A 66,228-nucleotide genomic window follows, 5' to 3' on the forward strand; every position below is an offset into this window, starting at 1 on the left:
TAACTCGGGCAGTTGCCATCTTGTACCTATCCCGCAAGTGTGATGTTTGGATGTACCGATCCTGTGCAGGTGTTACACGTGGTCTGCCACTGCGAGGACGATCAGCTGTCGTTCCTGTCTCCCTGTGGAGATGTCTTAGGCGTCTCACAGTGGACATTGCAATTTATTGCCCTTGCCACATCTGCAGTCCTCATGCCTCCTTGCAGCATGCCTAAGGCACATTCACGCAGATGAGCAGTGACCCTGGGCATCTTTCTATTGGTGTTTTTCAGTCAGTAGAAAGGTCTCTTTAGTGTCCTAGGTTTTCATAACTGTGACCTTAACTGCCTACTGTCTGTAAGCTGTTTGTGTCTTAACTTCTTGTCAATAGGGGGGCGCTATTTTCACTTTGGAAAAAATCGTGCCCAATTTAAACGGCCTCGTACTCTTTTCTAGATCATACATTACATTTAAGTCATTTAGCAGACGCTCTTATCCAGAGCGACTTACAAATTGGTGCATTCACCTTATGATATCCAGTGGAACAACCACTTTACAATAGTGCATCTAACTCTTTTAAGGGGGGGGGGGTTAGAAGGATTACTTTATCCTATCCTAGGTATTCCTTAAAGAGGTGGGGTTTCAGGTGTCTCCGGAAGGTGGTGATTGACTCCGCTGACCTGGCGTCGTGAGGGAGTTTGTTCCACCATTGGGGTGCCAGAGCAGCGAACAGTTTTGACTGGGCTGAGCGGGAACTGTACTTCCTCAGAGGTAGGGAGGCGAGCAGGTCAGAGGTGGATGAACGCAGTGCCCTTGTTTGGGTGTAGGGCCTGATCAGAGCCTGAAGGTACGGAGGTGCCGTTCCCCTCACAGCTCCGTAGGCAAGCACCATGGTCTTGTAGCGGATGCGAGCTTCAACTGGAAGCCAGTGGAGAGAGCGGAGGAGCGGGGTGACGTGAGAGAACTTGGGAAAGTTGAACACCAGACGGGCTGCGGCGTTCTGGATGAGTTGTAGGGGTTTAATGGCACAGGCAGGGAGCCCAGCCAACAGCGAGTTGCAGTAATCCAGACGGGAGATGACAAGTGCCTGGATTAGGACCTGCGCCGCTTCCTGCGTGAGGCAGGGTCGTACTCTGCGAATGTTGTAGAGCATGAACCTACAGGAACGGGTCACCGCCTTGATGTTAGTTGAGAACGACAGGGTGTTGTCCAGGATCACGCCAAGGTTCTTAGCACTCTGGGAGGAGGACACAATGGAGTTGTCAACCGTGATGGCGAGATCATGGAACGGGCAGTCCTTCCCCGGGAGGAAGAGCAGCTCCGTCTTGCCGAGGTTCAGCTTGAGGTGGTGATCCGTCATCCACACTGATATGTCTGCCAGACATGCAGAGATGCAATTCACCACCTGGTTATCAGAGGGGGGAAAGGAGAAGATTAATTGTGTGTCGTCTGCATAGCACTGATAGGAGAGACCATGTGAGGATATGACAGAGCCAAGTGACTTGGTGTATAGCGAGAATAGGAGAGGGCCTAGAACAGAGCCCTGGGGGACACCAGTGGTGAGAGCACGTGGTGCGGAGACAGATTCTCGCCACGCCACCTGGTAGGAGCGACCTGTCAGGTAGGACGCAATCCAAGCGTGGGCCGCGCCGGAGATGCCCAGCTCGGAGAGGGTGGAGAGGAGGATCTGATGGTTCACAGTATCAAAGGCAGCCGATAGGTCTAGAAGGATGAGAGCAGAGGAGAGAGAGTTAGCTTTAGCAGTGCGGAGCGCCTCCGTGACACAGAGAAGAGCAGTCTCAGTTGAATGACTAGTCTTGAAACCTGACTGATTTGGATCAAGAAGGTCATTCTGAGAGAGATAGCAGGAGAGCTGGCCAAGGACGGCACGTTCAAGAGTTTTGGAGAGAAAAGAAAGAAGGGATACTGGTCTGTAGTTGTTGACATCGGAGGGATCGAGTGTAGGTTTTTTCAGAAGGGGTGCAACTCTCGCTCTCTTGAAGACGGAAGGGACGTAGCCAGCGGTCAAGGATGAGTTGATGAGCGAGGTGAGGTAAGGGAGAAGGTCTCCGGAAATGGTCTGGAGAAGAGAGGAGGGGATAGGGTCAAGCGGGCAGGTTGTTGGGCGGCCGGCCGTCACAAGACGCGAGATTTCATCTGGAGAGAGAGGGGAGAAAGAGGTCAAAGCACAGGGTAGGGCAGTGTGAGCAGAACCAGCGGTGTCGTTTGACTTAGCAAACGAGGATCGGATGTCGTCGACCTTCTTTTCAAAATGGTTGACGAAGTCATCAGCAGAGAGGGAGGAGGGGGGAGGAGGGGGAGGAGGATTCAGGAGGGAGGAGAAGGTGGCAAAGAGCTTCCTAGGGTTAGAGGCAGATGCTTGGAATTTAGAGTGGTAGAAATTGGCTTTAGCAGCAGAGACAGAAGAGGAGAATGTAGAGAGGAGGGAGTGAAAGGATGCCAGGTCCGCAGGGAGGCGAGTTTTCCTCCATTTCCGCTCGGCTGCCCGGAGCCCTGTTCTGTGAGCTCGCAATGAGTCGTCGAGCCACGGAGCAGGAGGGGAGGACCGAGCCGGCCTGGAGGATAGGGGACATAGAGAGTCAAAGGATGCAGAAAGGGAGGAGAGGAGGGTTGAGGAGGCAGAATCAGGAGATAGGTTGGAGAAGGTTTGAGCAGAGGGAAGAGATGATAGGATGGAAGAGGAGAGAGTAGCGGGGGAGAGAGAGCGAAGGTTGGGACGGCGCGATACCATCCGAGTAGGGGCAGTGTGGGAAGTGTTGGATGAGAGCGAGAGGGAAAAGGATACAAGGTAGTGGTCGGAGACTTGGAGGGGAGTTGCAATGAGATTAGTGGAAGAACAGCATCTAGTAAAGATGAGGTCAAGCGTATTGCCTGCCTTGTGAGTAGGGGGGGAAGGTGAGAGGGTGAGGTCAAAAGAGGAGAGGAGTGGAAAGAAGGAGGCAGAGAGGAATGAGTCAAAGGTAGACGTGGGGAGGTTAAAGTCACCCAGAACTGTGAGAGGTGAGCCATCCTCAGGAAAGGAACTTATCAGGGCGTCAAGCTCATTGATGAACTCTCCAAGGGAACCTGGAGGGCGATAAATGATAAGGATGTTAAGCTTGAAAGGGCTGGTAACTGTGACAGCATGGAATTCAAAGGAGGCGATAGACAGATGGGTCAGGGGAGAAAGAGAGAATGTCCACTTGGGAGAGATGAGGATCCCAGTGCCACCACCCCGCTGACCAGAAGCTCTCGGGGTGTGCGAGAACACGTGGGCAGACGAGGAGAGAGCAGTAGGAGTAGCAGTGTTATCAGTGGTAATCCATGTTTCCGTCAGTGCCAAGAAGTCGAGGGACTGGAGGGAAGCATAGGCTGAGATGAACTCTGCCTTGTTGGCCGCAGATCGGCAGTTCCAGAGGCTGCCTGAGACCTGGAACTCCACGTGGGTCGTGCGCGCTGGGACCACCAGGTTAGAGTAGCAGCGGCCACGCGGTGTGAAGCGTTTGTATGGTCTGTGCAGAGAGGAGAGAACAGGGATAGACAGACACATAGTTGACAGGCTACAGAAGAGGCTACGCTAATGCAAAGGAGATTGGAATGACAAGTGGACTACACGTCTCGAATGTTCAGAAAGTTAAGCTTACGTTGCAAAAAATCTTATTGACTAAAATGATATAGTACTGCTGGCTGGTGAAATAGGCTAGCTAGCAGTGGCTGCGTTGTTGACTTTGTTTGAAAGTGTAGCTGGCTAGGTAACCTCAACTGGCTAGGTAACCTCGACAGTTACTCTAGACTACACAATTATCTTGGATACAAAGACGGCTATGTAGCCAGCTAAGATCAAACAAATCAAACTGTTGTACTGTAATGAAATGAAATGTAATACTACCTGTAATACTACCTGTGGAGCAAAGCGGAATGCAACTACTCGCTCCAAACCAAACCGGAAGTGCGTATCGTAGAGGGAGAGGCAATAGAAGTGTTGTTTCTTGTATTATTGTCTTTTGTGTCTTTAGAGGACTGCTTCACCTTAATGTCCCCTTTCCCTTTTCTTCTGTCCTTATTTTGTCCCACTTTGTCCCTTCTTTGTCCCTTGTTCTCTTCTGCCAACTAGACACTCCTTGTTAGCTAGCTAGCTTCTTTCAGGAATGTCCCTAGCAACTGCCTAGCAACAGGTAAACAACTTAGCTAGCTAAGAAAACGGTATAATTTTATGAAAAATTGTTACTTTTTCAAAAGCCTTTCTTCTTTGTTTGCTGCTTGTTTGGTCTCCTATTCAGTTTGCAGTTTTCTTTTGATTTTTTTTCGATGTACTTTACTCTAAAAAAACATTTAAATTTCAATATTTGTAGGAGCTCATCTTTTCAGCTGCTGCTGCTGCTTAATTTGGAACTCCGGAGAGTTGCATATAATATGCATATTATTATTACTATTGGATAGAAAACACTCAAGTTTCTAAAACTGTTTGAATTATATCTGTGAGTGAAACAGAACTCATTTGGCAGCAAACTTCCAGACAGGAAGTGAAAAATCTGAAAACAAGGCTCTGTTCCAGGGCCTGCCTATTCAATTGCCTTATATTTATCGATATGCATGCACTGCATACGCCTTCCACTAGATGTCAACAGGCAGTGGAAGGTGGAATGGGATGTCTAGCTTGATCTGAGGTCGAACAAGAGCTCTTGGAATGACGTGTCCAGAATTTCCTTTGTCTACCAAGGCGCGGGAAGCACCTCCATATTGTCTTATGATAAGCGTTCGGTATACACGGCTAATATCTCCGGCTCTGATTTTATTTGATACATGTGATAATAACATCGTAAAGCAGGTTTTTTCAACCGAGTTCTATCAGTTTATTCAACGTTTATTTGGACTTTTGGGGATTTCCGTTCTTTGCGTCGAGAATATGGGAACGTTATCAACCTTGGCTAGCCTTGTGGAGCGCATTCGACAGAAGAAAATGACCTTCTAAAACCAAACAACAATTTATTCTGGACCTAGGACTCCTTGTACAAGATTCTGATGGAAACTCAGCAAAAGTAAGAACAATTTATGATATTTCGTATTTCTGTGGAAAATTTTATTTCTATTCTCTGCCGTTTTGGCGGGCGCTGTCTCGCAATAACGCAAGCTGTTTGTTATGGTAAAGTTATTTTTAAAAAATCTAACACGGCGGTTGCATTAAGAACCAGTGTATCTTTCATTTGCTGTCCAACATGTATTTTTTAGTAAAGTTTATGATGAGTTCTTTGGTCAGATTAGGTGAGTGTCCAAAATATCTCCTGACATTCTGGGGAAATGTTGCTACATTTTCACAATGTATAACCACGGTTTGCAGCTCTAAATATGCACATTTTCGAACAAAACATAAGTGTATTGTATAGCCTGATGTTATAAGACTGTCATCTGATGAAGTTGTCCAAGGTTAGTGATTAATTTTATATCTTTTGCTGGTTTTTGCGATAGCTAACTTTTGCTGCAAATAAATGCATTTGTGTGTTTGGCTATTGTGGTAAGCTAATATAATGCTATGTTGTGTTTTCGCTGTAAAACACTTAAAAAATCTGACATATTGGCTCGATTCACAAGATGTTTATCTTTCATTTGCTGTACACCATGTATTTTTCATAAATGTTTTATGAGTATTTAGGTATTTCACGTTGCTCTGTAATTATTCTGGCTGCTTTGGTGATATTTTTGATGGTAGCTGCAATGTAAAACTATGATTTATAACCTCGAATATGCACATTTTCGAACAAAACATAAATGTATTGTATAACATGTTATAAGACTGTCATCTGATGAAGTTGTTTCTTGGTAAGTGACTAATTATATCTATATTTGGTCGGTTTTGTGATAGCTACCTATGCGGTAGAAACATGGTGAAAATATGCGGTTGAGTCTTTGGCTATTGTGGTTAGCTAATAGAAATACATATTGTGTTTTCGCTGTAAAACATTAAAAAAATCGGAAATGATGGCTGGATTCACAAGATGTTTATCTTTCATTTGCTGTATTGGACTTGTGATTTCATGATATTTATATGCTATTATTTACTTGTGGCGCTATGCTAGGCTATGCTAGTCAGCTTTTACTGATGAGGATGCTCCCGGATCCGAGATGGGTGTTAACGACAGGTGCATGTTAATTAATTATTAAGCATGGGGAACAGTATTTAAACCCTTTACAACAAAGATCTGTTAAATTATTTGGATTTTTACGAATTATCTTTGAAAGACGGTCCTGAAAAAGGGACGTTTCTTTTTTTCTGAGGTTATGTATATATTCTTCATTCCTTTCCTTACTTAGATTTGTGTGTATTGGGTATATGTTGTAAAATTGTTAGATATTACTGCACTGTCGGAGCTAGAAGCACAAGCAGTAACATCTGCATAACACGTATGTGACCACTAAAATTTGATTTGCTATTCTATCATAGCCTCTGTTTTGGTACATGTTTTATTAATTTATTACAAAAATACATTGATGCCCATCCACCACCCCACCTCTTCAAGGACAAAAATGTACTTTGTTTTTCACAGCTTTTTCTTTTGTTGCATGTACATTCTACACACATTTGACATTCTTAAAAATGTTTTACAGTAGTTACATAGCAAGAGTAAAGTATTTTGATATACAGTACATTACATCTAGATAGTACTTGTACATTATAAATCGTGTTTTCAGTCATAACTATTATAGAACATGAGCTTTTAAACCCACACCTCAGCTACTCTGTCCATCCCACTTACCTGTAACTCCGTAAACCGCGCTCTTAAGATTTCCTTGTGCCGTGTATTTTTCAGCTGTGATGATTCACATAAATTCTGAACCTGTCTAGTCACATCGTATCTACAGATACATATTTTTACTGAAAGTATTATGTTGTTGATTGACTATGGTTTTTCAAACAGTGCTATTTGTTGGGTTTATTTTAGATAAATGTGATTTTTCTGCTGTTCCTGAACCTCTGACTAGAAACAAGCTATATAGGGGCAATATCAAAATATGTGATCTAATGATTGTCTCCTCGTAGCAGAATCTGCAGAGCTGAGATGGTTGTATGCCCCATATACATAACATTCTGTTTGTGGCAAGAATGTTGTATATTAAAACTACGTTTTGAATCAAGCATGTTTTGTATCAGTTCATAAACCATGTGCCACGCAATCGGCACATCCAAAGTCTCTTCCCAACTATTTTGTGACCTGTATTTATTCATGACTATTTGTTTTTGACAGTTTTGGTCTTTTATAAAGGGCAAACAAACAATTTTACCTACCTTCCCCTTGCCGCCTCCATTTTTGCTGCAATCAGTTGGTTGTAATTTTGGATAGAGCAAACATTTCCATATGTTTTAACTGCACATGTTTACATTTACATTTAAGTCATTTAGCAGACGCTCTTATCCAGAGCGACTTACAAGAGAGCGACTAAAAGTCCTAATATAATACAGTTTCTCCCCGACCAGATTATTCTCCCTCTTCCTCCTTCACCTTTTTCTTCTTCTTCTTCTTCTTCTTTGACGATTCCTCTGTGGGAGAGACGGGCGCCTCCTCTTCCTCTACGTCCATCGCCTCGGCTTTCTTGGACTTCTTTTTCTTCTTCTTGGGAGTTTCTCCTGCTGCCGTTGACGCCTCTGGTTCTTCCACCGGTTCTTTTTTGGGTTTCTTGGGTTTGACTGTCACCGGTGTGGCCACCTCTTCCTCCACCTCCTCAAACTTCCTCTTCTTGGAAACGGAGGGGAGGGTGGAGTCTCCGGAGGGGTCGTACACCTTCACGTCACTCTTGTGTTGGTATTTGTCAGACTTCGCCATGGCTTTGCCTGTTCCACTGATTCTTCTGATTCCCTTCTCCTCTAGGTGGCGTAGCCTGGCCTCCAGCTTGGCGCGGTTCTCAACTCCCATCTCAGCGTTCGTGTCCTCTCCCAGGGCATCGTAGCGGATCGCCAGAGATGCTTTGGCTGCCAGCATCCTGGAGATCTTGCCCTTGTTCTTGGCCGAGGTCTGTCCCACCAGAGAGGCGTGGTAGATGAGCCCATATTTGGGCGTGTCTCTGCGCGTCTTCAGGGCTCTGAACAGGGCCTTCTCTGCTCCCAGGATCTGGACTGTGGAGGCCGGGTGCTTGGCCAGGTTCAACAGGGACCCGGCATGCGAGATGAGCCGTGCCCCCACCAGTTCCCCCACCATGACAGTCAGGTTGGGAGCGATAGCCATCATCCTGTTCTTCAGATAGTCGTACAGCTGGGTGCGGTACTCCGTAATATCTATCACCTGGTCACACAGGTGCATGATGTTGCCGATGTCCTCCTCGGACACCTCCGTTCCCATGGAGATCTCTGCGGCCAGTTTGACCTCTGCCTCCACCTCCTCGGGGAGATGTTCAGACAGGTCAGTGGTTGCCACGTTGGTACGAGCCCCTATCTTGCGGACACTCTTGCAGTAGGCCAGGTTGTCAGTGATGATCTTTCCCACCTCGGGGAAGTGCCAGCCGTACCACTCTCTACAGCGCATGATGTAGTTGTTGAGCTCCTTGTCCAGGTCATCCAGCAGAGAGATAGCTTGAACTATCATGGTATCCACTTTGTCAGGGCTGAACTTCAGCTTGTAACGGGACAAACTGTGAGCCAGTCCCAGAGACATGGCGCTGATCTCCCGGGGGGGCAGCCCAGTGATCAGGGCCTCCATCTGTGTCCTGATGCCTCTCATCAGCTCTGCCACTGCAGGGCTGTGGACACAGCTCAGGTTCAACTTCTCCTTGATGACGCCCCCCAGCTTAGCGTCGCTGATGGCCAGCTGTTCATGAGCTTCTTTAGCCACCACTTTCTTCAGGATCTTCTTCAGACTCTTGTGACAACTACACCTTTCCTATTCATAATATCATTAACAAAGCTAATAACTTTTTTTTTTTTTTCATAAAGAATGTATTTTTAAAAATCAATTACTATTTGAATTTAACCATATTATTTGTTGTATTTTCTGGAGGTTGAAACAAATTGCTGCCAGGTTTGTATGGCTTGTTTTCAAAGGGTGATGTTTTGAAAAAGGTTCCATTTTCATTGAACTGAAAGTGAGGTTGTAATCTGGATAAAGGCAAAAAATGTAATCTTTGAACAAAGGATGAGATTCTTACTGATCTACTGGAGAACCAGTTCGGGTTTAAGTATAATTTTGTATGACTGATGCTTTTACTATGTATGTAAAGTATGTTTTTTTTAATTTTGTCTGGCTTGCCTATTCAAATAAAGTGAAACATGTTTTGCTCAAATATTGTAACAGATCATTCAGCGTAGGCAGGGCCATAGGTAAACTGGGATATGACTAAATAATTAGGGTGATTTTTCCACAAATAGACAGGCTAGCAAGATCTTATCTATTTTTGCTAACTTCCTGAAAAAATGTGTAAGTTCCTTTATTTCTTTAGGGATATGAATATGTATGCCTATTCACCATCAGACCATTTTAATGGCAAACTACACGGTAATGTAAAAGTAGTATTTGTTTTGTGATCCAATGCATAATGTACACTTATCATACTGTAGTTCGGTTGTAATATTATCTAGATCCTCTATGAGGCTGTGCAGGGATCCAGATTGTGGATTTAAAAGAAAACGTGAATTGTCAGCATACAATGACACCTTTTGATATTATTGTTGGATCTGATTTTAATAGTTTCGATGGCCATAAATAGAAATGCCGATTTGTATTTATTATGGATCCTCATTAGCTCTTCCTGGGGTCTAGCAAAATTTAAGACGGTTTATACAATTTTTTTAAACATTACAGTACATTCACAGATTTCACAACACACTGTGCCCTCAGGTCCCTACTTCACCACTACCACATATCTACAGTACTAAATCATGTGTGTGTATGTTATTGTGTGTGTGTGTGTATGCATGTGTCTGCCTATGTTTGTGTTGCTTCACAGTCCCCGCTATTCCATAATATGTTTTTTTATGTTTTTTAAATCCATTTTTTCTGCTTGCATCAGTTACTTGATGTGGAATAGAGTTCCATGTAGTCATGGCTCTATGCAGTACTGTGCGCCTCCCATAGTCTGTTCTGGACTTGGGGACTGTGAAGAGACCTCTTGTGGCATATCTTGTGGTGTATGCATGGGTGTCCGAGCTGTGTGCCAGTAGTTTAGACAGACTGCGCAGTGCATTCAACATGTCAATACCTATCATAAATACAAGTAGTGACGAAGTCAATCTCTCCTCCACTTTGAGCCAGGAGAGATTGACATGCATATTATTAATATTAGCTCTCTGTGTACATCCAAGGGCCAGCCGTGCTGCCCTGTTCTGAGCCAATTGCAATTTTGTCTTTTTTGTGGCACCTGACACACGACTGAACAGTAGTCAAGGTGCGACAAAACAAGGGCCTGTAGGACCTGCCTTGTTAGTGTTAAGGCAGAGCAGCGCTTTATTATGGACATACTTCTCCCCATCTTAGCTACTATTGTATCAATATGTTGACCATGACAGTTTACAATCCAGGGTTACTCCAAGCAGTTTATTCTCAACTTGCTCAAATTCCATGAATGTTTTGTTCCAAATGCAATGCTTTTAGTTTTAGAAATATTTAGGGCTAACTTATTCCTTGCCACCCACTCTGAAACTAATTGCAACTTAAGTGTTGCAGTCATTTCAGTCGCTGTAGTAGCTGACGTGTATATAGTGTTGAGTCATCCGCATACATAGACACTCTGGCTTTACTCAAAGTCAGTGGCATGTCGTTAGTAAAAATTTTAAAAAGCAAGGAGCCTAAACAGCTACCCTGGGGAATTCCTGAGTCTACCTTGATTATGTTTGAGAGGCTCCCATTAACTTCTCACGAGTCACCAACCCTGATCCGGTAGCACCCCCCACCCCACTGAGTAGCATAGCTAGCATAGCGTCACAAGTAACTTGTAGCATCTAAATATCATTAAATCACAAGTCTAAGACACCAGATGAAAGATACAGGTCTTGTGAATAAAGCCACCATTTCAGATTTTTTAAATGTTTTACAGGGAAGACACAATATGTAAATCTATTAGCTAACCACGTTAGCAAAGGACACGATATTTTTACTCCCAACAGCTTTTTCCTGCGTCAGTAGCTATCACTAATTTGACTAAATAAAAATATATATAGCCACTAACCAAGAAACAACTTCATAAGATGACAGTCTGATAATATATTTATGGTATAGCATAGTTTTTTTTTGGAAAAATGTGCATTTTTCAGGTATAAATCACAGTTCTACATTGCAGCTGCAATCTGAAATAGTGCTGACCCAGCCAGAACAATTACAGAGACCAACGTCATATAACGAATTACTCATCTTAAAACATTTCAGAAAAATACACAGCGTACAGATATTGAAAGCCCAACATCTGGTGAATCCAAACAATATTTCAGATTTATGAAATGTTTTATAACGAAAACAAAATGTAGCGCTAAATTAGCATAGCTATACCAGGCAGATTCGGCTAGGCGCCCACGGCCAGTTCACATGCACAACAGATATGATATAACATCGTAAATTGGGTCTTACTATGGCTGATCTTTCATCAGAATGTTGATCAAAGTGTCCTTTGTCAAGATGAGTCGTTGGTTCCGTTCAGAATTGTTCCTTGCCCACTCCATTTAGCACAGGTACCGGTCGAGTGGCACGGATCTCAAACGTAAATAAATTCAGACAACGGAACACCACAAAACTCCCGAAAAAATTCAAATAATCTGATTAAACTATATTGAAAAAAACATACATTACGATGATATGGTCACATGTATCAAACAAAATTCGACACGGAGATAGTTTTCATCCATAACGCCAGCAAAACAGTACACAATCGCAGCTCCAACTCGTGCGAATCAGAAAACCGGAAGTTGTCGGTCACGCCAAAGAATTAGCTCTCATTTCACGTCAGTCCCAGATAAACAAGATATTTTTCCTCTGACGTCCTCTTGACACCCAGAGGAAGGCCAATGAGGTGTGTTTCGGGTCATAGGGGGCACGACCATATATAGGCAGAGCGTTGAAGCTGGCATACACATCTTGCTTTTTTCTTCTTGGTCATGGAAAGTGCTGTCAAATGACTTCTGTATCACTCAGAGACAAAATTGAAACGGTTTTAGAAACTAGAGATTGTTTTCTTTCCAATGGTATTATTTATATGCATATAGTAAGAGCAATAATTGAATAAGAGGCAGTTTAATCTGTAGAGCAAATTATGCTAATGGGAAAATAGCACCCCCTGTATTCTCAAGAAGTTAAAGAACACCCTTTGTGTTCTGTTAGACAAGTAACTTGCTTTACTCCACTTGACAGTAATACTTTCTGAGAAGGTTACTATACATACCATTAACCCATTGTATAAATGATTCTCCAAAATTGAATTAGTCCAGGCATTTATATATAAATCCTAGTCATACTTTATCAAAAGTCTTTTCAAAATCTGTGATGAATACAATACCTGGTTTCCTGGATTTTTCAGTGTTCTATTGTTTCAAGTACTTGTCTTATATTATCTCCAATGTATCTTCCATGTAAAAAAAACTGTCTGATCAGGGTGATTAATATCCGACAACACCTTTTTAATTCTTTGTGCTATCCATTTTGCTTGGATTTTTGCATCACAACACTGAAGTATAAGGGGCCTCCAGTTTTTTTTTTTTGACTGGATCTTTATACTTACCACCCGGATCTTGTTTCGGTAATAATGAAATCAAATCTTCTTGCTGAGTACCTGATAGTTTACAATTTTTATAGGAGTGGTTAAAACATGCTAATAGTGGATCTTTGAGTAACTGGTATGCCATCCAACCCTGGAGTTTTCCCTGGCCTACAGGCTTTAATTGCATCAATAAATTCCTCAATTTGGCCCTCACACAATTCTTTCTGTTTTCTTTTCTCACACAGCTGTGAATTTTACACCATTATTAGGTCAAAAATATCCAATATCCTCGCCCACGTGGAAATTCTGTAAGAGTAATGTGGATACCAATTATTTAATGGTCCGACTGCATTCTGCCCCCATCAAACTTTATTATTATTTTTTTTTTTACTTTTGGTACCAACATGAAGGATACAAGAAAGTAATCAAGATGACTAGCTTGATTAAGCCTCCTCCATGTACAGTATATCTCACTAAGTCTGGATTTTTAAGCCTCCATATATCCACTAGTTCTGTGTCCATGATATTCGTAATTTCCCTAAGTGCATGAGGGTAATAGTTTGTAGTGAGATTTCCTTTGTTATCCATTGGTGTACTTAAAACTGTACTATAATCTCCCAACATAATGAAAGAGCCATTTGTTGCATGTGAGCTAGATAGATTAGTATATGTAGTTTGGAAGAAGTGTGGATCATCATTATTTGGACCATGTAGATTAATTAGCCAGATCTGTTTATCGTACAGTAGCATATTTAAAATGATCCACCTCCCTATCTAGGCTACCTTGGTGGCAGGTAGCCTAGTGGTTAGTGCGTTGGGCCAGTAACCAAAAGGTGGTTGGATCAAATCCCTGAGCTGACAAGGTAAACATCTGTAGTTCTGCCCCCGAACAAGGCAGTTAACCCACTGTTCCCCGGCAGGCTGTCATTGTAAATAAGAATTAGTTCTTAACTGACTTGCCTAGTTAAATAAAAAATCTGTTTGGAGAGTTTGCACATTCAGATCAAAATTGTATTAATTAATATCATCACCTCTTTTGAGTTTCTTTGCCCATAACAGAAATATACTTCTCCCTCCCAGTCATTTTTCAATACAACCTAATCTGTAATTGTAGAGTGAGTTTCCTGTAAATAATAGATATTATAATCCTTTTCTTTTAGCCAGGTAAAGACTGATAGTCTTTTATTATAATCTACTAAACCATTACAATTATAACTAGCTATACTTATTTTACCACTTACAATGATGAGAGATGAGTATCAATTAATCTTACCATAATATATGCCTGTAAATGTACTACCAAAAAGTACCATAATGATCAAGCTGCTAGACACCCTGAATTTATCCATTCTTACCAATACTACCAGAATCAATATCTGACATCTTTCTAGCTGTACCATAATACACAGTATATAGAAAAGTATGTGGACACCCCTTTAAATGAATGGATTTGGCTGATTGTTTTACGTTTGTACACACAGGGCATGATTATGTCTGCTCTGTACCAATAAAAATGCTATCTTGGGTTCATATTCATGACACATATACTATGTGTAAAACTGACAAAATGTAATGAATCATAATTTGTATGGGGTTGGTGGCCATTGGCTCAGGCAAACGTTTTGGCTATATTAACCCACACAGCTACAAGGATGCACTTTCATGCTAAGTTTAGGACCTCATATCGTAGCTTATATTTTATTTATTTAACTAGGCAAGTCTTAAGAACACATTCTTACTTACAATGACGGCAAGAGACAACACAGCACTACACAAGTTCTTATTTACAATGACGGCAAGAGACAACACAGCACTGCATAAAGAGAGACCTAAGACAACAACATAGCATGGCAGCATCACATGACAATACAGCATGGTAGCAACAGAACATGGTAGGAGCTCCAAACGGGGTACAAACATTATTGGGCACAGACAACAGCACAAAGGGCAAGAAGGTAGAGACAACAATACAAAGAAGCCACAACTGCTTTGCAGAATTGCATCTTGCCTATGCCGCTTGGTCATTGCTCATCCATATATTTATATGTACATATTCTTATTCCATCACTTTACTTAGATTTGTGTGTATTAGGTAGTTGTTGTGGAATTGTTCGATTACTTGTTAGATATTGCTGCACTGTCGGAACTAGAAGCACAAGCATTTCACTACACTCCAATAACATCTGCTAACCATGTCTATGTGACCAATAAAAATGTATTTTATTTTTAACTGTCAGTAAGAGTGTCCATGATTGAGTCTTTGAATGAAGAGATGGAGATAAAACGTTCAGTTTGAGTGTTTTTTGCAGCTCGTTACAGTCGCTAGCTGCAGCAAACTGAAAAGAGGAGCGACCCAGGGATGTGTGTGCTTTGGGGACCTTTAACAGAATGTGACTGGCAGAACGGGTGTTGTATGTGGAGGATGAGGGCTGCAGTAGGTATCTCAGATATTGGGGAATGAGGCCTAAGAGGGTTTTATAAATATGCATCAACCAGTGGATCTTACAATGGGTATATAGAGATGACCAGTTTACAGAGTATTATAGAGTGCAGTGATGTGTCTTATAAGGAGCATTGGTGGCAAATCTGATGGCCGAATGGTAAAGACAATCTATCTGCTCGAGAGCACTCTACCTGCCAATCTATAAATTACATCTCTGTAATCTAGCATGGGTAGGATGTTCATTTGAATCAGGGTTAGTTTGGCAGCTGTGGCGAAAGAGGAGTATTACGATAGAGGAAACCAAGTCTAGATTTAACCTTAGCCTGCAGCTTTGATATGTGCTGAGAGAAGGACAGTGTACCGTCTAGCCATACTCCCAAGTACTTGTATGAGGTGACTACCTCAAGCTCTAAACCCTCAGAGGTAGTAATCACACCGGTGGGAAGATGGGCATTCTCCTTACAAAACCACATGACCTTTGTTTTGGAGGTGTTCAGAAAAAGGTTAAGGGCAGAGAAAGCTTGTTGTAGAGCGTTTAACACAAAATCAGGGGAGGGGCTAGCTGAGTATAAGACTGTATCATATGCATATAAATGGATGAGAGAGCTTCTTACTGCTTGAGCAATGTTGTTGATGTAAATTGAGAAGAGTGTGGGGCCTAGGATCGAGCCTTGGGGTACTCCCTTGGTGACATGCAGTGACTGAGACAGCAGATATTCTGACTTTATACACTGCACTCTGAGAGAGGTAGTTAGCAAACCAGGCCAAAGACCCCTCAGAGACACCAATACTGCTTTGCAAGAATGGAATGGTCTACCGTGTCAAAAGCTTTGGCCAAGTCAATAAAAATAGCCGCACAACATTGTTTAGAATCAAGGGCAATGGTGACATAATTTAGGACCTTTAAGGTTGTAGTGAGACATCCATAACCTGAGCGGAAACCAGATTGCATACCCAAAATAATACTATAGACATCAAGAAAGCCAGTCAGTTGATTATTTTCTTGTTTTTCCAACACTTTTGATTAACAGGGCAACATAGATATTGGCCTATAACAGTTAGGATCAGCTTGATCTCCCCCTTTGAATAAAGAACACCGTGGCTTCCTTCCAAGCAGTGTGAACCTCCCCAGAGAGGAGAGACAGGCTCGGCGATGATAGGGGCAGAAACCTTAAAGAAGAAATGCTCTAAACCATCTGACCCAGATGTTTTTTTGGGGTCATGTTTAAGGAGCTCCTTTCGCACCTCAGACTCAGTGACCGCTTGCAGTTAGAAACTTTGTAGCGGGCAGGGGAAAAATAATGAGGAGCATTGGGGATAGGAGGAAATGTTGGATGTGCAAGGAGGCATGGCAGGGTCAAATAGGAATCCTGACTTAATTAATGAAGTGGTGATTGAAGAGCTCAGCCATGTGCTTGTTGTCAGTAATAACCACATCATCAACATTAAGGGACATGGGCAGCTGTGAGGAGGGTTTATTCACCAGGTCTTTAACCATTTTCCAGAACTTATTGGGGTTAGACCCACAGTGAGATAACTGTTCCTCAAAATAACTAACTTTGGCCTTCTGGATATCCTGAGTGCAATTATTTCTCATTTGCCTGAACTGGCATCATTTTGGTCAGCGTCCTGCGGCTGGAGCCGTGCGTCGGGGAGGGGGTACTGTCACGTGTGCTCCCTCTCCGGCCTCTAGGTCACCAGGCTGCTCGTTATGGCTCACACCTGTCACCATTGTTACGCGCACCTGCGTGTCATCCGACTTACCTGGACTCCATCACTTCCCTGATTACCTTCCCTATATTTGTCACTCCCTTTGGTTCCTTCCCCAGAGAGCCAGTCAGCCTGAGTTATGCGTGTGCTAAGCGATTTGCCAAATGGAATTCTTGAGGTGGAGTAAATCACAGTCGAACCAGGGGCTGAACCTGTTTTTAAATCTAATTTCCTTTATGGGGGTGTTATAGCAGGTGGGGCTAATTACATTCATAATGCTAGGGGATTGTGTCAGTGTTTAGAGGGACTTGTGATTATGGTTGCAAAGGGTCGGAAACTTTCTGGTAAATTTCCAGAATTTTTCCATTTTCCAGTTAAGCCCGGGAATTTGGGGAATTTTGCTTAAATTAATCAAAAAAGTTAGCTTATAACAGTGAACCTTTTTTGTGGGATACACATAGGGCAATTCTAGGTCTTGTCATATTTTGGTTAAACTATCCCCAATTCAATGGAATTGCAACCCTCTGCATGCACAGTGCATTCTTCAATCACATGTGCAGTGCACTCTTCCATCACATGTACAGCTGATTCTTGCACACTAATGAGATGCTATTAACCTCACACTACTACACTGTCTGAGCCAAGGACTACATGCTTTCTGGTAAGTTTTGATTACAATACTGGGTGGGGTGAATATATTTTACATGACATACATTCTTTTTTTGTTAACTAGTAAACAGTAGCCTACAGCAAAGTGTGTTAAAAAAATTTCTTACTTAACAATTTCTGGAAGTTAATTTTTGCTACTACCATGTGGGTTTTAGCTTGCTTGAGCCTGCTAACTGAAGTGTTAATTCACCTGTTTCCATACACGTTTCATTTTAAAACATTTCTTACAAAGGAGTTGTTTAATCTAACTGCTTAACTATTTATCTGTACATGGAATTGTATTTTTTTTTTTTACTCATTTCCTCAAAATGTTTAATCAGACACCTTATCGATAACAGCTGATGGTCCTCCTGGAATCCAAAGTTTTTTGACTCAATGGAGGAACGTATTCAGAGAAATTATGATTGTCTTGCTCGAGCTGTGCATGCAACTGGTTCACCTCTGATGCTCACAGGCAACATGTATTGGAAGAGATTTCTGAATGTTCTTCGCCAAGCATACACCCCTCCAACCAGACATGCTTTATCCACTAATTTGCTGGATGCCGAGTTCAACAGAGTTCAAGTGAAGGTCAAGCAAATCATAGAGAAAGCAGACTGTATTGCAATCATCGCTGATGGGTGGTCGAATGTTCGTGGGCAAGGAATAAGTAACTACATCAAATTAAATGTATTTATATAGCCCTTCTTACATCAGCTGATATCTTAAAGTACTGTACAGAAACCCAGCCCTAAAACCCCAAACAGCAAGCAATGCAGGTGTAGAAACACGGTGGCTAGGAAAAACTTCCTAGACAGGGCAAAACCTAGGAAGAAACCTAGAGAGTAACCAGGCTATGAGTGGTGTCCAGTACTCTTCTGGCTGTGCCGGGTGGAGATAACAGAACATGGCCAAGATGTTCAAATGTTCATAAATGACCAGCATGGTCAAATAATAATATTCACAGTAGTTGTCGAGGGTGCAACACGTCGTCAGCACCTCAGGAGTAAATGTCAGTTGGCTTTTCATAGCCGATCATTGAGAGTGTCTCTAGAGAGTTGAAAACAGCAGGTCTGGGACAGGTAGCACTTCCGGTGAACAGGTCAGGATTCCATAGCCGCAGGCAGAACAGTTGAAACTGGAGCAGCAGCACGGCCAAGTGGACTGGGGACAGCAAGGAGTCATCATATCAGGTAGTCCTGAGGCATGGTCCTAGGGCTCCGGTCCTCCGAGAGAGAGAAAGAGAGAATTATAGAGAGCATACTTAAATTCACACAGGACACCGGATAAGACAGGAGAAATACTCCAGATATAACAGGCTGACCCTAGCCCCCCAACACAAACTACTGTGCAGCATAAATACTGGAGGCTGAGACAGGAGGGGTCAGGAAACACTGTGGCCCCATCCGATAATACCCCCGGACAGGGCCAAACAGGCAGGATATAACCCCACCCACTTTGCCAAAGCACAGCCCCCACACCACTAGAGGGATATCTTCAACCTACCATCCTGAGACAAGGCCGAGTATAGCCCACAAAGATCTCCACCACAGCACAACCCAAGGGGGGGGCGCCAACCCAGATAGGAAGACCACGTCAGTGACTCAACCCAATCAAGTGACGCACCCCTCCTAGGGACGGCATGGAAGAGCACCAGTAAGCCAGTAACTCAGCCCCTGTAATAGGGTTAGAGGCAGAGAATCGCAGTGGAGAGAGGGGAACCGGCCAGGCAGAGACAGCAAGGGCGGTTCGTTGCTCCAGTGCCTTTCCGTTCACCCTCACACTCCTGGGCCAGACTACACTCAATCATAGGACCTACTGAAGAGATGAGTCTTCAATAAAGACTTAAAGGTTGAGACTGAGTCTCTCTCTCACATGGGTAGGCAGACCATTCCATAAAAATGGAGCTCTATAGGAGAAAGCCCTGCCTCCAGCTGTTTGCTTAGAAATTCTAGGGACAATTAGGGGGCCTGCGTCTTGTGACCGTAGCGTACGTGTAGGTATGTACGGAAGGACCAAATCAGAAAGATAGGTAGGAGCAAGCCCATGTAATGCTTTGTAGGTTAGCAGTAAAACCTTGAAATCAGCCCTTGCCTTAACAGGAAGCCAGTGTAGGGAGGCTAGCACTGGAGTAATATGATCAAATTTTTTGGTTCTAGTCAGGATTCTAGCAGCCGTATTTAGCACTAACTGAAGTTTATTTAGTGCTTTATCCAGGTAGCCGGAAAGTAGAGCATTGCAGTAGTCTAACCTAGAAGTGACAAAAGCATACTACATCTCCACCCCTCAACCAGTATTCTACAAGAGCACAGACACAACATACACACGTGTCTCTACATTGCAGATGAGCTGAAGACAGTTATCAATGACCTTGTACCACAGAAGGTATTTGCACTGGTGACAGGCAATGCTACGAACACGAAGGCTGCTTGGTCTTAACACTTCTCACGAGTCACCATCCCGGATCCGGGAGCACCCTCATCAGTAAAAAAGCTGACTAGCATAGCGCCACAAGTAAATACTAGCATCTAAATATCATGAAATCACAAGTCCAAGACACCAGATGAAAGATACACATCTTGTGAATCCAGCCATCATTTCCGATTTTTAAAATGTTTTACAGGGAAAACACAATGTATTTCTATTAACTAACCACGATAGCAAAAGACCCAACCGCTTATTTCCACCATTTTTTTTACTGCATAGGTAGCTATCACAAATTCGACCAAAAAAAGATATAAATAGTCACTAACCAAGAAACAACTTCATCAGATGACAGTCTGATAACATATTTATTGTATAGCATATGTTTTGTTTGAAGAATGTGCATATTTCAGGTATAAATCATAGTTTTACATTGCAGCCACCATCACAAAATCTCACCAAAGCAGCTAGAATAACTACAGAGACCAACGTGAATTACCTAAATACTCATAAAACATTTATGAAAAATACAGTGTACAGCAAATGAAAGACAAACATCTTGTGAATCCAGACAATATTTCAGATTTTTTAAGTGTTTTACAGCGAAAACACAATATAGCATTATATTAGCTTACTACAATAGCCTACCACACAGCCGCATTCAATCAAGGAACGTTAGCGATAGCGAATAAACCAGCAAAATATATTAATTTTTTCACTAACCTTCTCAAACGTCATCAGATGACAGTTCTATAACATCATATTACACAATACATATATGGTTTGTTCGAAAATGTGCATATTTAGCGGTACAATTCGTGGTTGAACAACGTGAATACTAGCCAAACTGCCCAAAATAATCCGGACATATTTCTGACACTCACATCATCTAATCAAATAACTAATCATATACTTTACTAAAAAATACAGGTTGGACAGCAAATGAAAGACACACTAGTTCTTAATGCAACCGCTGTGTTAGATTTTTAAAAATAACCTTATTACGACATACAGCTTACGTTACAGCGAAACAGCGCCCGAAATCTGGGCAGAATTTAGTCTAAACATTTTTTGACAGAAATACGAAATAATATCATAAATGGTTCCTACTATTTGATGAGCTTCCATCAGAATCTTGTACAAGTTGTCCTTTGTCCAGAATAATCGTAGTTTGGTTGTAGAATGCCCTCTTCATCTGTAGAATTAGCAACGAAAGCTAGCCATGTGGCGCAGCAGTGTCCAACGCACCATAACGCAAGACAAAGAAATTCCAGAAAATCGCAATCAACTGATATAAACTGCTATAAGTCGGTTTAATATAACTAGTTTGATGTTTTTAACACATATATCGAATAAAATCAGAGCCGGATATATCTAAGGCCTATAACGACAGCTTTTCAGAAAGCAATCCTGAGGTCTGTCTCGCGCCAAGACGAACGGTGAAAAGACTGCACCCACGGTTCCAAGAGCTCTTGTTCAGCCTCAGATCTAGCTAGACACCCCATTCCAATTCTCACTGCCTACTGACATCTAGGGGAAGGCGTATGCAGTGCATGTAGACCCATAGATTCCATGCAAATTTATAAACTGACCCTGGAACAGAGCCCTAGATTTCAGATTTCTCACTTCCTGACAGGAAGTTTGCTGCAAAATGAGTTCTGTTTTACTCACAGATATAATTCAAACGGTTTTAGAAACTAGTGTTTTCTATCCAATAGTAATAATAATATGCATATTGTACGAGCAAGAATTGAGTACGAGGCAGTTTAATTTGGGAACGATTTTTTACAAAGTGAAAACAGCGCCCCCCCATATTGACAAAAGGTTAAGTCCTACCCTCACATCACACCCATTGGCTGTGCTGCTCATGCATTGAATCTGCTCCTCAAGGACATCATGGCACTGAAAACAATGGATACGCTTTACAAGAGAGCCAAGGAAATGGTTAGGTATGTGAAGGGTCATCAAGTTATAGCAGTAATCTACCTCACCAAGCAGAGTGAGAAGAATAAGAGCACCACATTGAAGCTGCCCAGCAACACCCGTTGGGGTGGTGTTGTCATCATGTTTGACAGTCTCCTGGAGGGGAAGGAGTCTGCAAGAAATGTCCATATCACAGTCTGCTGTTATAGACAGCCCCATCAAGAGGATCCTCCTGGATGATGTATTTTGGGAGAGAGTGGTAAGCAGCCTGAAACTCCTGAAACCTATAGCAGTAGCCATTGCACGGATATAGGGAGACAATGCCATCCTGTTTGATGTTCAGACTCTGCTTGCAGATTGTTACAAATCCCTTTGGCCCGGCAGTCTAGGGGGGGTGGTCTCGAGACCCGTAACATAACTCATGCAAAGTGTAATAAGTAACGGTGAGAACGAAATAACCACGACAACTTAAATTCTACCGTCAAACTCAGGGTTTATTAGTAAACACACGGTAATGGGGGGGGGGGGGGGGGGGGGGGGGTCAGGTAAAGGGGCTGAGCTGGACCCAAGGAAAGAAATAAGCATCCAAAAACACCCCTAAGCTAGACTAGCCTATTTCAACAAAAGCTAACTAACTAACAAAAAATACAGTGGGTGGTCCGCCCAGTTCTAACTAGTGTATTTAACAAAGTTTACCTACGGGTAGTGTACGCCCATGGGCAAACTGTCTGGTTACCCCCTTTTCCCACTATCAAACAAACACTCAAACACCATAACAAACACAATACTCACAGGTGGGGACAAAGTGACATGTAGATGCTAAACCACACAAGAGATCTACAGACATATGGCATTTACAGAGAGATTGCTACACAAAGAGATCGAGCTCCCAAAAAAACAACTGACAGGGTTTTTAAACCAAGGGAAAGGGAGTGATTGATGACTGATTGGGGAATGATGATTGTCACCTGTGAGTAGGGGAGAAGGAGAGAAAAGAAATACACACAGAATACTTGTATCCGTAACACAGATGTAAGAGAAGAAATCCGTACCGCCCTGCCCACTTCACTGTTGCTCCAAGCAGAGGAAACTGCAGTTCTGAAATACATCAAAAGCGTGAAGACTTCTGCCTAAAGCCCATACGCGCCGCAACGTACATGTTGGACCCAAAGTCTGCTGGCAAGAGAATCCTGTCTGGTGCAGAGATCAACAAGGCCTATGGTGTCATCATTACCGTGTCTCGACACCTTGGCCTGGATGAGGGTAAGGTTCTTGGCAGTCTGGCAAAGTACACTTCCAAGCAAGGACTTTGGGATGGAGATGCTGTATTGCAGTCATGCCAACATATCTCATCAGCCACCTGGTGGAAGGGACTTTGTGGATCTGATGCTCTTTCCCCTGTTGCCTCCATCATCCTCCAAATCCCACCAACATCAACCGCCTCAGAGCGCAACTGGTCCTTGTTTGGGAACACACACACCAAAGCACGTGACAGGCTGACCAATACAAGGGTTAAAAAATTGGTAGCCATCCGGGCACATTTTTGGCTTTTTGAGCCTGATGACAAGCAATCCTCAACAAGGTTAGAAAGTGACAGTGAAGATGAGGCCTCAGAGTCTGATGTTCAAGAGGTGGACATTGAGGAGGTCCAGGGAGAAGACATGGAAGCCTGAGAGGAAGACAACCAAAGTCTTAGTTTTTAGACTATCATTTGTTGGTTCCGTTTTTCTGTGCTCCGTTTTATTTACTTAACAAATAAGGAACACTCAAAATGTGCACTTATAAATCATAACAATTTTAATCAAAATACAGCTGTAGACAGAAGTCAATGATCAAACATCACACATACAACTGATGTCTCTCATGAGTTCTGCCCCATAGGAAAAGTCCAAGTTGCTTTTATCATGCTTGTAGTCAACCCCCTGTGATGTCACTGCATACATCATTACCTGCTACTCCTCAGGCCAAACCCATGCATACACAGCTATACTAACTTGAAAGAGATACAATAGTTCCAGGCCTCAGCAGTAAATGTCCACTCCCACAAGTTGATTTATAGAGGTATGTCTGACTAGCCTCTTATCTCTTCTACTCCCCTGCAGGGCTCTTTGTTCATCTTTGTAATGCTTTCTCACAGACCCCATTTCTTTATAAGAGGCAGAGACTTAGAAAAGACTGGAACAATTCTAAAACCTTACAATGAATATATGTATTGTTAATCTGTAGTCTAGGACCCTATAAATGTAGAGGAGGAGGGGTCCCATAGCCCCTCCCCTTCTATTAATACAACATAAGAATAATCAATTATTATAATACATCAAACATTTGGTGCCCTATCATGACCCCAATTTGACCCCTTCACATTTTATGTTGAAAACGTTTTTGGGAGATGCGATGGATCATTGGGGATCATTCAATATTCCCTTTCTTTTGTTGTTCAGTGAAATCATCCCATGTGAAGAGTTAGCTCATTTAATTAAAGTTCAATTTGTAACTAAATCGTTTTTTTTATTTCTATTGGAAGGATTTAATCATTTGCAATTATGTCTACTTATGATAAGGTAAAAGGTTTATGTTTCTGTCTCCATATTATATGGTAAATATATCCAATGCAAAAAACATCTACATTTAAATGGGATTAATATTTATTAGCATATATTTCCGTTAATTCCCATAAATATTCCCGTTAATTCCCATGGAAAGTTTCCACCTCTGAATAATTGTGATATTGATGTCATCTCTCTCTTTCTCTCTCTCTCTGCAGAATGCAAGCACATCCACTGAGCTAAGAGAGATGAAGGGAAACCTCTCCCCTTGTTTCACTCCTAGCCTTTGAAAGCCCTATCTCTGTGGCAATTGAGACACATCTTCTGCCTCTTCTGTTTGAGACAAGACCCCTGAGAGTCTACTGATGTTTATTCATCTCTCTTTCTCTCTCTTTCTCTCTTTCTTTCTCTCTCCAAACACACACACACCTAGGCAAGGTCTGTTTCTTTGTCGTCACTTGTGACCTTTACCCTACCCAAAGTGAGGTAGTGGTAAAAAAATAATAATAGGTGTGTAAACTTCCAACACTTTCAATACATTTTTCTGCAAAAGGTGAGTAAACTGTACCGCAAAAAAAGTGTTTACTTGCGTTTACCCTCCACTACACCACTGCCTCCTCACTGTTGAGTCTGACCCGAAGATGAACTTTCTGCTGTCAACCTGCATTTACAGTCAACATGTTTATCCAGTGTTAGATTGTCACACCAAAGATAGATATCAAAGCACTTGAACAACTACAGTCAGGTTCATAATTATTGGCACCCTTGATAAAGATGTGCAAAAAAAGACTTTAAAAATTATACAAATACTGAGCTATGCTCCAAAAAATTGGGAAATTATATTAATTTATACAAATAATATTCCTCATAGAAAGAGATTTTGTCTAACAAGTAAATCTCAAAAGGATAAGGGTAAAAATTATTGGCACCCGTTTTCAATATCCCTTGCTAGGATAACGACACTAAGCCTTTTTCTTAAATGTTTTATGAGATTGGAGAACACGTTGGGAGGGATCTTAGACCATTCCTACATACAGAATCTTTCCAGATCCTTGATATCCTTCGTCTGCTCTTATGCACTGCCCTCTTCAATTCAAAACAGCTTTTCAATGGGGTTCAAGTCCGGAGACTGAGATGGCCATTGCCAAATGTTGATTTTGGGGTCAATTAACCATTTCTTTGTGGATTTTGATTAGTGCTTGGGGTTATTGTTAAATCTATTTTGCAACAAAGCATCCTTCACTCATGCTGCCAAACATACCCTTGTAAAACTGACCATCCTACCGATCCTCGACTTCGGCGATGTCATTTACAAAATAGCCTCCAATACCCTACTCAATAAATTGGATGCAGTCTATCACAGTGCCATCCGTTTTGTCACCAAAGCCCCATATACTACCCACCACTGCGACCTGTACGCTCTCGTTGGCTGGCCCTCGCTTCATACTCGTTGCCAAACCCACTGGCTCCAGATCATCTACAAGACCCTGCTAGGTAAAGTCCCCCCTTATCTCAGCTCGCTGGTCACCATAGCAGCACCCACCTGTAGTACGCGCTCCAGCAGGTATATCTCTCTGGTCACCCCCAAAACCAATTCTTCCTTTGGCCGCCTCTCCCTCCAGTTCTCTGCTGCCAATGACTGGAATGAACTACAAAAATCTCTGAAACTGGAAACACTTATCTCCCTCGCTAGCTTTAAACACCAGCTGTCAGAGCAGCTCACAGATTACTGCACCTGTACATAGCCCATCTATAATTTAGCCCAAACAACTACCTCTCCCCCTACTGTATTTATTTATTCATTTATTTTGCTCCTTTGCACCCCATTATTTCTATCTCTACTTTGCACATTCTTCCACTGCAAATCTACCATTCCAGTGTTTTACTTGCTATATTGTATTTACTTCGCCACCATGGCCTTTTTTTGCCTTTACCTCCCTTATCTCACCTCATTTGCTCACATTGTATATAGACTTATTTTTCTACTGTATTATTGACTGTGTGTTTGTTTTACTCCATGTGTAACTCTGTGTTTTTGTATGTGTCGAACTGCTTTGCTTTATCTTGGCCAGGTCGCAATTGTAAATGAGAACTTGTTCTCAACTTGCCTACCTGGTTAAATAAAGGTGAAATAAAAATAAATAAATAAGATTTGTCTTGCTGGTGTTACAGACATCACACTGCTATCTAAAAAGAAAATAACCCCATAATATCAAAGATCCACCACCATATTTTACTGTAGGTATGAGGTACTTTTCTGCGTATGCTTCTGTTTGTCAACGCCAAACACAGCACTGGTGTGTGTGGCCAAATAGCTCTATTTTCATGTCATCTTACCAAAGCAGGGTTCCAGTCCAAGTGCCAGTGCCATTTATCAAACTCCAGGCGGTGCAATGGCCAGATGACATGAAAATAGAGCTGTTTGGCTTTGAAAAACGTAAGCATATGAATAAAAGTACCTCATACCTGCGGTAGCCTAGTGGCTCAGAATGTTGGGCCAGTAACTGAAAGGTTGCTGGTTTGAATCCCTGAGCTGGCAAGGTAGAAAAAATCTGATGTTCTTCCCTTGAGCAAGGCAGTTAACCCTGAATAACAACTGCTCCCCAGGCACTGATGATGTGGATGTCAATTAAGGCAGCCCCCCACACCTCTCTGATTCAGAGGGGTTGAATGCAGAAGACACATTTTGGTTGAATGCATTCAGTTGGGTATCCCCTTTCCCTTGAATATGGTGGTGCATCTTTGATGTTATGGGGCTATTTTGCTTCCACTGGTCCTGGGGCCCTTGTTAATTATCATCAACTTGGGTGGCCAAATAAAAACACCCGCAGACCTCCAGTTGGGCAACCCTGGTGTAAAATACTAATATCATTTCACTTTTTTTTCTATACTTTTTTTGCTAATCTTTTTCAAGGGTACCAATAATTATATACCTGATTGTACATAATAATAATAATATAGATTGTGGTTTGACTATATTTTAGAATAGCACATACAGGCTGACCTGTAACTGTTGTAAGTGTAGAGCTAATGTCACGTTCCTGACCTTATTTCCTTTGTTTAGTATGTGTTTAAGTGGTCAGGACGTGAGCTGGGTGGGCATTCAGTGGCCAGCCATGAGCAACCAGAGCCTTCCGCCAGCCATGAGCAGCCAGAGCCTTCCGCCAGCCATGAGCAGCCAGAGCCTTCCGCCAGCCATGAGCAGCCAGAGCCTTCCGCCAGCCATGAGCAGCCAGAGCCTTCCGCCAGCCATGAGCAGCCAGAGCCTTCCGCCAGCCATGAGCAGCCAGAGCCGTCCGCCAGCCATGAGCAGCCAGAGCCGGCCGCCAGCCATGAGCAGCCAGAGTCGTCAGCCAGCCATGAGCAGCCAGAGCCGTCAGCCAGCCATGAGCAGCCAGAGCCGTCAGCCAGCCATGAGCAGCCAGAGCCGTCAGCCAGCCATGAGCAGCCAGAGCCGTCAGCCAGCCATGAGCAGCCAGAGCCGTCAGCCAGCCATGAGCAGCCAGAGCCGTCAGCCAGCCATGAGCAGCCAGAGCCGTCAGCCAGCCATGAGCAGCCAGAGCCGTCAGCCAGTCCGGAGCTGCCCCTCAGTCCGGAGCTGCCCCTCAGTCCGGAGCTGCCCCTCAGTCCGGTGCTGCCCCTCAGTCCGGAGCTGCCCCTCAGTCCGGAGCTGCCCCTCAGTCCGGAGCTGCCCCTCAGTCCGGAGCTGCCCCTCAGTCCGGTGCTGCCCCTCAGTCCGGAGCTGCCCCTCAGTCCGGTGCAGCCCCTCATCCCGGTGTTGCCCCTTAGTCCGGTGCTGTCCCTTAATCCAGGTGGGTTAATTTGGAGGGTGGCCATTGAGAGGAGGCTACGGAAGCGGGGATTGACTATGGTGGGGTGGGGACAACGTCCAGAGCCAGAGCCGCCACCGTGGACAGATGCCCACCCAGACCCTCCCCTATAGGTTCAGTTTTGCGGCCGGAGTCCGCATCTTGAGGGGGGGGTACTGTCACGTTCCTGACCTTATTTCCTTTGTTTAGTATGTGTTTAAGTGGTCAGGACGTGAGCTGGGTGGGCATTCTATGTTATGTGTTTCTATGTTGGGTTAATTGTATGGTTCTCAATCAGGGGCAGGTGTTTTACGTTTCCTCTGATTGAGAACCATATTAAGGTAGGCTGTTCTCACTGTTTGTTTGTGGATGATTGTCTTCCGTGTCAGTTTATGTACCACACGGGACTGTTTCGTTTTGTCTAGTCTGTTCCTGTTCGTGCGTTCTTCGTTTTATGTAAGTTCTCATGTTCAGGTCGGTCTACGTCGTTTTTGTAATTTATTCAAGTGTACTTCGTGTTTCGTCTTGTCTAAATAAATTCATCATGTATTCATCACCCGCTACATTTTGGTCCGATCCTTGCTCCTCCTCGTCCGAGGAGGAGAACGACTTAGACGCCCGTTACAGCTAATACACACAACTGTTAAAAGTCAACACACTGTATGTGTATTTAAAGCCCTACGTGTTATTATGTATTTGACCTGCTGAGATAGGACATATGTGTAATGAACACAATGGGAGACAGAGAGCTGGTTTTAAGCGCAGGGCGCAGCAGGTGTTTATTGCAAAGAACCACAGGAGGAGGCAGGTAGCTGGGTCCAGGGGTCCAAAAGGGCAACAGTACAGGCAGGGAAAAGGCTAGTAACGTAGTCCGGGAGATCAGGAAATAGGTATATAACAGGAAATCCGATAGTTTTTGCCTGACTCACTATCATACAAGGGAGGAGTAAACCACGGGAAAAACTGCTCCGATAGACTTGTGTCACAAAACAAATAATACCTCACAGTGATGGGGGCAAAGAACTGAACAAAATAGTGTGTGATAATGACATACAGGTGATTAGAATTCAGGTGATTGGGATCTGGAGAGTGATCTGCGTTCAGGGGATCTAGGTTTTTGAGAGTGTGAGCTGGAAAGTGAGCTGCGTTCAGGGGATCTACGTGTTTGAGGGTGTGGGTTGGAAGCAGACGTTACAATATGATCTTTACAATACGTTCTGTCTAGGCCTAGTAATGTATTTTGGTTGGTACCCTACATTATTCTTCTCTCTCCCTCTCTCTCTCCCACCCCCCCATCGCTATGTTCTATTAAATATTGTTATTTTCTCTGGGTTAAAGTACAACAGTACACATTTATTGAAGAAGATTTTAGAAAACATACTTACAATGCATTACAGCTCAAACACCTTCAAATTCAAATTCAACAATCCCAAAAATATACATATCTATTGAACATTTGAAAGTAAAATATTAGAATAATAACAAGATAAGTACACATGATTATCTAAATGAGGACATTATTTTAGCTCACAGGCATACTTTTTACAATGGTAAACCATTTTGTGAAAATGGTAAGCAGTCTAAAACGTCAGACTCGGTTTGAAATAGCTTCATATTGGTACAGTAGATCTACAGATGGACTGACCTTTTATGCAATTAAGCATTCAGTTATAGTGCAACAATAAGCCCCATCTAATTTCAAAACATTCTTCTACCCTCTATTTTCTGTACACTTATACATTTCCTCCAATGGTATCTGCTCTGAAACTCATTTTACTGACCATCAAAATGACAAGATTTGTTTTTGTCTTGATTGTTCACGATACAATTGTATGGCACAGTTTATTGTAGTTATTTTATTACACTTGATTTCATTCCAGTTTGTAGTTATTTTCTTACACTCAATTTCATTCTAGTTTGTGCAACCCAAGGCCAACGATGACAGGCACCAGCAAGAGTCATGATCAGGTGATATTAGGACCAACAGGCATACAGTATTAGAGAATGGGCACTTCAGTTCATGTTCTCCAGCAGGTAGTACCATAAAAAAAAACAGATCACTAGAATGGACATTCCCATTCAAGTCAATGTTCCGTGATGGGTGGACCGGCTGCCATATTGAATGTACCCATCATCTATTTCTATGGGTAGTTAGAAATAGTGTCCCTCAGTGAGAGTTATCTTATACAGTCTATGCTTGTTGTGCTTTTCACTCCCAGGCCTGGCTTGGTTCAGCTCATTGACAGTAAGAGAATTGAGAACATTCAAAACGTAACACCTCTAAAGATCTTTAAAATCGTCAGTGTGCATCCGTGGTTTTATCCTTTCATCTCTCAGTCAATTCATCCACCCACACCCTTCAATTAACACATAAATTAATCCATCCGCACACCCAGCAGTCTGCACACCAATCTATTCGTCCATTCATCCCATCCACCCCCCTACCTGACAGTCAACACACCAATCTATCTATCCGTCCAATCAACAGTAACTTCACACAGGCCAATGTCTTTTCACTGTTGACCTGCTCTTAGTGTCTCTAAGCATCTCTAAGATTATGTTGTAAATGGTACCCACTCTGCCCAAAAGTAGTGCACTACATAGGGAACAGGTGACCATTTCAAAGGCATCCCAAATCTTTGCTATTATGGGCAATATCGCCAGTTGGCCCTGTCTGTCCCCTCTCTCTGTCCCATTAAAGGTGGTATCAGAGCAATAAAGGGTATTTTGTTTCTTGATGCACAGTCAGCACCAGGAGAAGAAACGTCCCACCATTTCAAAGAACAGGCGGTTGGGTTCTTTGAAGTATCGGCAGAGCTTCCTGAAGGCCCGGGAGCTGAGAGGAGCGTGGGGCCTCCCCTTGGAGTCATCCAGACACTTGTCATGGCCCCCGGCAGAGAGGAGGCAGTAGAAACCTTTAGTTGTGTTGAAGTAGAAGTTGGAGGGAGTGATGCGGGGCAGCAGGTCCAGGAACCTATAGATTATTTATTTTATTAGGCAACTAGGCAAGTCAGTTAACTTTTACTGCCTCAGAAACCCGGATCCGGGAGCACCCCCCACCCCCCACACACTGATTAGCATAGCTAGCATAGCTTCAGAAGTAGATAGTAGCATCTAAATATCATTAAATCACAAGTCCAAGACACCAGATGAAAGATACAGATCTTGTGAATAAAGCCACCATTTCAGATTTTTAAAATGTTTTACAGGGAAGACAAAATATGTAAATCTATTAGCTAAACACGTTAGCAAAATACACCACTATTCTAACTCCATCAGTTTCTTACTCCTTCAGGTGCTATCACCAATTCGGCTCAACTAAGATATTGATATCCACTAACCAAGAAAAAACCTCTTCAGATGACAGTCTGATAACATATTCATGGTATAGGATAGTTTTTGTTAGAAAAAAGTGCATATTTCAGGTAGAAATCACAGTTTACAATTGCACCCACCATCACAAATCGACTAGAATTACTAGATAGAGCAACGTGTATGACCAATTTACTCATCATAAAACATTTCATAAAAATAGACAAAGCATAGCAATGGAAAGACCCAGTTCTTGTGATTTCAGACCATATTTCAGATTTTCTAAGCGTTTTTCAGCGAAAACACAATAAATCGATAAGTTAGCATACTACATGTGCAAACGTTACCAGAGCATCGATTCCAGCCAAAGAGCGCTATAACGTAACCACCGCCAAAAGATATTAATTTTTTCACTAACCTTCTCAGAATTCTTCCGATGACACTCCTGTAACATCATTTTACAACATACATATACAGTTTGTTCGAAAAGGTGCATATTTAGCCATACAAAACCGTGGTTACACAATAAAAATACTAGGAAATCAAGCCTCAATATGTCTGACGTCATCTATCAGAGTGATCTAGTTTAATTAAAAGCTAATCATATACTTGACTAAAAAATACAGGGTTGACAGGAATCGAAAGACAAATTAGTTCTTAATGCAACCGCTGATTTACATTTTTAAAATTATCCTTACTTTTCAATACAGGGTTCGCCAAGTGAAGCTATACCAAAGCTATACCAAACAAAATGGCGAAATATGCGTTTAAAATATTTCGACAGAACAACAATTTATCATATTAAATATTGCTTACTTTGAGCTGTTCTTCCATCATATTCTTGGGCAATGTATCCTTTCTATGTTATAAACGTCTTTTGGTCGATAGATGTCCTCTGTCCTTCGAAATATCCACTAACGATCGAACGGGACCACAAAACGTGTCCAAAGTTTCAGAGTGCACAACAAAGAAATTCCTCAAAATCGCACTAAACGGATATAAATTGCTATAAAACGGTTTAAATTAACTACCTTATGATGTTTCTAAGTCCTATATCGAATTAAATTACAGACGGATACATTTCAAGTTGATAACCGAGCCTGTGAAAATGGCGTCCGGAGGTCCCATCCTGCGTAAGGGCGAGCGTCGAAAGGGGGGCTACTCTCACTCCTTGGTGTTTTATAACCTCTGAGAGCTACCTAGAAGGCCCATTCCACTTCTCATTGGTTACTGACATCCAGGGGAAGGCGGGTGCAGTTCGTGTCGTTCCATAGGATAGACAGAGACCTTAAAAACTGATCTGAAACCAGAGCTTCGCTCTCAGACCTTTCACTGTCTGTCATGGATTTCGCTGTAGAAAGTGTTCTGGGTCACCCACAGACATAATTTCAACGTTGTATGAAACTAGAAGGTGTTTTCTATCCAATATAATTAATAATATGCATATTGTACGAGCAAGAATTGAGTACTAGGCAGTTTAATTTGGAGACGACAAAATGCTAATTCGGAACAGCACCCCCTGTAGTCGCAAGAAGTTAAGAACAGATTCTTATTTACAATGATGGCCTACTACAATGACGGCCTACATTAGATGAGATTAGATTAAAAACTTTAATCTCCTCAATGAGGCAACTGAATAGCATCTTACACAATATAAGTTACATACAGACAAAAGTAACAGGTGGGCCATGAAAGGATCCTCTCTTGGAGGCCATTTTTTTAAAATTCAGGCCCCTATTTAATCAGGCAATCCAAAAGACTGCTAGGAGAGGGGAGATGGCGGAAATGGATGTTCTGTTCGAAACTGATGGCGGGCCGGATAAAGATGAGAGTGAGAATGAGTGGGCTACAGTCATGAAAAAGAAAGGAAACAAAATAATTAAAGTTGTGATGGAAGCTAAGAAGTATCATGGGTGCATTGGGTGAGGTGGCAGCCACAAATCCTGGTTTTATTTCCATTTTTTGTGTGTCCGCAGAACATACTTTGCGCCTCAAAAATAGTTTTGAATGCAGTTTTGTGTATGGATTTACGAAGCAGGGCGCCTGTCTCTGGGGTTGCTCATGAAGTAGATGCAGATGATATACCTGAGGAAGTAGATGAAGTGATTGGTGCATGTTGACTGACCTGTGTGGTGAATGGAGTAAGGAAACCCACTTCGCCCATATTATAAAGTCTCTCCCTTCTCATGTAAAGCTAGGCTTTATGAAATATCCTTTAAGATCTGTTGTGCTTAAGCTCCTCCAGTGTAATAAATGCAAAAGATTTGGGCATGTCTCAAGTGTATGCAGATGGGAGAAAAAATTGCGTATGCCAGCTGAGGTTATATGCTGCAACTGTGGTGGCCATAGGAGTTTGGTGGCACCTTATTTGGGGAGGACGGGCTTGTGGTAATGGCTGGAGAAGAATAAGTGGAATGGTATCAAATACATCAAACACATGGCATCTCCATCCCTGGATTGAGGTATGTTTTCTGAGCTCTCATGCTCATCTCATGCCGGCTCCATGGTTTCCTGGGCAGCCTGCCGTTCCGACCTTACAGGGAAGATGTACTTACAGTGATCGTAAGGTCAGAATCTTATAATGTCTACTTTTGACCAGAGGGTGTTTTTGGAACACACCCACAAATTACATTATGTATAACATTACCTCTCCGCCCTCCGGAGCTCTGGGAAGGGGTCTCTGATGAGGGCCTCTCCGTCCACCACATGGACCTGCTCCCTGGGGAAGACATCCAGCCAGCGGTCCAGGTGTTGGTGGTACAGACTCCTCTGCAGGGCTTTGTAGGCCGGGTCAATGTGGCCCTGGCGGAGCAGCAGCTCTTCTACAATAGAATACATAAAATAGTAGTAGAATATAATATTTTATTTTAGGGCAGAAATTTATATTTTCTTTGCTTTTTCCTAACTCTTGGCACACATATAGGTTAGGAGAAACAGGATCTGAGGTATGGCGCACTGGATGGATTTACATTTTTGTTGTTAACTGCATTTCTCAAGTGAATGACAGTGGTGGTAGTAATGATCTGACACAAGCAGCCCCCAATTATCTAACGCTTGGGACTTGAACTAGCAACCTTTCAGTGACTGGGTCACCACTCTAACCTCGGTGCAACTTACCTAGAGACTTGTAGGGCTTGTGGCGGGTCACCCTATTATGGAGGACCTGGGTGTAGTCGGAGACGAGGCGCTCAGCGGGGTCCCGGACGATCAGCAAGAGTCGGACAGCAGGGTTCATCTCCCAGACCCGCTGAGGGACCTGGGGAGAGGCAAAGTAGCCAGGGGTTTTCTCCACCGTCACTTGCCCAGGCAGGGTAAAGGGCATCTGGGCACGATACCATGCCAGCCCCCGCCGGTAGTGCTCTTCCACGTTGAAGTAGTGCACCTAAAAAAAAAGTGGGTAGTGTTGTTTAATACCTTATCCCCCCCAAAAATGTATTTCTGTAAAGTCTGTATTCTAGGATTTTATCTTGTTCTTTCATTCTGTTATGTTGCATGACTATTTTCATACCATTATGTTAAAGCTTTGAGAGTAGTCTATTGTGTGAAAGTGCTTTACAATTTAAGTCAAGATGGTCATGATGATGTTTCTATTTCTCATTACCTCAGCCTTGGCCACCTCTACATCCGGGTGGAGGTTGAGCATCTCCAGGAGGGCCCTGGTGCCACCTTTACGCACGCCGATGATGATGGCTCCAGGTAGTCGCTGCTTGGTGGCATTAGGAGAGGGGGAGGATGAGGGGGAGGAATAGCCGGCAACTCTGAGCACCCGTAGACAGACACATAGCTGGGTCTGCAGTAGGAGGAGAACCAGCAGGGCTAGGAGAACAGTCCACAGCATGGTGGACTATGGGCTCTGAAGGTGGGAGGATGAGGAGTGGGGAGGTACACACACACAGGTACAGGAAGATACCCACAGGCTGTGGGGCTGGGGCGAGGAGGAGGGTGGGGGTAGGGGCTCCTAGGGGAAATGGGTTTAGGATCCAGGGGTCTTCAGTGAAGAGCCTGCAAATGAAGAGTTATTTTTCACTGTCAAAAGCAGTTTTAAATATCTGAGTTCATATTTTAGGTCATATAAATTAGCTACATTTAGGGCAGAGAACTCATGAAGACTGGAACTTCTTGTCTGTATTAGGGTTTCAAAGCTACCAGTAATTTAGAAAGTCACTGGAATCTTCAGTAATTTTGGCAATTAACAGAAAATCAATGCCAATCTATCGTAACTTTGATCATTTATATTTTAATAACTGTATTCATATATTATAAATGTATTATATCTGTGTCCATGTTGTCCATTAGTTTCTAGTATATAGACCATATTGTTAAATACAAAATAGCCCAATTAATGAAAACGATTCTAGTCAACAATGGCATTATTTCGAATTAACCCTGAAACTCTTCCAGCTATTGACTGTTCACAACTGCCACCAGTGTGACGTCAAAACATTGACAACCAATACATATTGGCATAGTAAAAAAGGATATTTATTTAATGCTGAAACCCTCATATTAAACACCAATGGCATTCACTTAGTTGATGGTTTATGTTTAGGATAATGTTTTGCAGCTTTGTAATTCTATTTTTTATTTAAAAATGATTTTCTTTAATTATTTCATGTATTTGACATGTGGTCAATCAATCAATCAAATGTATTTATAAAGCCCTTTTTACATCAGCCGATGTGATGAGGCCACACAGAGGGCCAGAGATGATTACAGACACCTGTGATAATCTGAAGTACCCAAAAGGGCCACTAAAATCCTTGAAAGATACCAACCCTAGTGCGTATTGTCCCTGCATGTGTCAAACTCAGTTTCCCCTCTGGGGAGCAATATTGTTAATTAAATCATTAATTGAAAGAAAAAAACAAAGTATTTGGTGCAATGTCAAATGGTAAAAGTAGGCTAATGTTCAAGTTCAATTTCTTTTTTAATAACCACATGGAAGTGATGGACACTGAACTATGTGGATATGGACTAACATTAGAGAATGAACAGTTCCACACAATTTATATGATAAGTCTCCATCTTATTAATTAGGTGGAATAAGTAGGGTATCTCTCAGTCCTGGCGTGGGTGGTTCTGTCTGTCACTTGTCCTCAACAGACAGGCAACCAGTCACAGGAGGAGGACTTGTAGAGAGCGATTGCAAAGTCAAGGCACCATGGTGCCTAGTTTGTTGCTATGTTTGTGTTCACCAGGCCTTAACATCACCACACAGCGGTGTCAATACCTCTGACATTGTCTCTCTGTTTCTGTTGTTGTTATTGTGTTCAGGCCAGCCTGATGGGGCTGAGTTATTTATTCACTTGTTGTGTGTGTGTGTGTGGGTGTTGTGTGGTCCTGGAGAAGAACCTCGTCAGTGTTCGGTTCCTGTGTTCCTTTTTAATTGCACCTTAGGGGAATGTTGCTGCTCCAGCCGCCCCGAGAGTTTGTCTAGAGTCCCTGCTCGGTGTCTCTTTTGTCATCATTACCTTCATCAAGTCAGCTATCAAGGCTGAAGGGTTTGTCCTGGTGTTTCGTTTAGTTTGTCTTTGAAGAATGTACTCTGAAAGTGGTGGCTACTGGCTAGTTTTTTTCTATAATGTATGATATTACAGTTTTTTTCACGTTTTTCACGTTGGTGAAATTTCACAAGTAACAAAGTAACTCGCTTAGAGTTATAAAAACAAATCAAAACAGATCATCAAAATGGCTCGTGTTTCAAAACGAACACATTCACAAAGTAATTTTGTCACTGCATCAAATCACTCTTTGGATTTGGATACATATTCAATCTAAGTATCTGCTTTTCAAAATGCAATATTCACTTTACTTTTGATATGATTTTCTTGTCATTTGTTAACAATATAATTAACTATTACTGAAACAAACTGCTCAAAACTGATAACTACTGAACCAAAAGCATGTAGTGCCTAGTTACCCCTATAGTTTGATAACTGCTGAACACTGTAATATTGTTTACCTCATAAATGTAGCAATTTGACATCAATATACGTTGGAAATCATATATGGATAAAGCTGTAAATACTACATGATTCTCCATCAGCCAGTGTGCTTCAATAGGGCAAAGTGGAAAGAATCATTATGTGCTACCATTAGAAATTATAGTGTAGTGTACAATGCACTGCTGAAATGGGCTACCTGGGTTGTATATAACAATATATTCCACTCATTATCTACATTTCATTGATACACTGTAAGCTGATCAATTTCAAGCAGAGTTGACAAATCATGTAAAAAGGCGATCTTGTACAATGTTGCCACAAAGTTGAAAGCACAGAATCATCTAGAATGCTGTACATTTTGGGGATTTTTTTATTTCAGCGATCTTGTGCATGTTGCTTTTATATTTTTGTTCAGTATATATTGAAATGATGTGGAAATAACGCTGATTCAACCATTGTGTCCCAGTGGGAAGTGGGTGGGTGCTTCCCGTGTGTGTGTCCTGTGACTCCCTAGTATGTTGGAGTATACAGTATCCCTCCTGTCGAGACGCAGCGCATTCAGCTTGACTTCCACTCTGCTAATTTGTATTTGTATTTATTATGGAAACTCATTAGCAGCTACTCTTCCTGAGGTCCAGCAAAATTAAGGCAGTTTATACAATTTTTAAAACATTGCAATACATTCACAGATTTCAACACCCCCCTGTATGCCCTAAGGCCCCTACTCCACCACTACCACATATCTACAGTACTAAATCCATGTGTATGTGTGTGTATAGCGCGTATGCTATCGTGTGTGTGTGTGTATGCATGTGTCTGTGCCAATGTTTGTGTTGCTTCACATTCCCCACTGTTCCATAAGGTGTTTTTTTCCATTTTGTAAATCAAATTTTACTGCTTGCATCAGTTACTTGATGTGGAATAGAGTTCCATGTAGTCATTGCTCTATGTAGTACTGTGTGCCTCCTATAGTCTGTTCTAGACTTGGGGACTGTGAAGAGTGACTTGTCTTGTGGGGTATGCATGGGTGTCTGAGCTGGGTGCCAGTAGTTTAGACAGACAGCGCGGTGCATTCAACATGTCAATATGTCTCATAAAGTAACTCATAACTCTCCTCCACTTTGAGCCAGGAGACATTGACATGCATATTTTTAATATTAGCTCTCTGTGTACATCCAAGGGCCAGCATTGCTGCCTTTTTTATGGCACCTGACCACACGACTGAACAGTCATCTCAACTTGCTCAATTTCCACGTTATTTATTACAAAATTTAGGGTTTAGGGTTTAGTGAAAATTAGGGTTTAGTGAATGTTTTGTCCCAAGTACAATGCTTTTAGTTTTAGAAATATTTAGGGCTAACTTATTCCTTGCCACCCACTCTGAAACTAACTTGCAGTCATTTCAGTGTATAGTGTTGAGTCAACCGCATACATAGAAACTCTGGCCTTACTCAAAGTCAGTGGCATGTCGTTAGTAAAAATTGAAAAAAGCAAGGGGCCTAAACAGCTACCCTGGGGAATTCCTGATTCTACCTGAATTATGTTTGAGAGGCTTCCATTAAAGAACACCCTCTGTGTTCTGTTTGACAAGTAACTCTTTATCCGCATTATAGCAGGGGGTGTAAAGCCGAAACACATACGTTTTTCCAGCAGCAGACTATGATCGATAATGTCAAAAGCTGCACTGAAGTCTAACAAGACAGCACCCACAATCATTTTATCATCAATTTCTCCTAGCCTGTCATCAGTCATTTGTGTAAGTGCTGTGCTTGTTGAGTGCCCTTCCTTATAAGCATGCTGAAAGTCTGTTGTCAATTTATTTCCTGTCAAATAGCATTGTATCTGGTCAAACACAATTTTTTCCAGAAGTTTACTAAGGGTTGGTAAGAGGCTGATTGGTCGGCTATTTGAGCCAGTAAAGGGGGCTTTACTATTCTTTGGTAGCGGAATTACTTTATCCTCCCTCCAGACCTGAGGGCACACACTTTCTAGTAGGCTATTGAAGATGTGGCAAATAGGAGTGGCAATATCATCTGCTATTATCCTCAGTTTTTTCCATCCAGATTGTTAGAACCCGGTGGCTTGTCATTGTTGATAGACAACAATAATTTTTTCACCTCTTCCACACTGACTCTTCCACACTGACAATTCTTGTTTTTCATAATTTGGTCAGATATACTTGGATGTGTAGTGTCAGCGTTTGTTGCTGGCATGTCATCCCTAAGTTTGCTTATCTTGCCAATGAAAAAGTCATTAAAGGAGTTGGAAATATCAGTGGGCTTTGTGATGAATGAGCCATCTGATTCAATGAATGATGGAGCCGAGTTGGCTTTTTTCCCCCAAAATGTCATTTAAGGTGCCCCAAAGCTTTTTACTATCATTCTTTATATAATGTATTTGTTTCATAGTATAGTTTATTTTTATTTAGTTTAGTCACATGATTTCTTAATTTGCCGTACGTTTGCCAATCAGTTTTTCCTCATCCCTCTTAACCATACAATTTTTATATTCCTCATCAATCCAAGGGGATTAAACAGTTTTTACAGTCATTTTCTTAATGGGTGCATGTTTATTAGTAACTGGAATAAGCAATTTCATAAATGTATCAAGTGCAGCGTCTGGTTGCTCCTCATTACACACCATAGACCAGCAAATATTCTTTACATCATCAACATATGAATCACAACAACATGTATTGTATGACCTCGTATACACTATTATAGGCCCAGCCTTTGGAACTTTGGTTTTCCTAGATATGGCTATTATATTGTGATCACTACATCCTATGGATTTGGATACTGCTTTAAAGCAAATTTCTGCAGCATTAGTAAAGATGTGATCAATACATGTTGATGATTTAATTCCTGTGCTGTTTGTAACTACCCTGGTAGGTTGACTGACAACCTGAACCAGGGTGCAGGCACTGGTTACAGTTTGAAGTGTTTTCTTGTGTGGGCAGCTTGATGATAGCAAGTCAATATTTAAATGACCCAGAAAATATACTTATCTGTTGATATTACATACACACATATTATCCAGATACTGACTGTTAGCACTTGGTGGTCTATAGCAGCTTCCCACAAGAATGGGCTTTAGGTGAGACAGATTAACCTGCAGCCATATTACTTCAACAGTCTCTAAGCTTTACAGGAATGTGGTTCTGAATATAGACCAGAACACGGCCCCCGTTGGCATTTCTGCATTTTCAGTAGATGTTATAACCATGTATTGCTATCACTGTATCATCATAGGTATTCAGAGAGTTTCAGAGATGTCAACTATTACAAGCAAGTTATTGACTTCATGGACCATGTTTCTTAAGCTGCATATATGGGCTATTTCTATCAGTTTTCTGGGATGCTTGATTGTATTTAATGCTTTACTGGGAAGCTTATCAGAAGTAGACTTACTCATGTTATTTATATTGGAGCTGATAGTGCAGGGTGTGCTGCACAAAGTGGTCTTCCTACTAGGGCACACCGCCTCAGTGCCAGCAGTGTAACTCTGGTTAATAGGCCCATGATTACTGCATACACTAGCTGTAGGATAAACATAAGTATTCGGTGCAATTAGGGGAACATAAATAAAGTTACTTACATTGTGTTTGCCAATGCCCCTAGGATCATGTACATTTGATGCAGCATTATGATGACTCATTGTCACAATGGTAGGGATTACCTGAGCTGGCCTTGGATCATTGAACAGTCTAATGAACCCTCTCTCTCGCTCTCTCTTTACAAAAGCCATTTTATAAATTATTATTATTCTCGTTCCCCATTTCTCTATATTCTCCTCTTCTCTTTCAACATTTTTCTCTCTCCTCTCTCCTCTTTGTCCTATATCCCTATATATCGCTCACATGAAGATACAGACATGAATATAATATATGATAGCTGAGGAATTACCCTAACGCACACAGAAACCTCTTATAACTACTCATCAATGAATCATTCTACAATCCCACGTTGCATCACACTCAGTTCCCTGAAATGTTCTAATCTCACAACTTTTTAAAAACTCTTTCGGTAAGAATAGAGTGGCAGAAACTTGCTTTGGGAACAGTCAGAAATAGAGTACATCATGAATGTTCTCGCTCTTAGCACAACACTGACAGAGGCGGCTGATATGAGAGGAGTTCAGGAGTAGGATGTGTATGCACATCCAGTTACTTTTAGATACTTGGTATTAAGGGTAAAGTCATGAAAAAAGGACACCTATCATATTAAAGTCACTGGGAATGGGGAGGGATTGGTGTTTCATTATAGAGTCAGAGGAGGGCCTCTAGCCCAGGCAGAACCCAGTGCTAGGCACATGTCTTTTATTTGTTTATCCCAAACCTTAACCCTTAACCAGCATGACTGCCTCAACTTAACCTTCAAAAATCTATGTTTAACCTCCTGTGTGGACAAATGTTGAATTCTGAAGTCAATTTCACAATTTTGTGAGGTCTTGTTGCTCTAGCCAGCTTTTAGTTCAGCTCCGTTCAATAGGAGAGCTTCTCTCCCACTAGCAGACAGCAGGCTACACCTTGTGACTCCAATTTGGCACCATGCAAAAACCACAACAACAAGGCTTGGATTGTCCATGGTGTGTGGTGCTGTGAGAGCTCCATATGGACTAACAGTATTGCTAGGCTGAGAGAGGAAACTTTATTTCATCTAATTATTTGTGAAATATAGATATAACATACTGTCACACCCTGATCTGTTTCACCTGTCTTTGTGCTTGTCTCCACCCCCCTCCAGGTGTCGCCCATCTTCCCCATTATCCCCTGTTTATTTATACCTGTGTTCTCTGTTTGTCTGTTGCCAGTTCGTCTTGTTTCGTGAAACCTACCAGCATTTGTTCCCTTGCTCCTGTTTTCTAGTCCTTCCCGGTTTTGACCTTTCTGCCTGCCCTGACCCTGAGCCTGCCTGCCGTTCTGTACCTTGCCCCACCTCACTGGATTATTAACCCCTGCCTGCCCTGACCCTGAGACTGCCTGCCGTTCTGGACCTTTTGCACCCTCTCTGGATTACCGACCTCTGCCTGCCTTTGACCTGTCGTTTGGCTGCCCCTGTACTATAAATATACTTTTGTTTCTTCGACACTGTCTGCATCTGGGTCATACCTGAAACCTGATAATATACTATATAATATAGCAGTGCTTATTCTGTTTTCTCTTTCTCCTCTTGCTCTTTCTTGGCTAGTTTATGGGTGTGTGGATTTTGTTAGTTTGAGTATTGCATGGTTTGGTGAGCTGCTTCTTACTTTGTATCTAAATCTGCATGTGTTTGCACTCTTTGTGTGTGTGTGTATATGAACACACGTCTCTGTTTGCTGTCCTGTGCCTTAGAACTATCTTTTGGTGGGTGCTGGTATTTGTGGTCGGGGGTGTCAGGGATTATCCTGCACAGAGGGAGGGATGGAGGGGACAGATGTAGTCTGTGTGTTTGTTCCCTGTGTGTTTGTTCCCTGTGTGTGTGTGTTCTCAGAGAGAGTGTGTGTGTGTAACGCAGGCAGAGAGATTGGCCCTAGTAGGGGGTGGCATGGTGAAATCCAGTAGATTGCCAGCCTAGCCATATCACCAAGGCTGTTGGACGGTAGATAAAGTCTCTATGTTTTTCTCTCTGTTTCTCTGTTTATGTCTCTGTTTCTTTCTCTCTATTTGTTACTGTCTCCTGCTCTCCATTTGTTTCTCTGTTGCTCTCTCGGACTCCTCCTTTCTCTCTCCCGGTCGCCTCCTTTCTCTCTCTCGGTCTCCTCCTTTCTCTTTCTCAGAGAGTGGCGTTTGCAACACAAGGGTCGCGGGTTCAATTCCCGCTGGGGCCACCCATATGAAAAATGCATGCAAGTCGCTTCGGATTAAACCGTCAGCCAAATGGCATATATTCACATTACTACTGTGAATGTGTTATCATTCTTTCAGACAACTATCACAACAAACCCAAACCATATTATTCAATATAATGTATTTGCACACACAAATGACAAAGAAAATCTAATGAAGGCTTCATATAGTCTCATTATATTTTCATTCCATGTGTGGATAGACAAATCATCCAAAGGGGGGGATCTATAAACAAATTCAACAAGGACACGAGAGAGACAAATCTGTCATACTCATTGCATGAGTTTGGGACTACTTCAAACATTTTCTTGCTACTCCATAAACTAGCTACCACAACAAAGCTAATCAAATGTAGGATCTGGAAAACTTTCTAATTGTATGACCTGACTAGGTAAACATGAGTTTTTCCTGTTCACTTCACATGGTCAGGAACAACTCCTGTCACAGGCAAGCTACCCTTTCTGGGAAAGAACTGTGTGTGTGACTTTTCAGAACGCGGCTGGGAAATGTGTCTACATGACAACGTTTGTTTCATTGACAGACTGGTCACAACCTTGAGGAGTAAGACTAATGATGTCTTCTTGAGCCCACGCAGCATCTGAATTTGTTATAGTATCTGTGTGTGTTTGTGTGCCAAAGAGGCACTCCTAAAGCCTTAAGAAGCCCCTCGGAGTGTACTCCTCCTTTACATGAACAGGCTTAAGTTTGAACATCAGATCTCTTTCTTCAGAAGAATGAGGGTTGAAAAGAGAGGGAGGGGGAAAGGGAGAGAGAAGTTCTCGAGATAACGCCTGTTATCGGGGTCCAAAAAGTCTCTATTTCCCTACCCCCTCTCTTTCTCGCTCCCTCTCCCTCTTGCTCTTTCTGTCTCTCTCCCCTTCTCTCCAGCAAAGACACTGACCGCAGAAATCTGCCCACCAACCCCCGACTGGGTTTCAAATTAAAAATAGGGTGTTTCGGGGGAGTGTGTATGTGTTTGTAAAAGAGAGCGGGAAAGTGTGTGTGTGTGTGTGTGTGTATGTGTTTGGGATCTAATTAAAGGTGCCTTTGGCATGCAAGTGTGTCTGGGCGCAGGCGTTGGCATACACCCCATGCTAATGTCTGGAGTGTGAGTTTACTGTTCATGGCAGTCTGGCACAGGGCAGTGCATGCGTGTGTGTGTGTGTGTGTTAACATGGCAGCCTGTGCCATTTAGATTTGGAGAGGTTCAAACAGACAGACAGTCAGAAAGAGAAAGAGAACAGGCTGGCTGTCAGTCTGTTTAGCTGCACCAGAAGGTCCCTGGGTGCAGTCTAGTGTAGTGTGGAGCGCTGACTCCTGATGCCGAATCTCACACACACAGTTACATGCACAGATGCAGGCTTGAAACAAATGCACAGAGGTAGCTAAGAGCACACAGATGCATACAGGCACCTCCCTTCAACCCACATGTCAGCCAACCAATACACACACATGTGTGCGCGCACACACTCAAACACACAACCCCCCCCCCCCCCCCCCCCTCACACACACACCCTTGTTTACATGCTCACAGTCCAATGTAGCACATATGTTGGTTTTCACACAGTAACGTACTGTAGCTCTGACAGCCTGCTGTCACTATCTGGCACATGACATCACAGTGGATATAAACAACCAGGTTTGACATGTCGATCACTGATGGAGTGAAAGCAGGACACGGGGGCTGCTCTCTTCTCTATTTCTCTATTTGTCTCACTTCCTCTTTTTACTCCTCTTTCTCATTAAGCCGTGATGGATCTTGTGTGCTTGTGTAGCACCTGGTACCAAACTCCAGTCACTCATTTCACTGGCTGTTTGTTGTCAAGAGGAAGTCAATTCTGATCTGTCTGTGTGTGTCTGTGTGTGGGTCCACTGAGAGTCTGTGTCCACCGAGAGTCTGTGACAGAGTCAATTAGGATCTATGTGTGTGGGCAGGGTGTGTGTGTATCTGTGTACTGTACTGTATATGAGCAAGGGTGTGTGTATGTGGTTTGGGGGATGTGCGTATGGGTGTTTGGAATGGGGGCACGTTGACATATGGGGGAGGTCTGTCTGGTCAATATCATTATGGGCCAGTGAACAGTGGTGTAAAGTACTCAAGTAAAAACACTTTAAGGTACTACTTAAGTCATTTTTTGGGGTATCCGTACTTTACTATTTATAGTTTTTGCAACTTTTACTTTACTACATTCCTAAAGAAGGTAATGTACATTTTACTCCATACGTTTTCCCTGACACTCAAAAGTACTCGTTACATTTCGAATGCTTAGCAGGACAGGAAAATGCTCCAATTCACACACTTATCAAGAGAACATCTCTGGTCACCACTACTGCCTCTGATCTGGCTGACCCACTAAACACAAATGCTTCACTTGTAAATTATGAGTGTTGGAGTGTGCCCCTGGCTATCTGTAAATTTAAAAAAACGATACAATTGTGTTGTCTGGTTTGCATTATATAAGGAATGTGAAATGATTTATACTTTTATCTGTCCTTTTGATACTTAAGTATATTTTATCAATAACATTTACTTTTGATACTTAAGTATTTTTAAACCATATACTTTTAGACTTTTACTCAAGTAGTGTTTTTACTGGGTGACTTTCACTTTCTATTAAGGTATCTTTACTTTTACTCAAGTATGACATTTGGGTACTTTTCCCACCAATGTGGGTCCTGAACTCTGCCTATCTAGATTTAATATGGGAAGAGGGTACGGAAGAGATGAAGACAGGAGGAGAGGAAAAGAGGGCGAGAAATAAAGAAGGAGAAAGAGTAAAGAAGATGATAGGGCGGCAGGTAGCCTAGTGGTTAGAACGTTGGGCCAGTTATCGAAAGGTTGCTGAATTGAATCCCTGAGCTGACAAGGTAAAAATCTGTCGTTCTGCCTTTGAACGAGGCAGTTAACCCACTGTTCCCCGGTAGGCTGTTATTGTAAATAAGAATTTGTTCTTAACTGACTTGCCTGGTTAAATATATATTTTTAAGTACTGTAGGGTGGAGAGCAAAAGGAGAGGAATGAGGAGAGAAGGACCTAAAATCATTCTTTGTAACCCTCTCACCTGGGGCAATGAGACTAAGACGGAGAGATGAAGGAAGGGAGAGAAAGAGGAACCGATAAAGACAAAGAAAGAGGATTGGTAGAAGTAATGTACCCGGCCGGGTATGGGCCCAACGCTCCAGCGCCATCCATTTTCAGGGCTAGTTGATTCAGCAGGTGAGATGAAAAGGGAAGAGGGTGGCTCTTTATTTCTCTCTCTGTCTCTCTCTCTCTCTCTCTCTCTCTCTCTCTCTCTCTCTCTCTCTCTCTCTCTCTCTCTCTCTCTCTCTCTCTCTCTCTCTCTCTCTCTCTCTCTCTCTCTCTCTCTCTCTCTCTCTCTCTCTCTCTCTCTCTCTCTCTCTCTCTGTGTGTCCTCTCTGTGTGTCCTCTCTGTCCTCTCTTGCTGTCCTTCTCTCTCTTGTCCCTCGTATTCTCATAGTGGTTCTATGTGACATATCTAATAGCCTGTGTGCCTCCGTGCTGTATACCCCACTGCTTCTCCAGACTGACACACACACACTGAGACGAGGGGGGCAGAGGTGGAAACATTAGAACATCGGGGCTTTAGCAGGAGGGTTTTGATTGACCAAGCACTTAAGACTATTAAATGACTTCATCACCCTCCTCATCCTGTTGTTCACCACCCTCTCACTCTACCTCTCCGCCCTTCCTCTCCCCATACCCCAAGTCCTCAGGCTCTCATTGTGCCTGGAAATTAATGAGTGTAGACAGCGATGGATAACCCCCCCTCATCCTCAGTCCCTCCCTCATCCCTCACTCCCACCTTGGGCTTTCAGCTTAAACCCCTCCTGTGGTGTTTTCACCATCAAGGTCAAACCAATGCCATTTACAGTAGTACAGTATTGCCCAACAGAGATTTGCCAATGTCACTGTCTGGTGTCCTTGGTCTGTTTTTTGGGGACAGACAGTTTACAGTTGAACAAACTGATAAAATGATACAAATTGGATTGATTAGGATTAGGATTTGATTGATTGACACAACAGCATGGAAGCTCTTTCAGTCAGTGGGTGTGTTATAGGACTTGGTCTTTAGAGTCCAGTCCTATATTGGCATTTCCTCTCCGATGCCCTTTACCCTCCACCCTTCCACCCTACTACCCAGACCCTAATTCTACCCAGGGGCTTCATGACCACACAGACTAGGCCCACCCAAACAGCCCACCCAGAGCTCCCTGAGGTCCTGACTCTCTGCCCCACTTTATCCCACTTTTTCTTAACCACTGCCCAGCAACCCCAAAGAGCAAACCCCAGACCCAAAGAAGCAGACCTAGCCCAACCCCAGAAACACAGTCTGTGTGTCCGTCCGTCCGTCTGTCTGTTGGTGTCTGTGTAATGTCGGACCTCTCCTGCTCCCTCCATCTGGTGGTCAGTGGGTGGTCCTGTCACCTCTCCTTAAACCAACTGGAGTGTGATGGTCTAGCAAACACTGACTCTGTCTCCACAAAGATTAGAGTGTGTGTGTGTGTGTGTGTGCGTGCGCGTGTGTTTCTACGATTAGCTGAGGTCATTGTGCACTTGTGCCACCTGTACTGTTAGGAGAGAGGATCTTTGCCCCAAATCTGACTGACATGGTGGATGACTGCCAGATGAATGAACTTTCGCCCTGAGCTCCTGTAAACACACACTGTTAGCCCTCAGCTAAACACACACTCACTTAGTTAAATAACACTCCGCTAGATGACCTCAACATTATCAACAGTTGGCTATTTCTGGTGAGAAAATAGACTGGGAAAGGTATTGTCGATTCGATCGATTTAGAATGTAAAGTAAACAAACACTTCCCGTCCCCCCTCCCACTGTAACTTTTTGGAGTGTGTAGCCGTAGCATGCGCCTCATTGCCCTCCAGAGGACATGCTCTCTGCTCATAAATAATGTCCATGTATTATTCACAGCTGCTTCGCAAGCTCCCCCTGCTAATGCCTCCTAATGTGCCCAAACACACAGTTTCCACACAGCCTGGCCCTGGCCTGCACTCACACACTCACAGGGCCAGGTGACACAGTGACGGACAGAGACCCCTTATACAGTGCAGGCCAGTGCACAGGGAGGCTGGGTGACCTCTCTCTCTCTCTCTCTCTCTCTCTCTCTCTCTCTCTCTCTCTCTCTCTCTCTCTCTCTCTCTCTCTCTCTCCTCCTCTCTCTCTCTCTCTCTCTCTCTCTCTCTCTCTCTCTCTCTCTCTCTCTCTCTCTCTCTCTCTCTCTCTCTCTCTCTCTCTCTCTCTCTCTCTCTCTCTCTCTCTCTCTCTCTCTCTCTCTCTCTCTCTCTCTCTCTCTCTCTCTCTCTCTCTCTCTCTCTCTCTCTCTCTCTCTCTCTCTCTCTCTCTCTCTCTCTCTCTCTCTCTCTCTCTCTCTCTCTCTCTCTCTCTCTCTCTCTCTCTCTCTCTCTCTCTCTCTCTCTCTCTCATATGTATGTAATTATAACCACTGAAGCATACTGTAAGTGTGAACTGTCTGTCCTATCAGAGCGATTTACAGGATCAATTAGGGGATTCTTCAACGATCTTAAAACGCTAGGCTACCTGACGCCCTCTCTATAGCTTCCACATCTCTATGTCAACAGCAGCTTAATCAATATGGGTTCAATCAATTTTCCCACACATGCATCATAGTTTCTGACTGAGCATTGACTCAGGTAGCTTGAGGACACAGTGTGACAAAGCCATGGTGCGGTATTACGACAGAGGTAACCTCATCAATATGTAACAGTGCCTTTGTGACTCTGCGTAGGAGGTGAGTGCCGTCTGAATGAAGCGAGGTTTTAATGTACAGTACACCAGGGCACATTCTGTATGATAGAAATAACTATTTTCAAAGTACAGTACTATGTGATTTTTTTTTACATGACTTTCTAAGACAGCTAAAACAAAGTAATGGTACCACTATTGGCATAGTAAAAAGTTTATCCCTGAATCGGTCATAATGCACTCTTGACCCGGCCATGTGGGGATTTTGTTTTGATGAGCCAGGGTGTCTTGATAAAGATAACGCCACAACTGCTCACATCACATGGTGCTGTTGTCCCGGTTAGTGACTGATTCAGAGACAGAGGCTCTATTCACTCCGACCATGTCTCTCACCCTCTCTATCGCGCCCCCTCTATCTATCTCGCCCCCTCCCTATCACTCCCCCTCTCCGTCACTCCCCCTTATCGCTTCCTCCGTATCTCTCTGACCACATCTGTACTTTCCAAACATTACAAAGGTCAAACATTATTTGGTTAGTTTTACTTTTACTCCTGTGGCTGGTGGTTTCCTCAAGCTTGCTGGAAATGGGAAGGGGAAATCTGAAAATATACATTTTGTGGGCTCATTTTAAATTAGCATAAAAAGAGAATGGCAAAACCACCTACTTTGGCAATTGATTTACAATGAATCTTGAATGAGTTCGAGAGGTTGGTTGGCTAACTCACAACATGATTGATATAAGAACATAATATTCACATACTGAATCAGACTGTTGTGGTTGGTTTTCACTAACCTGGAGTTGTGAACTACCACTAGTACAGTGACTGTCACACATGCCAGATTAGTTAGAGAGGTTGGCTTACAACATGACGGATATGACTATCATGAATATGATGTTCAGAGTCCGAGGCAGTTGTGGTTTATACCACGCTGGAGTTGTGATTCACTATGGGTGTGTAATATATGCAGCCCACAACACATGCTGTGTGTCCACCACTACCTGTTTATCCACATACCACAAGTCCTCCACTTGCTGTTGCTTAAAAGACCATATCATAAATCTCTCTCTCTCTGTGAGTATCTATCTGTCCCCCCTCTCTCGCTCTCTCTCTTCCTCTCTCTACCAGCATCTATCACACACACACACACACACACACACACACACACACACACACACACACACACACACACAAAAGTGAAATTCACAGACCACTCCCACTAGCCACCGACTTCAATTAATGTCACCATGTCATTGAATTTAAGCTAACCCCTAGAGTCGATGTCCGGACCCCTGCAGAAATGTAATTAGCATAATAAAAAAATCCACATAACAATCTGTCCGTTTTAGCTACCTGATATCAGGTTTTTTGCATTGGATGCATCTCAATCCACCGCATCCACCGATGTCCCACTTATGCATCTGTGGTGACAGAGCTAAATCGGTGTTTGCCAGACCATGAGACATCCCAAAAACCGTTTTTCTCACAAAATCGTATGTAGCGTCCAAAAGGTTAATTACCCTTCTATGGAAAGATGAGACTCTCACGAACACGATGGCGTTCTCCGTTTTGCTCTACGACCGCCACAAGCGTCTTGGGACTCGTCTTAAGACGGTACAGCCAATCTGCCAACTTCTGTCTGTAGCGTCCGAACAGTTTGGGCTACACACTAATATGACACCTCTGTGGAAAGGTGAGACTCTCACAAACACGTACATGCCAGTTGAAACATTTTATGGAACTATACAGTACATGCAAACTGTTTAGTGGCAAAAATAACGGGTTAAATATATGTATAATTTGTAAATGTTTCCTGATCTTTCCTATATCTGAGAGGTATAATAAAGATCAGCAAACATTTTTTATAAAGTTTTTTTTACATGTATTTAACCACTTATTTTTGGTATTAAACAGACACTTCAGAACAAACTTTTTGGGGACTGTCTATGGTTCCATGTAGTGAATCTGTTATTCAATGCGTTTGTATGGACTAATAGCCAAATAAGGCCAAATAAAACTAATAGCCAATTAAGGCCAAATTAAACATCAAATATGTATATACACTACCTTTCAAAAGTTTGGGGTCACTTAGAAATGTCCTTCTTTTTAAAATAAAATCACATTTTTTGTCCATTAAAATAACATCAAATTGATCCGAAATACAGTGTAGACATTGTTAATGTTGTAAATGACTATTGTAGCTGGAAATGACAGCTTTTTTATGGAATATCTACATAGGCGTACAGAGGCCCATTATCAGCAACCATCACTCCTGTGTTCCAATGGCACGTTGTGTTAGCTAATCCAAGTTTGCCTAGAAAGCCAGCATCCCGGAGTCGCCTCTTCACTGTTGACGTTGAGACTGGTGTTTTGCGGGTACTATTTTAATGAAGCTGCCAGTTGAGGACTTGTGAGGCGTCTGCTTCTCAAACTAGACACTCTAATGTACTTGTCCTCTTGCTCAGTTGTGCACCGGGGCCTCCCACTCCTCCTTCTATTCTGGTTAGAGCCAGTTTGTGCTGTTCTGTGATGGGAGTAGTACACAGCGTTGCACGAGATCTTCAGTTTCTTGGCAATTTCTCGCATGGAATAGCCTTCATTTCTCAGAAGAATGTGCGTAGTTTCTGGCAATTTTGAGCCTGTAATTGAACCCACAAATGCTGATGCTCCAGATATTCAACTAGTCTAAAGAAGGCCAGTTTTATTGCTTCTTTAATCATCACAACAGCTTGTGTAATTGCAAAAGGGTTTTCTAATTATCAATTAGCCTTTTAAAATGATAAACTTGGATTAGCTAACACAATGTGACACTGGAACACATGAGTGAGGGTTGCTGATAATGGGCCTCTGTACGCCGATGTAGATATTCCATAAAAAAATCTGCCATTACAATAGTCAATTACAACATTAACAATGTCTACACTGTATTTCTGATCAATTTGATGTTATTTTAATGGACAAAATGTTTTGCTTTTCTTTCAAAAACAAGTACATTTCTAAGTGACCCCAAACTTTTGAACGGTATTGTGTATATATCTTTTTTGATACTTCAAAGGATCTTAATATTATAAGTGTGTGAAAAATTCAGTGTGTGAATAAGAGAGAGAGAGAGAGGTCTTACCTGAGTCACTGTGACACTGGACCCGTGTCTAGGGTTTCCGCTGTCTTCCTCCTCTTTTCCTCTTCTCTCAACTCCTCTGTGTCTGTTCTCCGTTGAAAGCCTCTGAGAAAATCTAAGTGTCAGATAACTCCGTTCAATGTTTTCCCTTTCTCCTCCTTTATTTCCTTCCTTCCTTTTCTTCCTCTTTCCTCTTCTCTGCTGTTTGTGGTGTGCTTGCCCCGCGTTACACTGAGGAGATGTGTGTGTGTGTGTGTCTCTGCCTCTGTGTCAAAAAGAGTGAGTGAGTGAGAGTGTGGTGTTGAGTGTGATTCCGTTGAGTGTCAGAGCGACTGACAGAGAGAGAGAGAGAGAGGGAGAGAGAGCAAAGCTATCACAAACACATCGACCCCTTAGGGAAATCCCTACTCCCGCCTCCCTCTTCCACCTGCCCCCTGCTCTCTCTCCATCAACCCCTCTCTCCCATTCTTCTCTCTGATTTATTTGTCTTTCACATACTTTCTCTGTCAATCTTTCATCCCAACACTTTGAAGGGACATAAGACTTAACATTTGAATCTTTCCCTCCTTTTTGTTACTATGCATATTTTGACGATTTCTTTCCAGCCATAACTATGCCTTAAGACGTTCTTAGACATGTTTGTGAAGACGTCTTGAGACATCTTACTGTGAAGATATTTATTGGGAAATGATGACGTGTCTTTAAAGCCTCAACGTTGTGTGTCATTCAAGATGTATCCAGACATCTACAGATGAAGGTGAAGGCTGAGTATATAACAGCGTTTGATTTTACTTGAATACAAATGTTAGTGGGTTTTTCTACCTTCCCATTTCTCATACCATTCAATATAGACAGTTATTTGAGAATGAGACTTTGAATAAAAATCTTTGACCTTTTCTGTTTATTGCTGAGAGACTGTGCTTATCACTTGACATGAAGTGGAGTTAGTGGCACTTATGAATAAGGTCTGAAGGTTTTTTCTCTCCTCAATTAAGATTGTTAAAAGCTTTGGGAAAGGCAAGCACATCTTAGCCTTTGTGTAATTTCCTTGATTTTGATAGGAATGTATTAGCAGTAGTAATTATTGTAGAATAGATGAGAGCAGCAAATGTACCAAGTCCACCTCAGTTTCCAATGATCGAGACACATCACCAATGTACTTATCAAAATGCTCAAAGTTCCACAGACAATCAATGCATCGATTATAACTTTTAGTCAGGAATGCGTGTTCTGAATGAGTTTATTGGATTCATACAATCTAGGTGAACATCGCTAATATTGTTCAGATTTGGTTGGAGGTCAGAGCATGGTGCTTTTATCAACAGAATTGTGGGTTTGATTTGGGCAACATACAAACTGTATGTTGACTGTAAGCCTGAAAGCCTTTGTTAAGTTACCATAGTAATATCTAAAAGTACATGCGTGGCTGAAAGGCGATTGAATAAGACAAAGATCCTCAAGTGACCTTTGGGATAAGACTCCCAGACAGGTGTATTGGAGGGGTCTCTTGATCTCATTCCATTGGACCGATTACACTCTTCAGTTTTATCCCCATAATCTGTTCTTCTAATACAGTGGCAAGAAAAAGTATGTGAACCCTTTGGAATTACCTGGATTTCTGCATAAATTGGTCATCAAATTTGATCTGATCTTCATCTACATCACAACAATAGACATTACACACAAATTATTGTATTTTTTTGTTGTCTATATTGAATACATCATTTAAACATTCACAGTGTAGGTTGGAAAAAGTATGTGAACCCCTAGGCTAATGACTTCTCCAAAACCTAATTGGAGTCAGCTAACCTGGAGTCCAATCAATGAGACGAGATTGGAGATGTTGGTTAGAGCTGGCTTGTCCTATAAAAAACACTCACAAAATTAGAGTTTGCTACTCACAAGAAGCATTGCCTGATGTGAACCATGCCTCGAACAAAAGAGATCTCAGAAAATCTCCCCCCCCCCCACACACACCTCCCCCAACCCCCACATACACACACAGCCTTTATTTGCTGCATGTGCCCTTTTCAACAGTTATATTAATCTCTATTTGTGTCTCTGCGTTCTCTCTCTCTCTGCTGTGTTTTTTTTGGTGGGGTGGGCGGGGGTGGGGGGGGTACGTAGATGGAGGGATTTTATGCTGGATTTTTTTTATTTTATGAAAAGCTGCACCCCTGTCGAGGTTCTCCTTGGGGGGTGCACTTCACTGAGCAACCCTGCTCTTTCTCTTATCCTAGACCCCTGGGATTCACTCCCCACTCCTCTACTCCTCCCTCTCAACCCTCGTTCTCTTCCCCTTTCCCTCCCTTCCTCATTCGTCTCATCACCCACTCCTCCCTCCCTTCTTTCCTTGTTAGTTCATCATCTCATCCGCCTCTCTTCATCTCCTTCCGATGCTCCAGCTACCTAGAGCTCTGATCCCAGTTTCCACGAAGGCCCCCAACTTTTCTTTTCCTCTTCGTCTCCTTATCAGACTGTGTCTGGGTCTGAAGTCTACCTCTCTCTTTCCAGACACTTCTTAGCTTATCCCCTTCCTCTCTCCTCGCAGCCCTCCCTCTCCTCCTCCCCCCTCCTCCTCCTCCCTTCTTTTTTATCATCTTCATGATAAACACTTTTTCACGCGCGCGCCTCTTTATTTTTGGTAACACTTTATTTGGATAGCCTGGATTTTCCATCTGTAGATGCTCTACAGATGGTCATACTATCAACAAACTGTCTGTTGACAATGCAACTGCTTGCTAAGGCTACGGTTAGGGTAAGGTTTAGAATAAGGGTTAGGGTTAGGGTTAGGTTAAGGGTTAAGTTTAGGGTTAAAATAAAGGTTAAGGTTAGGGTTAACCTTTAGTCTGTAGATCATCTAAAGATGGTCTACCAAAATAATGTGAAAGACAAGCCAACTGTGAACATCAGAAATTAATAATACAAGACAGGAAGCAAACCCCACAACAACAACAAAGCACTACACTCAACCGCTACAAGAACCGCTCTAATTTACAACCTGCCATTTGTGTGTAGGTGTGTGTATGCGTACATGCGTCTGTGCGTGTGTGTGCGTGCTATAACATCTGTAGTGATGGCACACTGTCAGACAGTAGAATAGGTGCTATAGTCGTTAAGTTGCTTCTCCACCCTGAAGTCTCGCTTCACTCGGTTTCTCTATTGCCTCCTCCATTAAAAATAACCTCATGACTATGAAATGTAGATCTAATTTAATTAAGGGCTGCATTTGGCTGTTATGGCGTGCATTTATATAGCGCCTTTTCACTGGGTCTCAAAGTGCTTTACATTGCCATTTTACTCATCCACCATCCATATAGCAGCACCCAGCTGCTGTTAACCAATGATGAGAAGTTGGATGTGCAAATTATGAAGATTGTTTTGTTGGCTTTGGCTGGTATGTTTTACGACTAGAGTTGACAAGAAATGAGTAGATGTGGAGAGAGGGAAAAGCAACCATTCAGCAACTATTTAGAAGTAATTTCATTGTTTCATTCGGTGCCTGAACCTAGATCAGCACTCCTACTCTGAGACCCTTTATGAATACGGACCCTGGACTCTTTTTCTCTCTTTACACTCTTAGCATTTTCTCTCCTCAGAGTACGAATGCACTAATGATCTTTTTCTCTTCTTCAATCAGAAATGAGATCATTCAACAGTCAAAAACACAAGACAAAACCCACTCTGGGAACATTTGGTCAAAGAGAGTTTGGCCCAGTCTTACAGCAGCACTGCTCCTAGTTGGGAGTCTCTTAGTTCTATGGCATATGGTTCTCTTTAGAATCATCTATGGTTCTTTTTAGAATTCAAAGGTGACCAAAGTAAGTTCATTAGCTATTGATGCGTTGTGTAGTCGCGGCTGCTGAGCCAGACTAAAAAAGAGACCCTAATTAAGCATAGAAATGGAATTACAGAACATTGACTTAAATGGGAATGTCTGTTCTAGTAAATACATTTCTGTGTAATTAGGTAACCACTGCCAGATGGGGTGGGTGAACTCCTGCTTTCCCTCAATGGCCTGTGTTCATAAAGCATCTCAGAGTAGGAGGGCTGATCTAGGATCGGTTTTGCCTTTCAGATAATAATGAATAAGATGATATGGTCATGGGGGACCTGATCCTAGATCAGCGCTCCTACTCCTCTGAGCGGCTTTATGAATACAGGCCGTGGTGTTTTTGTGTCTCCCTGTTTGTGAATGTGCCCAGGAAGTAAGTGAGGACCCACCTGTCACCATGGAGATGGGTTCCTATGGGGCTAAGGCCTGTGTGATTGCATCAAGTTAGTTGTTTGAACTTCAAGCTAAGGCACTTGTTTGGACCTCTGTCTTGGAGTGTGTTCCAATGGAGGTAATGAGCTGGGAGGAAACCATATGTGAAGGGTTGCTGGGGAAAAAAGGGTTGGTGGTGCACAGCAAATTCTCCAGTGTTAACTCAACACTAACCACGTTTCCATCCAACCATTTCATGTGGATGAATTACCTGACACATGAAAGAAGTCACGACCAGGCTGATGGAAACATGGAATGCCGGTACAATTTTATAAATGCTGACAGACAATTTCTTCATTCGACATGGTGGTTTCTTTTTATGTCTTTAAAATGAGTTATGCAAGAAATGTCAGTGGAAACCCCTTTATGCACAAATATTGATGTAATAACCCTCATATCGAAGTAAACTTGGGAGTCACTCGATGATACGTTGTGTGGTCCTCCCACTACGACTCTGGAAAGCATACAGTTTATTAGGCTACAGATTAAATACATTATGATGAACCTCACAGGGTGGTGAAAGTACAAGGTGATGAGCTTGATGCTCTTTTCCAATAAATATCGAGGGTCTTATTCTGGTGACATGATGATTTGATGCTTGGCTGCTCTTTGACAAATGCAAATAATATCGCTCTTATCCATAATAATCTCATAGTGTAGGTAACCTACCCGCACTGTATATGCGACCTGTTGGCTAAAGCACATTTGCCAAGACCAGAGTTGGCACATTTGCTATATAATGCAACTGTTTTTGTGACAACCATCAGTAGAGTTGAAAATGCAATGGAAACCCATCTAACTTGTATTTTGCATTCGGTATATGGGAATTTAAAACGTCAAAAGTAATTTTTATGTGCACTACGTCATCACGCAATCTTTTATTCGTAAAAAGTCAGTTTGATTGAAACATCTTTGGTGGAAAAATGCTCATATTGTTCTATGCATATTTTAGAATATTTGCATGAAAATCTGTTGCAAATTGGATGGAAACCTAGCTACTGACAGTGTTAAATTGGACACTGGTCCAGTGTCTATAGCATTTTTCAGTGTTACAGTGTCATAGATATGAATGTTGCATTCATCCATTTTCATTCCTGTGGCCTTCACCAAGTAAGATCCTAAACTAATATATAATAAAATTGTAATTCTTTAACAGAATACAACAATTATTTCAAAGCCCTAGTTCTACTCTAGTACAAGGCTTGCAAAGTGATGTGTAATTCCTATTGGAATCCAGCCAGAGTTGGGATATACAACAATTCGAATTTTTATTCACCTGTAACCTGAATTCAGAATGACTGCCAGGTTGGGAAGACTAAGAAATGAGACTACCTACACCATCTAAACTAGAACAACCATTTCAGTAACGGGTGCAATAAACCCAAGTAACAGATTGGATTAGTTTAGAAACATTTATGTTATTTAAATTTGAGTAGCATAAGATTAATTAATCAATCAATGTACATGAAACAAACAATTTAAAAAATCGACCTGCAATAGAGCATGCTGTTTTTTTGTTTAACAAGGGTTCTCAACACCGACTGGCGTTTGTTTACACCAATGAGTGTTAATTTAATACTTACCGAGTTAATGTAGCACCTGAATCAACACTAGAAATGTTACACTGAAAAATCATCACTCGGTAACACTGGCCAATTTGCTGTGTGGTTGCATTATTGTTTTAGCCTGGTTCCAGCTGTCTTGCTGTCAACTATGATCACTATCACATTTAGTAAGATAGCACAAATTGATCTCGGACCAGGCTATTGTTATTTAGCTTGCAGTGACAAACTATTTCATACAGTGAGTGAATATAGCTTGTTCAGTGCATTTGTAGGTATTTTCTTTGACATTGACATAGTGCAAAAATAATATTCAAGTGGTTGTGTGTTGAGAGAAAGAGAGTAGGATGTGTGTGTCAGAGGAGGCTGGTGGGTGGAGCTATAGGAGGACAGGCTCATTGTAATGGCTGGAATGGAATACAGTGACAAGAAAAAGTATGTGAACCCTTTGGAATTACCTGGATTTCTGCATAAATTTGACATAACATTTAATCTGATCTTCATCTAATTCACAACAATAGACAAACAGTGCTTAAAGAAACATTGCCTGATGTGAACCATGCCTCGAACCAAAGAGATCTCAGAAGACCCAAGATGAAGAATTGTTGACTTGTATAAAACTGGAAAGGGTCACAAAAAAAAGCCTTGATGTTCATCAGTCCACGGTAAGACAAACTGTCAGTAAAAATTTAGAAAGTTTAGCACTGTTGCTACTCTCCCTAGGCGTGGCCATCCTGCAAAGATGACTGCAAGAGCACAGAGCAGAATGCTCAATTATGTTAAGAAGAATCCTAGAGTGTCAGCTAAAGACTTACAGACATCTCTGGAGCATGCTAACATCTCTGTTGACAAGTCTACGATACGTAAAACACTAAACAAGAATGGTGTTCATGAGAGGACACCACGGAAGAAGCCACTGCTGTCCAAAAAAACCATTGCTGCACATCTGAAGTTTGCAAAAGAGCATCTGGATGTTCCACAGCGCTACTGGCAAAATACTATGTGGACAGATGAAACTGAAGTTGAGTTGTTTGGAAGGAACACACAACACTGTGTGGAGAAAAAAGTCACAGCACACCAACATCAAAACCTCATCACAACTGTAAAGTATGGTGAATGGAGCATCATGGTTTGGAGCTGCTTTGCTGCGTCAGGGCCTGGACAGCTTGCTATCATCGACAGAAAAATGAATTCCCAAGTTTATCAAGATATTTTGCAGGAGAATGTAAGGCTATCTGTCCGCCAATTGAAGCTCAACAGAAGTTGGGTGATGCATCAGGACAGCGACCCAAAACACAGAAGTAAATCAACAACAGAGTGGCTTCAACAGAAGAAAATGGCCTCAACCCGATTGAGATGCTGTGGCATGACCTCAAGTTAGCAGTTCACACCAAACATCCCAAGGATATTGCTGAACTGAAACAGTTTTGGTCCAAAATTCCTCCTGGCCATTGTGCAGGCCTGATCCGCAACTACAGAATACGTTTGGTTGAGATTATTGCTGCCAAAGGAGGGTCAACCAGTTATTAAATACAAGGGTTCACATACTTTTCCAAGCCTGCACTGTGTATGTTTACACGGTGTGTACAATAAAGACATGAAAACATATAATTGTTTGTGTGTTATTAGTTTAAGCAGAGTGTGTTTGTCTATTGTTGTGACAGATAACATTTTATGACCAATTTATGCAGAAATCCAGGTAATTCTAAATGGTTCACATACTTTTTCTTCCCACTGTACATGGAACAATATCAAACACATCAAACATATGGAAACCACTTTTGACTCCGTTCCATTGATTCCATTCCAGCCATTACAATGAACCTGTACTCCTATAGCTCCTCCCACCAGCCTTCTCTGGTGTGTGTGTACTGCATGTGGCCAGCCAGGTGATGTAAGAAGGTGTGTGTATGTGTTTGCGGATGTCTGTGTGGATTGGGAGTCAAACTAATTACCTGCTATGTGACTCAGGAGAGGAAAAGCAATTGTTGGCAGGAAAAGTATTTTCACAAGGTCTGAGTTTGTCAGGGTGGGTAACAATTACACAGACCTCAATCACACACAGAACCCGAGGCCTCAATGTACCGTACACACGTACACACACACACACACACACACACACACACACACACACACACACACACACACACACACACACACACACACACACACACACACACACACACCCTTTCTCGGTCTATCTGGTGTGTTGTGGCTGGAGCCCCGGGCCTGTGAGAGCATCACTGTGACGCTCATAAGAGCCAGTAGAGCAAGGTGGAGATAGAGGAGAAAAGGCGAGATCTCACATTAATTGTATTCTGTTGTAGAACAACACAACATGTTACGACCTAGAATAATAGCATACACTTTATGAAAAATCTTGAACAACTAAGGGGTCAACTACCGATTTGTTCCTTGTGGTTGTTTTTATATTTTACGTCACTTTACACAGCCTTGTTTACAGTATAAGCTGGAAAGCATTTATGATGTACCACAGGGGTTGAGGCCACTTTTCCATCCAATGTTCTTTTCAAGGTAAAAGCTTGTCTTTAAAATGCAAACCTTTGCTTGTAAGCAAAAACTATGTGTGTGTGTGTGTGTGACACTGTGCGAGTATGAGTGTGAGACTGCGTGTGTGTATGTTTCTGATCTAATCTTTAACCTCTTTGGACTGCAGGGGCAGTATTGAGTAGCCTGGATAAAAGGTGCCCATTTCAAACGGCCTCGTACTCAATTCTTGCTCGTACAATATGCATATTATTATTACTATTGGATAGAAAACACTCTCTAGTTTCTAAAACCGTTTGAATTATATCTGTGAGTAAAACAGAACTCATTTTGCAGCAAACTTCCTGACAGGTAGTGGAAAATCTGAAATTGATGCTCTGTTCTAGGGCCTGCCTATAAATGTGCTTGATATTTATTAGTATACATGCACTTCATACGCCTTCCACTAGATGTCAACAGGCAGTGAGAGAAGAAATGGAGTGTATAACATCATCTGAGGTCGAATAAAAGCTCTTGGCATGACGTGACCCCAATTTCCTGTTTTCTGGAACGCGCGAGAAGTGACCTGGTATTGCCTTCTGTAAAGCTGTCGTTATAGACGACTAATATCTCCGGCTTTGATTTTATTTGATACATGTGACAATATCATCGTAAAGTATGTTTTTTCAATATAGTTTTATTAGATTATTGAAATTTTTTCGGGACGTTAGGCGTGTTGCTTTGTCTGCGTATGTTCAGGAAGGAGAGCTTCGCGCCACTTTGCTAGCTTTCTGTGCTAATTGACTGGAGAAGAGGACATTCTAAATCCAAACAACGATTGTTCTGGACAAAGGACCCCTTGTACAACATTCTGATGGAAGATCATCAAAAGTAGGACCCATTTTATGATGCTATTTCATATATCTGTCGAACATGTGAACTAGTAGTTTACGCCCAGATTTTGGGCACGCTCTCGCCATAACGTAAACTGCATGTCGTAATGAAGTTATTTTTAGAATTCTAACACGGCGATTGCATTAAGAACTAGTGTATCTATCATTTCCTATACAACATGTATTTGTTCGTAATGTTTATGAATAGTTATTTGGTCAGAATATGTGAGTGTCAGAAAAATATCCGGACGTTGTGGGAAAAAGATGCTACGTTAGCACAATGTATAACCACTGATTTCAGCTCTAAATATGCACATTTTCGAACAAAACATAAGTGTATGTATAACCTGATGTTATAGGACTGTCATCTGATGAAGCTTATCAAGGTTAGTCAAAAATTATATATCTTTTGCTGGTTTGTTACGATCGCTAACTTTTGCTGCTGGTAAATGGCTTGTGTTTCTGGCTATTGTGGTAAGCTAATATAATGCTATATTGTGTTTTCGCTGTAAAACACTTAAGAAATCGGAAATATTGGCTGGAATCACAAGATGCCTGTCTTTCATTTGCTGTACACCATGTATTTTTCAGAAATGTTTTATGATGAGTATTTAGGTATTTGACGTTGGTGTCTGTAATTACTCTGGCTGCTTCGGTGCTATTTCTGACGGTAGCTGTGATGGTAGCTGCAATGTAAAACTGATTTATAGCTCAAATATGCACATTTTTCGAACAAAACATAGATTTATTGAATAACATGTTATAAGACTGTCATCTGATGAAGTTGTTTCTTGGTTAGTTTGGTTGGTTCTTGGTTAGTTAGGTTGGTTTTGTGCATGCTACCTGTGCTGTGAAAAATGTCTGTCCTTTTTTGTATTTGGTGGTGAGCTAACATAAATATACATGGTGTTTTCGCTGTAAAACATTTTAAAAATCGGACATGTTGGCTGGATTCACAAGATGTTTATCTTTCATATGCTGTATTGGACTTGTTAATGTGTGAAAGTTAAATATTTCTAAAAAATATATTTTGAATTTCGCGCCCTGCACTTGAAGTGGCTGTTGTCATATTGTGCCCGGCTTCGGGCTTGCAGCCCAAAGTTAAACCTACTCTGGTGGTTGCAGATTTGAGTTCAAACCCAGGATGCTGCTTTTGTTGTTGTTTACTTCAGCAGCAGTAAGAGGATTGAGTAAATGACATGGATATCCTCCCTCTTCCACATTGATTATTATTATATTGAGGTTAGCAGCTCAGACTTAATTATTCTCTTAATGCAGTAATGGCTCTCATCCCCTCTACTCCACCTTCCTGAAGGAAGTGATCAGTGTCCTGCTGTACAGATCACATCCAAGCTAAGTAGTCAGATTAACGACTGGCGACATTCGAAATCTGGGAGAAATATCCCTTTAAAGAGATAATCCTGGATTCGAAAACAACAAAACGACAGTCCTACCGCTTGGTTTGAAAACGGCTGTAAGTAGCCTATCGCAGTGAGGCTTTAAGTTTTATGTTCATTAATTAAAATGAGCTAAATCCACAGTGTGTACACAGAAGTTGCTGATGTCACTATCCATGTGTGTACACAGACAGAGTTGCTGACAGACACCCAACCAAGTGGCCTGTATTTCCCTGAGGATGGTTCTGGAATCATTAACTAACCAATGGGCCAAGATGAAATGGCACCTAATGATCCACAGTCCAATCAGCCAGCCAGACTGGCCGACAGCTGAGTATGAGGATGAGGCTTGGCCTGATAATGATAATAGACAGCTGGTCACAAGACTGTTACTGATCCATCCCAGACAGACTCCCTGAAAGAGAGTGAGAAAGAAAAGAGAGATGGAGAGAGTGAGAAAGAAAAGAGAGATGGAGAGAGTGAGAAAGAAAGAAAAGAGCGAGAGAGACGGAGAGAGGGAGAAAGTGTGTATGCGTGCATGAGTGTGTCTCTGTGTGTGTGTGAGGAGTCAGCTGGGACTGCAGATCTTCTCTTGGTCTCTTTCGGCAGTAATGATGATGAAAGGATGATGTTAAGATCGCACCCCATTACCGACTGTCCTCTAGGGTGTGTGTCCAGAGTTGTTGTCAAGCACTGAACTCAGTGGGGAGTCTGGACAATCCAATTTCCCAATAATTGTAGCTTTTTCCAATTTATTTACAAGCTTATTCTTCATAAACACAGATCTTAAAGAAGTTGATATGTAAAGAGGACGGGGTGCTTCACTAACAGTATCAGTTGAGGTACAGATGAGGTCACAATGTATACGGGGGACACAATGTTTCAGGTAAAATTAGGTGTAAACACCTGTTTGTGTGTGTATGCGTGTGTGTATTGTCTTATACATACAGGTCAAATGTCCTTTCCACTTCCTCTGTCGCCATGGCGAACAAATTAGCTTTTTCCTTGAGGGACCCCTATAGAGTGTGTGTGGGATTGTGTTTGTGCAAGTGTGCGTGTGTGCGTGTGTGTGTGTGTGTGTGTGTGTGTGTGTGTGTAGGCACAAGGTGTGTTTTCCGGATCAGAGCGTTGCCAGGTAGGTCCCTCCTCTCCTCTTTCCAGTGATTGTTTATTCCTCTGTGGCCGGAGGAGATTGTTGTTTGATTCAGGCATCTGCCAGAGCCTACAGTAACAGAGCATACTGTACCACAAACCACACGCTATGCCTGCTGTCTGCATAACAATGACTCCAGCACCCAAACATGCATGTTTGTAGTTAAAGCTTTTATTCTATGGCATTCTATTAACATTCCAATAACTCTTGCTCAGTTTTCAGATTTTGGATTTATGACTGAAGTTTTCTGAAATGATTATGTTGGTTTCATGTGGTTTAGAAAAATCAAAATGTTGTTTATTCTACTATGGTCAACAAGAGGCACACAACCTTCAGACTGTGTCTATGGGTGTGGGGTTTTGTATATCTGTGTGTGTGTGTGTGTTTGTTTGTGGAGTTACCTCAAAACCGTAGAGCCCTTATTTTTTTGTTTAACCTTTATTTATTGTCGTTGGCCTTGGTTTAAGCCTCCCAATGCTCCTTTAAAATGCGTCTCCAGTAACAGCCAGTGCATAATTCAGCCATGTTTAAAAAGAGCCATGATCTTTTCCATGAACATGACCTGGCTTTCACTGGCCCCCCTCCGGGAACTGACTCAAAATGCCTCTCCACCAATGGTGGTCAGTGCCGTTTAAGATGAGGGAGGACGATTTGTTTTTCATGACCATGCCGTTATTTCTATTACAGCATATTGGATGACTCTCATTCATATTCCATTCAACCAGTTCTATGTAACAGGTATATGTTTAGGCTACTACATGATACTCAAATGTCCCCTATACCATCATGAGGTTGCTACAACCTAGCCTATGAATGAAAGTTTACAGGTCGAGAGACAAATTTGAGGTAACAGACAGTACCGACATTCAATACCGCTTTGCACACTCTTGCCTGCATCTAGCTGATATAGGGTGTAATCATTAGTCAAACAGTTGCAAACAAGAGTTTCTATTGGACAAATTCAGGTATGTTTATTTTGTTCCGTTTGCTTCCGTTTAAGAAACGTTTTTCAACAGAATCGGCGGAATGAATACACCCCTGATCACGTGTCAACACAGATCACTTTCATAGCAGCCACATTGTATTCCTTGTCACATCTATGCGCTCTCTTCCTCTCACCTCTTCCCTTCGCTTGTGGACTTCAATGCACAACACATCAGCTGTATGTGACCAGGCAAAAATACCTTTCAAGCCAAACCGCTACACACAGCCTACATCGTTGTCATTGTTAGCTAAAGTAATGTCATAGTCAGCATAGCTAATATAACTAACAGGTTAGTAAACTCGCTACAGTCATGCAGTAATGTTACAGTGTACAATCAGCAAGCAGTCAAATCCATGCGGGCCCGGGTGGCAATAAATTAGTAATACCAAAAGCTTACCTTGACTAGGAAGAATTCCAGTGTTGTGTAGGAAAGTCATAACCAGCTAGCTAACATAGCAACCCTCTGTTTGAGCAAGGTGTTTCTGTAGGGTAAACTAGCTAGCTGCATTTCCTAGCTAAGTAAGTGAAACAGAAAAAATGACAATCTTTCTCTCTCTCTATTTCTCTCTTGCTTCTCCTTCATTTTGGAAGAAATGAATTTGTTCAAAACTGTTCAACTATTGTCTTTCTCTCTCTTTGAGTCAAGTACTCACCACATTTTATACATTGTAGTGATAGCTAGCTGTAGTTTATGCTTTCAGTACTAGATTCATTCTCTGATCCTTTGATTGGGTGGACTGATAGGCTGGAGGACGTCCTCTGGAAGTTGTCATAATTACTGTGTAAGTCTATGGAAGGAGGTGAGAACCATGAGCCTCCTAGGTTTTGTATTAAATCAATGTACCCAGAGGAGGACAGAAGCTAGCTGTCCTCCAGCTACACCATGGTGCTACCCTACCATGGTACTGTTGAGGCTACTGTAGACCTTCTTTGCAAAATAGTGTTTTAATCAATTATTTGGTGACGTCATTATATTTAGTATAGTTTTATTTAAAAATGACAATTTTTTTAATGTTTTACAATTAAAAATGTTTTGAAATTCACTGATGTTGATGGTCCTCCTCTTCCTCCTCCGAGGAGGAGTATCCACTGCTCTCCACCTCTCTCTTTCTCTCTCTATCCAACCACTCTCTCTCCCTCCTCTTCCCTGCATGTTCTCTTCATCTCTCTTCCGGGAGAGAAAGTCATTCAAAAGAAGGAAGGAGGGAGAGAGTGAGACAACTTATTGTTTTTATTATGTTTCATGTATGTCCTTGGATGTACAGTATCAGAGCTATATGTATATATAGGGTTGCAAAGCTACCAGTAATTTACCAAAGTTACCAGAATCTTCAGTAATTTTGGTAATTAACAGAAAATCTATAGCAATCTATCATAACTCTGGTA

At 42.2% G+C, this 66,228-nt stretch overlaps 1 protein-coding gene and 1 pseudogene across 2 annotated transcripts; both read right to left on the reverse strand.

Moving 5' to 3' along the window:
* Positions 1 to 7,436: 7,436 nt before the first annotated feature.
* Positions 7,437 to 16,820, reverse strand: LOC139575312 (nucleolar protein 58 pseudogene; annotated as a pseudogene).
* A 12,078-nt stretch (positions 16,821 to 28,898) lies between these two features.
* Positions 28,899 to 52,439, reverse strand: LOC139576371 (heparan sulfate glucosamine 3-O-sulfotransferase 1-like). Of its 2 annotated transcripts, XM_071402416.1 has the most exons (6): positions 52,102 to 52,439; positions 50,501 to 50,663; positions 35,062 to 35,462; positions 34,578 to 34,842; positions 34,108 to 34,282; positions 28,899 to 31,122 (listed from the first exon to the last, which is right to left on the reverse strand). In XM_071402416.1, the coding sequence occupies exons 3-6, from the start codon at positions 35,296 to 35,298 to the stop codon at positions 30,894 to 30,896; spliced, it is 906 nt and encodes a 301-aa protein (XP_071258517.1). In that variant the 5' UTR covers positions 35,299 to 35,462; positions 50,501 to 50,663; positions 52,102 to 52,439; the 3' UTR covers positions 28,899 to 30,893. The 2 variants fall into 2 exon arrangements, with proteins under 2 accessions (XP_071258517.1, XP_071258518.1); XM_071402417.1 differs by lacking the exon at positions 50,501 to 50,663.
* Positions 52,440 to 66,228: the final 13,789 nt, after the last annotated feature.

Source organism: Salvelinus alpinus, chromosome 5, assembly GCF_045679555.1.
Source record: "Salvelinus alpinus chromosome 5, SLU_Salpinus.1, whole genome shotgun sequence".
NCBI lineage: Eukaryota > Metazoa > Chordata > Actinopteri > Salmoniformes > Salmonidae > Salvelinus > Salvelinus alpinus.

What these genes read in the sequence shown, in the direction of transcription:
- LOC139576371 (XM_071402417.1), bottom strand. Translation starts at nt 35,298, where the DNA reads ATGCTGTGGACTGTTCTCCTAGCCCTGCTGGTTCTCCTCCTACTGCAG. An exon ending in TAGAGGTGGCCAAGGCTGAG is followed by an intron (nt 34,843 to 35,061) that starts GTAATGAGAAAT and finishes CTTTTTTTTTAG; the next exon opens with GTGCACTACTTCAACGTGGA. An exon ending in CAAGCCCTACAAGTCTCTAG is followed by an intron (nt 34,283 to 34,577) that starts GTAAGTTGCACC and finishes ATTCTATTGTAG; the next exon opens with AAGAGCTGCTGCTCCGCCAG.